Source organism: Lactuca virosa, chromosome 5 (genome assembly GCF_052849685.1).
Source record: "Lactuca virosa cultivar CGN04683 chromosome 5, Lactuca_virosa_CGN04683_v6, whole genome shotgun sequence".
NCBI classification, from domain to species: domain Eukaryota; kingdom Viridiplantae; phylum Streptophyta; class Magnoliopsida; order Asterales; family Asteraceae; genus Lactuca; species Lactuca virosa.
The window spans coordinates 219656399-219728487 of NC_136430.1; positions in this window are offsets into that span (position 1 = coordinate 219656399).

The window sequence follows — 72089 nt, forward strand, 5'->3', positions numbered from 1 at the left end:
CATATACATACAATGTGCGAATTTCGTCCAATATGGAGACTGCATCAATCCAGCCGAATAGTTCGCACGCCAGCTCAAAACCCAAAAACGACATTTTGAGCCCGTAATAAGTCTCGAATGACCGAAATACCATTGTTGGTGATCACGAGGTGATTTATAGTTTTACCTTATACATACAATGTACGAATTTCGTCCAATTCGGAGACTGCATCATTCCACCCGAAAAGTTCGCGCGCTAGCCCAAAACCGAAAAACGACATTTTGAGCCCAAAACAGTCCCGAATGACCGAAATAACATCGTCGGTGATCACGAAGTGACTTATAGTTTTACCACATACATACAAAGCGCGAATTTCGTCCAATTCGGAGACTGCATCATTCCACCCGAAAAGTTCACGCGCTAGCCCCAAACCGAAAAACGACATTTTGAGCCCCAAACAGTCCCGAATGGCCGAAATAACATCGTCGGTGATCACAAAGTGATTTATAGTTTTACCATATACATACAATGCGCGAATTTCGTCCAATTCGGAGACTGCATCATTCCACCCGAAAAGTTCACGCGCTAGCCCAAACCGAAAAACGATATTTTGAGCCCCTAAACAGTCCCGAATGGCCGAAATAATATCGTCGGAGATCACGAAGTGATTAATAGTTTTACAATATACATACAATGCACGAATTTCGCCCAATTCGGGCATTACATCATTCCACCCGAAAAGTTCGCGCGCTAGCCCCAAACCGAAAAACGACACTTTGAGCCCCTAAACAGTCCCGAATGGCCGAAATAAGATCGTGGCTGATCACAAAGTGATTATAGTTATATCATATACATACAATGTGCGAGTTTCGTCCAATTCGGAGACTGCATCATTCCACCCGAAAAGTTCGCGCGCCAGCACAAAACCGAAAAACGACATTTTGAGCCTATAAATAGTCCCGAATGACGGAAATAACAACGTCGGTGATCAAGAAGTGATTTATAGTTTTACCATATATATACAATGTGCGAATTTCGTCCAATTCGGAGACTGCATCATTCCACCCGAAAAGTTCGCGCGACAGCCCAAAACCGAAAAACGACATTTTAAGCCCCTAAATAGTCCCGAATGACGGAAATAACAACGTCGGTGATCACAAAGTGATTTATAGTTTTACCATATACATACAATGACTGAATTGCGTCCAATTCGGAGACTGCATCATTCCACCCGAAAAGTTTGTGCGCCAGTTCAAAACTGAAAAACGACATTTTGAGCCCCTAAATAATCTCGAATGACCGAAATAACATCGTCGGTGATCACGAAGTGATTTATGGTTTTACCATATACATACAATGTGCGAATTTTGTCCAATTCGGAGACTGCATCATTCCACCCGAAAAGTTCGCGCGCCAGCACAAAACCGAAAAACGGCATTTTGAGCCCATACATAGTCCCGAATGACGGAAATAACAACGTCGGTGATCAAGAAGTGATTTATAGTTTTACCATATACATACAATGTGCGAATTTCGTCCAATTCGGAGACTACATCATTCCACCCGAAAAGTTCGCGCGCCAGCCCAAAACCGAAAAACGACATTTTAAGCCCCTAAATACTCCCGAATGACAGAAATAACAACGTCGGTGATCACGAAGTGATTTATAGTTTTACCATATACATACAATGTGCGAATTTCTTCCAATTCGTAGACTGCATCATTCCACCCGAAAAGTTTGCGCGCCAGCCCAAAACCGAAAAATCACATTTTGAGCACCTTATAAATCCCGAATGACCGAAACAACATCGTCGGTGATCACAAAGTGATTTATAGTTTTACCATATACATACAATGTGCGAATTTCGTCCAATTCGGAGACTGCATCATTCCACCCGAAAAGTTTGTGCGCTAGCCCCAAACCGAAAAACGACATTTTGAGCCCCTAAACAGTCCCGAATAGCCGAAATAACATCGTCGGTGATCACAAAGTGATTTATAGTTTTACCTTATACATACAATGTGTGAATTTCTTCCAATTCGGAGACTACATCATTCCATCCAAAAAGTTCGGGTGCCAGCCTAAAACAGAAAAACGACATTTTGAGCCCCTAAACAGTCCCGAATGGCTGAAATAACATCGTCGGTGATCACGAAGTGATTTATAGTTTTACCATATACATACAATGTGGGAATTTCTTGCAATTCGGAGAATGCATCATTCCACCCGAAAAGTTCACGTGCTAGCCCAAAACCGAAAAACGACATTTTGAGCCCCTAAACAGTCCTGAATGGCCGAAATAACATCGTCTGTGATCACGAGGTGATATATAGCTTTACCATATACATAAAAAGCGCGAATTTCGTCCAATTCGGAGACTGCATCAATCCACCAGAAAAGTTCACACGCTAGCCCCAAACCGAAAAATGACATTTTGAGCCCCTAAACAGTCCCGAATGGCCGAAATAATACTGTCGGTGATCACAAAGTGATTTGTAGTTTTACCATATACATACAATGTGCGAATTTCGTCCAATTCGGAGACTGCATCATTCCACCCGAAAAGTTCGCGCGCCAGTTCAAAACCAAAAAACGACATTTTGAGCCCCTATATAGTCTCGAATGACCGAAATAACATCGTCGGTGATCACGAAGTGATTGATGGTTTTACCATATACATACAATGTGTGAATTTCGTCCAATTCGGAGACTACATCATTCCACCCGAAAAGTTCACTCGCCAGCCCAAAACCGAAAAACGACATTTTGAGCCCCTAATAAGTCCCGAATGACCGAAATAACATTGTTGGTGATCACGAGGTGATTTATAGTTTTTTGATATACATACAATGTACGAATTCCGTCCAATTCGGAGACTGCATCATTCCACCTGAAAAGTTCGCGCGCCAGCCTAAATCCGAAAAACGACATTTTGACCCCCTAAACAGTTCCGAATGACCGAAATAACATCGTCGGTGATCACGAAGTGATTTTTAGTTTTACCATGTACATACAATGTGCGAAATTCGTCCAATTCAGAGACTGCCTCATTCCACCCGAAAAGTTCACGCGCTAGCCCAAAACCGAAAAATGATATTTTGAGCGCCTAAATAGTCTCGAATGACCGAAATAACATCTTCAGTGATCACAAAGTGATTTATGATTTTACTGTATACATACAATGTGTGAATTTCGTCCAATTCGGAGACTGCATCAGTCCACCCAAAAAGTTCGCGCGCCAGCCCAAAACCGAAAAACGACATTTTGAGCCCTTAAACAGTCCCGAATGGCCGAAATAACATCGTCGGTGATCACAAAGTGATATATAGTTTTACCTTATACATACAATGTGCGAATTTCGTCCAATTCAGAGACTACATCATTCCACCCAAAAAGTTCGCGCGCCAGCCCAAAACCGAAAAACGACATTTTGAGCCCCTAATAAGTCCCGGATGACCGAAATAACATTGTTGGTGATCACGAGGTGATTTATAGTTTTACCATATACACACAATGTATGAATTTCGTCCAATTCGAAGACTGCATCATTCCACCCGAAAAGTTCGCGCGCTAGCCGAAAACCGAAAAACGACATTTTGAGCCTCTAAACAGTCCCGAATGACCGAAATAACATCGTCGGTAATCATGAAGTAATTTCTAGTTTTACCATATACATACAATGTGCGAATTTCGTCCAATTCGGAGACTGCATCAATCCACCCGAAAAGTTCGCGCGGCAGCCTAAAACCGAAAACGACATTTTGAGCACCTAAACAGTCCCGAATGACCGAAATAACATCGTCGGTGATCACAAAGTGATTTATGGTTTTACCATATACATACAATGTGCGAACTTCTTCCAATTCAGAGTCTGCGTCATTCCACCCGAAAAGTTAGCACGCCAGCCCAAAACCGAAAAACGACATTTTGAGCCCCTAAACAGTTCCGAATAACCGAAATAACATCGTCTGTGATCACTAAGTGATTTATAGTTTACCATAAACATACAATGTGCGAATTTCGTCCAATTCGGAGACTGCATCATTCCACCCGAAAAGTTCGCGTGGTAGCCCAAAATCGAAAAACGACATTTTGAGCCCTAAACAGTCCCGAATGACTGAAATAACATCGTCTGTGATCACAAAGTGATTTATAGTTTTACCAAATATATACAATGTGCGAACTTCGTTCAATTCGGATACTGCATCATTCCACCCGAAAAGTTCGCCTGCTAGCCCAAAACCGAAAAACGAAATTTTGAGCCCCTAAACAGTCTCGAATGACCGAAATAACATCGTCGCTAATCTCAAAGTGATTTGTCGTTTTACCATATACATACAATGTGCGAATTTCGTCCAATTCGGAGACTGCATCATTCCACCCGAAAAGTTGGCGCGCCAGCCCAAAACCGAAAAACGACATTTTGAGCCCCTAATAAGTCCCGAATGACCGAAATAACATCGTCCGTGATCATGAAATGATTTATGGTTTTACCATATACATACAATGTGCAAATTTCGTCCAATTCGGAGACTGCATCATTCCACCCGAAAAGTTCGCGCGCCAGCCCCAAACCGAAAAACGACATTTTGAGCCCCTAAACAGTCCCGAATGACCGAAATAACATCGTCGGTGATCACAAACTGATTTATAGTTTTAGCATATACATACAATGTGCGAAATTTCTTCCAATTCGGAGACTACATCATTCCAACCGAAAAGTTCATGCGCAAGCCCAAAACCGAAAAACGACTTTTGAGCCCCTAAACAGTCCCGAATGGCCGAAATAACATCGTCGGTGATCACGAAGTGATTTATAATTCTACCTAATACATACAATGTGTGAACTTCGTCCAATTCGGAGACTGCATCAATCCACCCGAAAAGTTCGCGCGCTAGCCCAAAACCGAAAAACGAAATTTTGAGCCCCTAAACAGTCCCGAATGACCGAAATAACATCATCGCTGATCACCAAGTGATTTGTAGTTTTACCATATACATACAATGTGCGAATTTCGTCAAATTCGGAGACTGTATCATTCCACCCGAAAAGTTGGCGCGCCAGCCCCAAACCGAAAAACGACATTTTGAGCCCATAATAAGTCCCGAATGACCGAAATAACATCGTCAGTGATCACGAAATCACTTATGGTTTTACCATATACATACAATGTGCGAATTTCGTCCAATTCGGAGACTGCATCATTCCACCCGAAAAGTTCGCGCGGCAGCCCAAAACCGAAAAACGACATTTTGATCCCCTAAACAGTCCCGAATGACCGAAATAACATCGTCGGTGATCACGAAGAGATTTATAGTTTTACCATATATATATACAATGTGCGAACTTCGTCCAATTCGGATACTGCATCATTCCACCCGAAAAGTTCGCCTGCTACCCCAAAACAGAAAAACTAAATTTTGAGCCCCTAAACAGTCCCGAATGACCGAAATAACATTGTCACTGATCACAAAGTGATTTATAGTTTTACCATATACATACAATGTGCGAATTTCGTCCAATTCGGAGACTGCATCATTCCACCCGAAAAGTTGGCGCGCCAGCCCAAAACCGAAAAACGATATTTTGAGCCCCTAATAAGTCCAGAATGACCGAAATAACATTGCCGGTGATAACGGGGTGATTTATAGTTTTACCATATACATACGATGTGCGAATTTTGTCCAATTCGGAGACTGCGTCATTCCACCCGAAAAGTTCGCGCGCCAGCCCAAAACCGAAAAACGAAATTTTGAGCCCCTAAACAGTCCCGAATGACCGAAATAACATCGTTGGTGATCACAAAGTGATTTATTGTTTACCATATACATACAATGTGCGAGTTTCGTCCAATTCGGAGACTGCATCATTACACCCGAAAAGTTCGTGCGCTAGCCCAAAACCGAAAAATGACATTTTGAGCCCCTAAACAGTCCCGAATGGCCGAAATAACATCGTCGGTGATCACGAAGTGATCTATAATTCTACCTAATACAAACAATGTGTGAACTTCGTCCAATTCGGAGACTGCATCAATCCACCCGAAAAGTTCGTGCGCTAGCCCTAAACCGAAAAACGACATTTTGAGCCCCCTAAACAGTCCCGAATGACCGAAATAACATCGTCGGTGATCACGATGTGATTTATAGTTTTACCATATACATACAATGTGCGAATTTCGTCCAATTCGGAGACTGCGTCATTCCAAACGAAAAGTTCGCACACCAGCCCAAAACCGAAAAACGACATTTTGAGCCCCTAAACAGTCCCGAATAACCGAAATAACATCGTCTGTGATCACTAAGTGATTTATAGTTTTACCATAAACATAGAATGTGCGAATTTCGTCCAATTCGGAGACTGCATCATTCCACCCGAAAAGTTCACGTGCTGGTCCAAAAACCGAAAAACGACAATTTGAGCCCCTAAACAGTCCTAAATGGCCGAAATAACATCGTCGATGATCACGAACTAATTCATAGTTTTACCATATACAGAAAAAGCGCGAATTTCGTCCAATTCGGAGACTTCATCATTCCACCCGAAAAGTTCATGCAGTAGCCCCAAACCGAAAAACGACATTTTGAGCCCCAAACAGTCCCGAATGGCCGAAATAACATCGTCGGTGATCACGAAGTGATTTATAGTTTTACCATATATATACAATGCGCGAATTCCGTCCAATTCGGAGACCGCATCATTACACCCGAAAAGTTCACGCGCTAACCCAAACCGAAAAACGACATTTTGAACCCCCTAAACAGTCCCGAATGGCCGAAATAACATCGTCGGAGATCACAAAGTGATTTATACTTTCACAATATACATACAATGCGCGACTTTCGCCCAGTTCGGGCAATGCATCATTCCACCCGAAAAGTTCGTGCGCTAGCCCCAAACCGAAAACGACATTTTGAGCCCCTAAACGGTCCCGAATGGCCGAAATAACATCTTCGGTGAACACAAAGTGATTTATAGTTATATCATATACATACAAAACCGAAAAACGACATTTTGAGCCCCTAAATAGTCCCGAATGACGGAAATAACAACGTCGGTGATCAGGAAGTGATTTATAGTTTTACCATATACATACAATATGCGAATTTCGTCCCATTCGGAGACTGCATTATTCCACCCGAAAAGTTCGCACGCCAGCCCAAAACCGAAAAACGACATTTTGAGCCCCAAAATAGTCCCGAATGACGGAAATAACAACGTCGGTGATCACAAAGTGATTTATAGTTTTACCATATACATACAATGTGCGAATTTCTTCCAGTTTGTAGACTGCATCATTCCACCCGAAAAGTTGGCGCGCCAGCCCAAAACCGAAAAACGACATTCTGAGCACCTAATAAGTCCCGAATGACCGAAACAACATCGTCGGTGATCACAAAGTGATTTACAGTTTTACCATATACATACAATGTGCGAATTTCGTCCAATTCGGAGACTACATCATTCCACCCAAAAAGTTTGCGCGCTAGCCCCAAACCGAAAAACGACCTTTTGAGCCCGTAAACAGTCCCGAATGGCCGAAATAACATCGAAGGTGATCACTAAGTGATTTATAGTTTGACTTTATTATTACAATGTGTGAATTTCGTCCAATTCGTAGACTACATCATTCCACCCGAAAAGTTCACGCGCTAGCCCAAACCGAAAAACGACATTTTGTGCCCCTAAACAGACCCGAATGGCTGAAATAACATCATCGGTGATCACGAAGTGATTTATAGTTTTACCATATACATACAATGTGCGAATTTCGTCCAATTCGGAGACTGCATCATTACACCCGAAAAGTTCGCGCGCCAGTTCAAAACCGAAAAACGACATTTTGAGCCCCTAAATAGTCTCGAATGACCAAAATAACATCGTCGGTGATCACGAAGTGATTTATGGTTTTACCATATACATACAATGTGCGAATTTCGTCCAATTCAGATACTGCATCATTCCACCCGAAAAGTTCGCGCGCCAGCCCAAAACCGAAAAACGACATTTTGAGCCCCCAATAAGTCCCGGATGACCGAAATAACATTGTTGGTGATCACGAGGTGATTTATAGTTTTACCATATACATACAAGGTACGAGTTTCGTCCAATTCGGAGACTGCATCCATCCACCCGAAAAGTTCGTGCGCTAGCCCAAAACCGAAAAACGACATTTTGAGCGTCTAAACAGTCCCGAATGACCGAAATAACATCGTCGGTGATCACAAAGTGATTTATAGTTTTACCATATACAAACAATGTACGAATTTCGTCCAATTCGGAGACTGCATCATTCCACCCGAAGAGTTTGCGCGCTAGCCCAAAACCGAAAAACGACATTTTGAGCCCCTAAACAGTCCCGAATGACCGAAATAACATCGTTGGTGATCACGAAGTGATTTATTGTTTTACCATATACATACAATGTGCGAATATCGTCCAATTCGGAGACTGCATCATTCCACCCAAAAAGTTCGCACGCTACCCCAAAACCGAAAAACGACATTTTGAGCCCCTAAACAGTCCCGAATGGCCGAAATAACATTGTCGGTAATCACTAAGTGATTTATAGTTTTACCATATACATACAATGTGCAAATTTCGTCCAATTCGGAGACAGCATCATTCCACCCTAAAAGTTCGCGTGCCAGTACAAAACCAAAAAACGACATTTTGAGCCCGTAAATAGTCCTGAATGACCGAATAACATCTTCGGTGATCACGAAGTGATTTATGGTTTTACCATATACATACAATGTGTGAATTTCGTCTAATTCGAAGACTGAATCATTCCACCCGAAAAGTTCGCGCTCCAGCCAAAAACCGAAAAACGACATTTTGATCCCCTAAACAGTCCCGAATGACCGAAATAACATCGTCTGTGATCATAAAGTGATTTATAGTTTTACCATATATATACAATGTGCGAACTTCGTCCAATTCGGATACTGCATCATTCCACCCGAAAAGTTCGCCTACTAGCCCAAAACCGAAAAACGAAATTTTGAGCCCCTATACAGTGCTGAATGACTGAAATAACATCGTTGGTGATCACAAAGTGATTTGTAGTTTTACCATATACATACAATGTGCGAATTTCGTCCAATTCGGAGACTGCATCATTCCACCCGAAAAGTTCGCGCGCCAGCCCAAAACCGAAAAACGACATTTTGAGCCCCTAATAAGTCCCGAATGACCGAAATAACATTGTCGGTGATCACGGGATGATTTATAGTTTTACCATGTACATACAATGTGCGAATTTCGTCCAATTCGGAGACTGCATCATTCCACCCGAAAAGTTCGCGCGCCACCCCAAAACCGAAAAACGACATTTTGAGCCCCTAAACAGTCCCGAATGACCGAAATAACATCGTCGGTGATCACGAAGTGATGTATAGTTTTACCATATCCATACAATGTGTGAATTTCGTTCAATTCGGAGATTGCATCGTTCCTACGGAAAAGTTTGCGCGCCAGTCCAAAACCGAAAAACGACATTTTAAGCCCCTAAACAGTCCCGAATGGCCGAAATAACATGGTCGGTGATCACGAAGTTATTCATAGTTTTACCATATACATACAATGTGTGAATTTCGTCCAATTCGGAGACTGCATCATTCCACCCGAAATGTTCACGTGCTAGCCCAAAGCGAAAAACGACATTTTGAGTCCCTAAACAGTCCCGAATGGCCGAAATAACATCGTCGGAGATTACGAAGTGATTTATTGTTTTACCATATACATACAATGTGTGAATTTCGTCCAATGCGGAGACTGCATTATTCCACCCGAAAAGTTCGTGCGCTAGCCCCAAACCGAAAAACGACATTTTGAGCCCCTAAACAGTCCCGAATGGCCGTAATAACATCGTCGGAGATCACAAAGTGATTTATAGTTTTACCAAATACATACAATGCGCGAATTTCGTCCAATTCGGAGACTGCATCATTCCACCCGAAAAGTTCACGCGCTAGCCCAAACCGAAAAACGACATTTTGAGCCCCTAAACAATCCCGAAAGGCCGAAATAACATCTTCGGAAATCACAAAGTGATTTATAGTTTTACCTTATACATACAATGTGTGAATTTCGCCCAATTCGGGCACTGCATCATTCCACCCAAAAAGTTCGTGTGCCAGCCTATAACCGAAAAACGACATTTTGAGCCCTAAACAGTTCCGAATGGCCGAAATAACATGGTCGGTGATCACGAAGTTATTTATAGTTATATCATATACATACAATGTGCGAGTTTCGTCCAATTCGGAGACAGCATCATTCCACTTGAAAAGTTCGCGTGCAAGCCAAAAACCGAAAAACGACATTTTGAGCCCCTAAACAGTCCCGAATGGCCGAAATAACATCGTCGGTGATCACGAAGTGATTTATAGTTTAACCATATACATATAATGTGCGAATTTCGTCCAATTCGGAGACTGCATCATTCCACCCGAAAAGTTCATGTGCTACACCAAAACCGAAAAACGACATTTTGATCCCCTAAACAGTCCCGAATGGCCGTAATAACATCGTCGGAGATCACAAAGTGATTTATAGTTTTACCATATACATACAATGTGTGAATTTCGTCTAATTCGGAGACTGCATCATTACACCCGAAAAGTTCGCGTGCAAGCCAAAAACCGAAAAACGACATTTTGAGCCCCTAAACAGTCCCGAATGACCAAAATAACATCGCCGGTGATCACGAAGTGATTTATGGTTTTACCATATACATACAATGCGCGAATTTCGTCCAATTCGGAGACTGCATCATGCACCCGAAAAGTTCGCACGCCAGCCCAAAACTAAAATTTATATTTTGAGCCCCTAAACAGTCCCGAATGGCCGAAATAACATCGTCGGTGATCACTAAGTGATTTATAGTTTTACCATATACATACAATTTGCGAATTTCATCCAATTCGGAGACTGCATCATTCCACCCTAAAAGTTCGCGCGCCAGTACAAAACCGAAAAACGACATTTTGATCCCCTAAATAGTCCCGAATGACAGAAATAAGATCGTCGGTGATCACAAAGTGATTTATGGTTTTACCGTATACATACAATATTCGAATTTCCTCCAATTCGAAGACTGCATCATTCCATCCAAAAAGTTATCGCGCCAGCCCAAAACCGAAAAACGACATTTTGAGCCCCTAAGCAGTCCCGAATGACCGAAATAACATCGTCGGTGATCACGAAGTGATTTATAGTTTTACCATACACATACAATGTGCAAATTTCGTCCAATTCGGAGACTGCATCATTCCACCCGAAAAGTTTGCACGCCAGCCCAATACCGGATGACCGAAATGACATCGTCGGTGATCACGGATGAGATTTATAGTTTTACCATATACATACAATGTGCGAATTTTGTCCAAATCGGAGACTGCATCATTCCACCCGAAAAGTTCGTGCACTAGCCCAATACCGAAAAACGACATTTTGAGCCCCTAAACAGTCCCGAATGACCAAAATAGCATCGTTGTTGATCACAAAGTGATTTACAGTTTTTATCTTATACATACAATGTGGGAATTTCGTCCAATTCGAAGACTGCATCATTTCCCCCGAAAAGTTCGCGTGCTATCCCAAAATCGAAAAACAATATTTTGAGCCCCTAAACAGTCCCTAATGGCTTAAATAACATCGTCGGTGATCAAAAAGTGATTTATAGTTTTGCCATATACATACAATGCGCGAATTTCGTCCAATTCGGAGACTGCATCATTCCACCCGAAAAGTTCGCGCGCTAGCACCAAACCGAAAAACGACATTTTGAGCCCCTAATCAGTCCCGAATGGCCGAAATAACATCGTCGGCGATCACAAAGTGAGTTTTAGTTTTAACAGATACATACAATGTGCGAATTTCGTCCAATTCGGAGACTGCATATTTCCACCCGAAAAGATTGCGTGCCAGTACAAAACCAAAAAATGACATTTTAAGCCCCTAAATAGTCCTGAATGACCGAAATAACATCGTCGGTGATCACAATGTGATCCAATTCGGAGACTGCATCATCCCACCCGAAAAGTTCACGCGACAGCCCAAAACCGAAAAACGACATTTTGAGCCCCTAATAAGTCCCGAATGACCGAAATAAGATTGCCGGTGATCACGAGGTGCTTTATAGTTTTACCATATACATACAATGTGCGAATTTCGTCAAATTCGGAGCCTGCATCATTCCACCCATAAAGTCCGCGCGCCAGCCCAAAACCAAAAAACGACATTTTGAGCCCCTTAACAGTCCCAAATGACCGAAATAACATCGTCGGTGATCACGAAGTTATTTACAGTTTTAGAATATACATACAATGTGCGAATTTCGTCCAATTCCGAGACTGCATCATTCCACACGAAAAGTTCGTGCGCCAGCCCAAAACCGAAAAACAAATTTTTGATTCCCTAAACAGTCCCAAATGACCGAAATAACATCGTCAGTGATCACGAAGTAATTTATTGTTTTACCATATACATACAATGTGCGAATTTCGTCCAATTCGGAGACTGCATCATTCCACCCGAAAGTTCGCGCGGTAGCCCAAAACTGAAAAACGACATTTTGAGCCCCTAAACAGTCCCGAATGACCGGAATAACATCGTCGGTGATCACGAAGTAATTTATAGTTATTCCATATACATACAATGTGTGAATTTCGTCCAATTCGGAGACTGCATCATTCCATCCGAAAAGTTCGCGCGCCAGCCCAAAACCGAAAAACGACATTTTGAGCCTCTAAACAATCCCGAATGGCCGAAATAACATCGTCCGTGATTACAAAGTGATTTATAGTTTACCACATACAAACAATGTGCGAATTTCGTCCAATTCTGAGACTACATCATTCCACCCGAAAATTTCGCGCGCCAGCCCAAAACCGAAAAATGACATTTTGAGCCCTACACAGTCCCGAATGACCGAAATAACATCGTGTGTGATCACAAAGAGATTTATTGTTTTGCCATATACATACAATGTGCGAATTTTGTCCAATTCGGAGACTGCATCATTCCACATGAAAAGTTCGCGTTCTAGCCCAAAACCGAAAAACGACATTTTGAGCTCCTAAACAGTCCCGAATGACCGAAATAACATCGCCGGTGATCACGAAGTTATTTATAGTTTTACCATATACATACAATGTGCGGATTTCGTCCAATTCGAAGACGGCATCATTCCACCCGAAAAGTTCGCGCGCCAGCCCAAAACCGAAAAACGACATTTTGATCCCCTAAACAGTCTCGAATGGCCGAAATAACATCGTTGATGATTAAAAAGTAATTTATAGTTTTACCATATATATACAATGTGCGAATTTCGTCCAATTCGGAAACTGCATCATTCCACCCGAAAAGTTCGCGCGTCAGCCCAAAACCGAAAAACGACATTTTGATCCCCCAAACAGTCCCGAATGGCCGAAATAACATCGTCGGAGATCACGAAGTGATTTATAGTTTTACCATATACATAAAATGCGCGAATTTCGTCCAATTCGGAGACTGCATCATTCCACCCGAAAAGTTCGCGCGCCAGTACAAAACCGAAAAACGATTTGAGCCCCTAAATAGTCCCGAATGGCCGAAATAACATCGTTTGTGATCACGAAGTGATTTATAGTTCTACCATATATATACAATGTGCGAATTTCGTCCCATTCGGAGACTGCATCATTCCACCCGAAAAAATTGCGCACCAGTACAAAACCGAAAAACCACATTTTGATCCCCTAAATAGTCCCGAATGACAGAAACAAGATCGTCGGTGATCACGAAGTGATTTATGGTTTTAGCATATACATACAATATGCGAATTTCCTCCAATTCGAAGACTACATCATTCCACCCAAAAAGTTCTCGCGCCAGCCCAAAACCGAAAAACGACATTTTGAGCCCTTAAGCAGTCCCGAATGACCGAAATAACATCATCGGTGATCACGAAGTGATTTATAGTTTTACCATACACATACAATGTGCAAATTTCGTCCAATTCGGAGACAATATCATTCCACCCGAAAAGTTCGCACGCCAGCCCAAAACCGAAAAACGACATTTTGAGCCCCTAAACAATCCCGGATAACCGAAATGACATCGTCGGTGATCACGATGTGATTTATAGTTTTACCATATACATACAATGTGCGAATTTCGTCCAATTAGGAAACTGCATCATTCCACCCGAAAAGTTCGCGCACTAGCCCAATACCGAAAAACGACATTTTGAGCCCCTAAACAGTCCCGAACGACTGAAATAACATCATTGTTGATCACGAAGTGATTTATAGTTTTGCATATACATACAATGCACGAATTTCGTCCAATTCAGAGACTGCATCATTCCACCCGAAAAGTTCGCGCGCTAGCACCAAACCGAAAAACGACATTTTGAGCCCCTAATCAGTCCCGAATGGCCGAAATAACATCGTCGGCGATCACAAAGTGTGTTTTAGTTTTACCATATACATACAATGTGCGAATTTCGTCCAATTCGGAGACTGCATATTTCCACCCGAAAAGTTTGCGTGCCTGTACAAAACCGAAAAACGACATTTTAAGCCCCTAAATAGTCCTGAATGACCGAAATAACATCGTCGGTGATCACAATGTGATTTATGGTCTTACCATATACATACAATGTGCGAATTTCGTCCAATTCGGAGACTGCATCATTCCACCCGAAAAATTCGCGTGCCAGCTTAAAACCGAAAAACGACATTTTGATCCCCTAAACAATCCCGAATGGCCGAAATAAAATCGTCGGAGATCACGATGTGATTTATAGTTTTACCATATACATAAAATGCGCGAATTTCGTCCAATTCGGAGACTGCATCATTCCACCGGAAAAGTTCGCGCGCCAGTACAAAACCGAAAAACAATTTGAGCCCCTAAATAGTCCCGAATGGCCGAAATAACATCGTTTGTGATCACGAAGTGATTTATAGTTCTGCCATATATATATACAATGTGCGAATTTCGTCCCATTCGGACAATTGCATCATTCCACATGAAAAAATTGCGCACCAGTACAAAACCGAAAAACGACATTTTGATTCCCTAAATAGTCCCGAATGACAGAAATAAGATCGTCGGTGATCACGAAGTGATTTATGGTTTTAGCATATACATACAATATGCGAATTTCCTCCAATTCGAAGGTTACATCATTCCACCCAAAAAGTTCTCGCGCCAGCCCAAAACCGAAAAAGGACATTTTGAGCCCCTAAGTAGTCCCGAATGACCAAAATAACATCGTCGGTGATCACGAAGTGATTTATACTTTTACCATACACATACAATGTGCAAATTTCGTCAAATTCGGAGACTGCATCATTCCACCCGAAAAGTTCGCACGCCAGCCCAAAACCGAAAAACGACATTTTGAGCCCCTAAACAGTCCCGGATGACCGAAATTACATCGTCGGTGATCACGATGTGATTTATAGTTTTACCATATACATACAATGTGCGAATTTCGTCCAATTCGGAGACTGCATCATTTAACCCCAAAAGTTCGCGCGCCAGCCCAAAACCGAAAAACGATATTTTGAACCCTAAACAGTGCTGAATGACCGAAATAACATCGTCAGTGATCACGAAGTGATTCATAGTTTTACCATATACATACAATGTGTGAATTTCGTCCAATTAGGAGACTGCATCATTCCACCCGAAAAGTTCGCGCACTATCCCAATACCGAAAAACGACATTTTGAGCCACTAAACAGTCCCGAATGACCGAAATAACATCGTTGTTGATCACGAAGTGATTTATAGTTTTATCTTATACATACAATGTGCGAATTTCGTCCAATTCGAAGACTCCATCATTTCCCTCGAAAAGTTCGCGTACTATCCCAAAATCGAAAAACGATATTTTGAGCCCCTAAACAGTCCCTAATGGCCGAAATAACATCGTCGGTGATCACAAAGTGATTTATAGTTTTTCCATATACATACAATGCGCGAATTTTGTCCAATTCGGAGACTGCATCATCCCACCCGAAAAGTTCACGCGCCAGCCCAAAACCGAAAAACGACATTTTGAGCCCCTAATAAGTCCCGAATGACCGAAATAAGATTGTCGGTGATCACGAGGTGGTTTATAGTTTTACCATATACATACAATGTGCGAATTTCGTCAAATTCGGAGCCTGCATCATTCCACCCAAAAAGTCCGCGCGCCAGCCCAAAACCAAAAAACGACATTTTGAGCCCCTTAACAGTCCCAAATGACCGAAATAACATCGTCGGTGATCACGAAGTTATTTTAAAGTTTTACCATATACATACAATGTGCGAATTTCGTCCAATTCGGAGACTACATCATTCCACACGAAAAGTTCGCGCGCCAGCCCAAAACCGAAAAACGACATTTTGATTCCCTAAACAGTCCCAAATGACCGAAATAACATCGTCAGTGATCACGTAGTAATTTATTGTTTTACTATATACATACAATGTGCGAATTTCGTCCAATTCGGAGACTGCATCATTCCACCCGAAAAGTTCGCGCGGTAGCCCAAAACCGAAAAACGACATTTTGAGCTCCTAAATAGTCCCGAATGACCGAAATAACATCGCCGGTGATCACGAAGTTATTTATAGTTTTACCATATACATACAATGTGCGGATTTCGTCCAATTCGAAGACTGCATCATTCCATCCGAAAAGTTCGCGCGCCAGCCCAAAACCGAAAAACAACATTTTGAGCCTCTAAACAGGCCCGAATGGCCGAAATAACATCGTCGGTGATCACAAAGTGATTTATAGTTTTACCATATACAAACAATGTGTGAATTTCGTCCAATTCGGAGAATACATCATTCCACCCGAAAATTTCGCGCGCCAGCCCAAAACCGAAAAACGACATTTTGAGCCCTAAACAGTCCCGAATGACCGAAATAACATCGTCTGTGATCACAAAGAGATTTATTGTTTTGCCATATACATACAATGTGCGAATTTCGTCCAATTCGGAGACTGCATCATTCCACCTGAAAAGTTCACGTTCTCGCCCAAAACCGAAAAACGACATTTTGAGCTCCTAAACAGTCCTGAATGACCGAAATAACATCGCCGGTGATCACGAAGTTATTTATAGTTTTACCATATACATACAATGTGCGGATTTTGTCAAATTCGAAGACTGCATCATTCCACCCAAAAAGTTCATGCGCCAGCCCAAAACCGAAAAACGACATTTTGATTCCCTAAACAGTCTCGAATGGCCGAAATAACATCGTTGGTGATTACGAAGTGATTAATAGTTTTACTATATACATACAATGTGCGAATTTCGTCCAATTCGGAGACTACATCATTCCACCCGAAAAGTTCTCGCGCCAGCCCAAAATTGAGAAACGACATTTTGAGCCCCTAATAAGTCCCGAATGACCGAAATAACATTGCCGGTGATCACGAGTTGATTTATAGTTTTACCATATACATACAATGTGCGAATTTCGTCAAATTCGGAGACTGCATCATTCCACAAAAAAAGTTCGTGCGCCAGCCCAAAACCGAAAATAGACATTTTGAGCCCCTAAACAGTCCCGAATGACCGAAATAACATCGATGGTGATCACGAAGTGATTAATAGTTTTACCATATACATACAATGTGCGAATTTTGTGTAATTCGGAGACGACATCATTCCAACCGAAAAGTTAACGCATCAGCCCAAAACAGAAAAACGACATTTTGACCCCATAAACTGTCCCGAATGACCGAAATAACATCTTTGGTGATCACGAAGTGATTTATAGTTTTATCATATACATACAATGCGCGAATTTCGTCCAATTCTGAGACTGCATCATTCCACCCGAAAAGTTCAAGCGGTAGACTCAAACCGAAAAACGACATTTTGAGCCCCTAATAAGTCCCGAATGACCGAAATACGATTGTCGGTGATCATGAGGTGGTTTATAGTTTTACCATATACATACAATGTGCGAATTTCGTCCAATTCGGAGACTGCATAATTCCACCCGAAAAGTTCGCGCGCCAGTACAAGACCGAAAAACGACATTTTGAGCCCCTAAACAGTTCCGAATGACCGAAATAACATCGTCGGTGATCACGAAGTTATTTATAGTTATATCATATACATACAATGCGCGAATTTCGTCGAATTCGGAGACTGCATCATCCATCCGAAAAGTTCACGCGCCAGCCCAAAACCGAAAAACGACATTTTGAGCCCCTAACAAGTCACGAAGGACCGAAATAAGATTGCCGGTGATCACGAGGTGGTTTATAGTTTTACCATATACATACAATGTGCGAATTTCGTCAAATTCGGAGCCTGCATCATTCCACCCAAAAAGTTCGCGCCAGCCCAAAACCGAAAAACGACATTTTGAGCCCCTAAACAGTCCCGAATGACCAAAATAACATCGTCGGTCATCACAAAGTGATTTATAGTCTTACCATATACATACAATGTGCGAATTTCGTCTAATTCGAAGACTGCATCATTCCAACCGAAAAGTACGCGCGCAAGCCCAAAACCGAATGACCGAAATAACATCGTCGGTGATCTCAGAGTGATTTATAGTTTTACCATATACATACAATGCGCGAATTTCGTGCAATTCGGAGACTGCATCATTCCACCCGAAAAGTTCGCGCGCTAGCCCCAAACCGAAAAACGACATTTTGAGCCCCTAAAGTGTCCCGAATGACCGAAATAACATCGCCGGTGATGACAAAGTTATTTATAGTTTTAACATATACATACAATGTGCGAATTTCGTCCAATTCGGAGACTGCATCATTCCACCCGAAAAGTTCGCGCCCCAGCCCAAAACCGAAAAACGACATTTTGAGCCCTAAACAGTCCCGAATGACCGAAATAACATCGTCTGTGATCACAAAGAGATTTATTGTTTTGCCATATACATACAATGTGCGAATTTCGTCTAATTCGGAGACTACATCATTCCACCTGAAAAGTTCGTGTTCTAGCCCAAAACCGAAAAACGACATTTTGAGCTCCTAAACAGTCATGAATGACCGAAATAACATCGCCGGTGATCACGAAGTTATTTATAGTTTTACCATATACATACAATGTGCGGATTTCGTCCAATTCGAAGACTGCATCATTCCACCCGAAAAGTTCGCGCGCCAGCCCAAAACCGAAAAACGACATTTTGATCCCATAAACAGTCTCGAATGGCCGAAATAACATCGTTGGTGATTACGAACTGATTTATAGTTTACCATATACATACAAAGTGCGAATTTCGTCAAATTCGGAGACTGCTTCATTCCACAAAAAAAGTTCGTGCGCCAGCCCAAAACCGAAAATAGACATTTTGAGCCCTTAAATAGTCCCGAATGACCGAAATAACATCGACGGTGATCACAAAGTGATTAATAGTTTTACCATATACATACAATGTGCGAATTTCGTGTAATTCGCAGATTGCATCATTCCAACAGAAAAGTTAACGCATCAGCCCAAAACCGAAAATGACATTTTGATCCCCTAAACTGTCCCGAATGACCGAAATAACATCGTTGGTGATCACGAAGTGATTTATAGTTTTATCATATACATACAATGCTCGAATTTCGTCCAATTCTGAGACTGCATCATTCCACTCGAAAAGTTCGCACGCTAGCCTCAAACCGAAAAACAACATTTTGAGCCCCTAATAAGTCCCGAATGACCGAAATACGATTGCCGGTGATCATGAGGTGGTTTATAGTTTTACCATATACATACAATGTGCGAATTTCGTCCAATTCGGAAACTGCATCATTCAACCCGAAAAGTTCGCGCGCCAGTACAAGACTGAAAAACGACATTTTGAGCCCCTAAATAGTCCTGAATGACCGAAATAACATCGTCGGTGATCACAATGTGATTTATTGTTTTGCCATATACATACAATGCGCGAATTTCATCCAATTCGGAGACTGCATCATCCCACCCGAAAAGTTCACATGCCAGCCCAAAACCGAAAAACGACATTTTGAGCCCCTAATAAGTCCCGAATGACCGAAATAAGATTGCCGGTGATCATGAGGTGGTTTATAGTTTTACCATATACATACAATGTGCGAATTTCATGAAATTCGGAGCCTGCATCATTCCACCCAAAAAGTCCGCGCGCCAGCCCAAAACCAAAAAACGACCGAAATAACATCGTCGGTGATCACGAAGTTATTTACAGTTTTACCATATACATACAATGTGCGAATTTCGTCCAATTCGAAGACTGCATCATTCCACACGAACAGTTCGCGCGCCAGCCCAAAACCGAAAAACGACATTTTGATCCCCTAAACAGTCCCAAATGACCGAAATAACATGGTCAGTGATCACGAAGTAATTTGTTGTTTTACCATATACATACAATGTGCGAATTTCGTCCAATTCGGAGACTGCATCATTCCACCCGAAAAGTTCGTGCGCTAGCCCAAAACTGAAAAACGACATTTTGAGCCCCGAAACTGTCCCGAATGACCGGAATAACATCGTCGGTGATCTCGCAGTGATTTAAAGTTATACCATATACATACAATGTGTGAATTTCGTCCAATTTGGAGACTGCATCATTCCATCCGAAAAGTTCGCGCGCCAGTCCAAAACCGAAAAACAGACATTTTGAGCTTCTAAACAGTCCCGAATGGCCGAAATAACATCGTCGGTGATCACGACGTGATTTATAGTTTACCATATACAAACAATGTGCGAATTTCGTCCAATTCGGAGACTACATCATTCCACCCGAAAATTTCGCGCGCCAGCCCAAAACCGAAAAACGACATTTTGAGCCCTAAACAGTCCCGAATGACCGAAATAACATCGTCTGTGATCACAAAGAGATTTATTGTTTTGCCATATACATACAATGTGCGAATTTTGTCCAATTCGGAGACTGCATCATTCCACCTGAAAAGTTCGCGTTCTAGCCCAAAACCGAAAAACGACATTTTGAGCTCATAAACAGTCCCGAATGACCGAAATAACATCGCTGGTGATCACGAAGTTATTTATAGTTTTACCATATAGATACAATGTGCAGATTTCGTCCAATTCGAAGACTGCATCATTCCACCCGAAAAGTTTGCGCGCCAGCCCAAAACCGAAAAACGAAATTTTCAACCCCTAAACAGTCCTAAATGACCGAAATAACATCGTCAGTGATCACGAATTAATTTATTGTTTTATCATATACATACAATGTGCGAATTTCGTCCAATTCGGACACTGCATCATTCCACCCGAAAAGTTCGCGCGCTAGCCCAAAACTGAAAAACGACATTTTGAGCCCCTAAACAGTCCCGAATGACCGGAATAACATCGTCGGTGATCACTAAGTGATTTATAGTTATACCATATACATACAATGTGTGAATTTCGTCCAATTCGGAGACTGCATCATTCCATCCGAAAAGTTCGCGCCAGCGCAAAACCGAAAAACAACATTTTGAGCCTCTAAACAGTCCCGAATGGCCGAAATAACATCGTCTGTGATCACAAAGTGATTTATAGTTTTACCATATACAAACAATGTGTGAATTTCGTCCAATTCGGAGACTACATCATTCCACCCGAAAATTTCGCGCGCCAGCCCAAAACCGAAAAACGACATTTTGAGCCCTAAACAGTCCCGAATGACCGAAATAACATTGTCTGTGATCACAAATAGATTTATTGTTTTGCTATATACATACAATGTGCAAATTTCGTCCAATTCGGAGACTGCATCATTCCACCTGAAAAGTTCGCGTACTAGCCCAAAACCGAGAAACGATATTTTGAGCTCCTAAACAGTCCCGAATGACCGAAATAACATCGCCGGTGATCACGAAGTTATTTATAGTTTTACCATATACATACAATGTGCGGATTTCGTCCAATTCGAAGACTGCATCATTCCATCCGAAAAGTTCGCGCGCCAGCCCAAAACCGAAAAACAACATTTTGAGCCTCTAAACAGGCCCGAATGGCCGAAATAACATCGTCGGTGATCACAAAGTGATTTATAGTTTTACCATATACAAACAATGTGTGAATTTCGTCCAATTCGGAGAATACATCATTCCACCCGAAAATTTCGCGCGCCAGCCCAAAACCGAAAAACGACATTTTGAGCCCTAAACAGTCCCGAATGACCGAAATAACATCGTCTGTGATCACAAAGAGATTTATTGTTTTGCCATATACATACAATGTGCGAATTTCGTCCAATTCGGAGACTGCATCATTCCACCTGAAAAGTTCACGTTCTCGCCCAAAACCGAAAAACGACATTTTGAGCTCCTAAACAGTCCTGAATGACCGAAATAACATCGCCGGTGATCACGAAGTTATTTATAGTTTTACCATATACATACAATGTGCGGATTTTGTCAAATTCGAAGACTGCATCATTCCACCCAAAAAGTTCATGCGCCAGCCCAAAACCGAAAAACGACATTTTGATTCCCTAAACAGTCTCGAATGGCCGAAATAACATCGTTGGTGATTACGAAGTGATTAATAGTTTTACTATATACATACAATGTGCGAATTTCGTCCAATTCGGAGACTACATCATTCCACCCGAAAAGTTCTCGCGCCAGCCCAAAATTGAGAAACGACATTTTGAGCCCCTAATAAGTCCCGAATGACCGAAATAACATTGCCGGTGATCACGAGTTGATTTATAGTTTTACCATATACATACAATGTGCGAATTTCGTCAAATTCGGAGACTGCATCATTCCACAAAAAAAGTTCGTGCGCCAGCCCAAAACCGAAAATAGACATTTTGAGCCCCTAAACAGTCCCGAATGACCGAAATAACATCGATGGTGATCACGAAGTGATTAATAGTTTTACCATATACATACAATGTGCGAATTTTGTGTAATTCGGAGACGACATCATTCCAACCGAAAAGTTAACGCATCAGCCCAAAACAGAAAAACGACATTTTGACCCCATAAACTGTCCCGAATGACCGAAATAACATCTTTGGTGATCACGAAGTGATTTATAGTTTTATCATATACATACAATGCGCGAATTTCGTCCAATTCTGAGACTGCATCATTCCACCCGAAAAGTTCAAGCGGTAGACTCAAACCGAAAAACGACATTTTGAGCCCCTAATAAGTCCCGAATGACCGAAATACGATTGTCGGTGATCATGAGGTGGTTTATAGTTTTACCATATACATACAATGTGCGAATTTCGTCCAATTCGGAGACTGCATAATTCCACCCGAAAAGTTCGCGCGCCAGTACAAGACCGAAAAACGACATTTTGAGCCCCTAAACAGTTCCGAATGACCGAAATAACATCGTCGGTGATCACGAAGTTATTTATAGTTATATCATATACATACAATGCGCGAATTTCGTCGAATTCGGAGACTGCATCATCCATCCGAAAAGTTCACGCGCCAGCCCAAAACCGAAAAACGACATTTTGAGCCCCTAACAAGTCACGAAGGACCGAAATAAGATTGCCGGTGATCACGAGGTGGTTTATAGTTTTACCATATACATACAATGTGCGAATTTCGTCAAATTCGGAGCCTGCATCATTCCACCCAAAAAGTTCGCGCCAGCCCAAAACCGAAAAACGACATTTTGAGCCCCTAAACAGTCCCGAATGACCAAAATAACATCGTCGGTCATCACAAAGTGATTTATAGTCTTACCATATACATACAATGTGCGAATTTCGTCTAATTCGAAGACTGCATCATTCCAACCGAAAAGTACGCGCGCAAGCCCAAAACCGAATGACCGAAATAACATCGTCGGTGATCTCAGAGTGATTTATAGTTTTACCATATACATACAATGCGCGAATTTCGTGCAATTCGGAGACTGCATCATTCCACCCGAAAAGTTCGCGCGCTAGCCCCAAACCGAAAAACGACATTTTGAGCCCCTAAAGTGTCCCGAATGACCGAAATAACATCGCCGGTGATGACAAAGTTATTTATAGTTTTAACATATACATACAATGTGCGAATTTCGTCCAATTCGGAGACTGCATCATTCCACCCGAAAAGTTCGCGCCCCAGCCCAAAACCGAAAAACGACATTTTGAGCCCTAAACAGTCCCGAATGACCGAAATAACATCGTCTGTGATCACAAAGAGATTTATTGTTTTGCCATATACATACAATGTGCGAATTTCGTCTAATTCGGAGACTACATCATTCCACCTGAAAAGTTCGTGTTCTAGCCCAAAACCGAAAAACGACATTTTGAGCTCCTAAACAGTCATGAATGACCGAAATAACATCGCCGGTGATCACGAAGTTATTTATAGTTTTACCATATACATACAATGTGCGGATTTCGTCCAATTCGAAGACTGCATCATTCCACCCGAAAAGTTCGCGCGCCAGCCCAAAACCGAAAAACGACATTTTGATCCCATAAACAGTCTCGAATGGCCGAAATAACATCGTTGGTGATTACGAACTGATTTATAGTTTACCATATACATACAAAGTGCGAATTTCGTCAAATTCGGAGACTGCTTCATTCCACAAAAAAAGTTCGTGCGCCAGCCCAAAACCGAAAATAGACATTTTGAGCCCTTAAATAGTCCCGAATGACCGAAATAACATCGACGGTGATCACAAAGTGATTAATAGTTTTACCATATACATACAATGTGCGAATTTCGTGTAATTCGCAGATTGCATCATTCCAACAGAAAAGTTAACGCATCAGCCCAAAACCGAAAATGACATTTTGATCCCCTAAACTGTCCCGAATGACCGAAATAACATCGTTGGTGATCACGAAGTGATTTATAGTTTTATCATATACATACAATGCTCGAATTTCGTCCAATTCTGAGACTGCATCATTCCACTCGAAAAGTTCGCACGCTAGCCTCAAACCGAAAAACAACATTTTGAGCCCCTAATAAGTCCCGAATGACCGAAATACGATTGCCGGTGATCATGAGGTGGTTTATAGTTTTACCATATACATACAATGTGCGAATTTCGTCCAATTCGGAAACTGCATCATTCAACCCGAAAAGTTCGCGCGCCAGTACAAGACTGAAAAACGACATTTTGAGCCCCTAAATAGTCCTGAATGACCGAAATAACATCGTCGGTGATCACAATGTGATTTATTGTTTTGCCATATACATACAATGCGCGAATTTCATCCAATTCGGAGACTGCATCATCCCACCCGAAAAGTTCACATGCCAGCCCAAAACCGAAAAACGACATTTTGAGCCCCTAATAAGTCCCGAATGACCGAAATAAGATTGCCGGTGATCATGAGGTGGTTTATAGTTTTACCATATACATACAATGTGCGAATTTCATGAAATTCGGAGCCTGCATCATTCCACCCAAAAAGTCCGCGCGCCAGCCCAAAACCAAAAAACGACCGAAATAACATCGTCGGTGATCACGAAGTTATTTACAGTTTTACCATATACATACAATGTGCGAATTTCGTCCAATTCGAAGACTGCATCATTCCACACGAACAGTTCGCGCGCCAGCCCAAAACCGAAAAACGACATTTTGATCCCCTAAACAGTCCCAAATGACCGAAATAACATGGTCAGTGATCACGAAGTAATTTGTTGTTTTACCATATACATACAATGTGCGAATTTCGTCCAATTCGGAGACTGCATCATTCCACCCGAAAAGTTCGTGCGCTAGCCCAAAACTGAAAAACGACATTTTGAGCCCCGAAACTGTCCCGAATGACCGGAATAACATCGTCGGTGATCTCGCAGTGATTTAAAGTTATACCATATACATACAATGTGTGAATTTCGTCCAATTTGGAGACTGCATCATTCCATCCGAAAAGTTCGCGCGCCAGTCCAAAACCGAAAAACAGACATTTTGAGCTTCTAAACAGTCCCGAATGGCCGAAATAACATCGTCGGTGATCACGACGTGATTTATAGTTTACCATATACAAACAATGTGCGAATTTCGTCCAATTCGGAGACTACATCATTCCACCCGAAAATTTCGCGCGCCAGCCCAAAACCGAAAAACGACATTTTGAGCCCTAAACAGTCCCGAATGACCGAAATAACATCGTCTGTGATCACAAAGAGATTTATTGTTTTGCCATATACATACAATGTGCGAATTTTGTCCAATTCGGAGACTGCATCATTCCACCTGAAAAGTTCGCGTTCTAGCCCAAAACCGAAAAACGACATTTTGAGCTCATAAACAGTCCCGAATGACCGAAATAACATCGCTGGTGATCACGAAGTTATTTATAGTTTTACCATATAGATACAATGTGCAGATTTCGTCCAATTCGAAGACTGCATCATTCCACCCGTAAAGTTTGCGCGCCAGCCCAAAACCGAAAAACGAAATTTTCAACCCCTAAACAGTCCTAAATGACCGAAATAACATCGTCAGTGATCACGAATTAATTTATTGTTTTATCATATACATACAATGTGCGAATTTCGTCCAATTCGGACACTGCATCATTCCACCCGAAAAGTTCGCGCGCTAGCCCAAAACTGAAAAACGACATTTTGAGCCCCTAAACAGTCCCGAATGACCGGAATAACATCGTCGGTGATCACTAAGTGATTTATAGTTATACCATATACATACAATGTGTGAATTTCGTCCAATTCGGAGACTGCATCATTCCATCCGAAAAGTTCGCGCCAGCGCAAAACCGAAAAACAACATTTTGAGCCTCTAAACAGTCCCGAATGGCCGAAATAACATCGTCTGTGATCACAAAGTGATTTATAGTTTTACCATATACAAACAATGTGTGAATTTCGTCCAATTCGGAGACTACATCATTCCACCCGAAAATTTCGCGCGCCAGCCCAAAACCGAAAAACGACATTTTGAGCCCTAAACAGTCCCGAATGACCGAAATAACATTGTCTGTGATCACAAATAGATTTATTGTTTTGCTATATACATACAATGTGCAAATTTCGTCCAATTCGGAGACTGCATCATTCCACCTGAAAAGTTCGCGTACTAGCCCAAAACCGAGAAACGATATTTTGAGCTCCTAAACAGTCCCGAATGACCGAAATAACATCGCCGGTGATCACGAAGTTATTTATAGTTTTACCATATACATACAATGTGCGGATTTCGTCCAATTCGAAGACTGCATTATTCCACCCGAAAAGTTCGCGCGCCAGCCTAAAACCAAAAAACGACATTTTGATCCCCTAAACAGTCTCGAATGGCCGAAATAACATCGTTGGTGATTACGAAGTAATTTATAGTTTTACCATATACATACAATGTGCGAATTTCGTCCAATTCGGAGACTGCATCATTCCACCCGAAAAGTTCGCGTTCTAGCCCAAAACCGAAAAACGAAATTTTGAGCTTCTAAACAGTCCCGAATTACCGAAATAACATCGCCGGTGATCACGAAGTTATTTATAGTTTTACCATATACATACAATGTGCGGATTTCGTCCAATTCGAAGACTGCATCATCTTCGTGATCGGAAACCGGAATAACATCATCTTCAGAAAAGATATCATCTTCAGAGGTCACGCGGTCTGATGATACATGAGACTCAGAAGCCTCACGTGAGTCGGCAAACAGGCCAAACTTCACTAAGGGAAATTTTCCTTGAAACATAATTTTTCCCTTTCGGTTTTGCTTCATTAAACCGACGGTGTTTGGCCCAAGAGACTTCATGTCGAGGATTTCTCCAGCTTTAGCCATTTCAGGAAATTGTTCATTAATGAACACTTGAATGAACCTAGGGTACAACAAGAACTTGTCCCTAGTTTTTCCTTGGATGTTTGCAATCAGTTCTTCGAGAATAAACCTTGAGAAGTTGAAAATTCAGTCCCGCAGCTAGAGAGATGATGGCACCAGTATTTCTCATAGAAATTTCATCTGCACCAGACTTTCTTCCGGAAATGCAACTCACGAAGACATGGACTAAGAATCTCCAGAACGGTGGCAGCAACTTCTTCATGATCGGAGGGAAAACACCTTCATATCCCATTTTGAGAAGAAATTCTTCAACTTGAGTGATCTCGATATCAGAAGGGAAGGTTGATTGATCGTCAATTTTGAGAGTATCCCTGATGAACTGTTCAGTGATGATGATTTTGCAATTTTTGACTGTAGCTTCAACAGAAACGAATCCGTCACTTCTTTTCTTCACATTTGCTGATCTCCAGAATTCCTTGATCAAACCTTGATAGATATCTGGATTAACGATCAAAGCAGTAGACAGACAACACTCTCGCAGTCCATGCATCATTGACTTGAATTCTCCGTGAGCAGCCGAAGGATCATCCAAGAGGATAGCCAGGTTGTGACTGTCAGCAAACTTGAGCTCTGCCATTTCAATCTGCACTAAAACAAGCCAAATAAGAAAACAATATATTTAAACATTTAAAATTGATGTTTTACTCATGTTTGCTGTTCAAATTGGCTTTTAAGTGAAACACACGAAGAAAAATCAATTTTATTGACCAAAAGGGGGTTCACGGCCGTAAATAGCCTGGCCGTAAACGCTGACATATGATTTTTCTTCGATTAAGCCCTTAAAGCCCGTCGATTTGATGCGAAAAGAGCATATCCTTGATCGGAATCAGTATACCTTTGAAGTTAACGGATCAATTTCACAAAATTTCACGAATTTTTTTTAGAGAGAGAGAGAATCTGGAGAGTTTGCGGCCGAAAATGAGAAAATGAGGAAGAGAATAGTTTGCGGTTGATGTTCTTCCTTATATACTTGGTCCAAAAGACAATGGGCCGCAATCCACAAGAATGAAGTCCAATACCCGAAAACTTTATAAAAATAAAGCATTTTAAGGACAAAAATAGAATAAAAATAAATAAAAATAAAAAATAAAAATAAAAATAAAAGTAAAATTAAATTTTAAATGAAATTAAAATTTAACGTAAATTTAAAACTAATTTCACCTCTTTCTAACACTAAAAATAATTTTTGTGATATTGGGATCAAAGTTGTTAGACAACCATAATCCACTTATCGATACTTCTGTCTTCATGTCCACGTCTGGTCGATCGCCGATATTGTGGTCCACTTAAACACGAAAGATTTTGATAAATTTTTTGTACATACTATAAGTGACAAGTCATTAGATCTTATAAACTTAGATAATATTCCTAAAAGACCATTCAGGTGACGACGACCAAAAGTATTGTTGTCCACCTAAATTGAGCAGTGAGATCTACAGACAACCTATAAAATATTCAATTTTAATTGTATTAGAATGTGTTTCCCATTTCCTGATATACCCCAGTAATCAAGTTCTTCCAGAATACTCCTTACATCAGATGAGCAGACAATTATTAAGGAAGAAGTTAGATTTAGAATGCATATGTTGTACACTCAGGTCGGATCTCTTCCAATCACGCAGAGAGTGAAACATATGACTAACTAGAGTTTAGAGGGATTTGAGAAGTAGAAGGTTGCATATACTGTGTACCAGGTCGGATTGTTAATCACGCAAAGGAGACAGTATATGACTAACAGGTAGGAAGAATAGCATAGAAGAAGATGCAGAGAGACAGAGTTGCATATGTTGCATTCCAGGTCAGATCTCTTCCAATCAGTAGAGGAAGCAACATATAACTAACAGATAGAAAGAAAGAAAATAATTTCCTACAGACCTAACTTATCAGAATTCCCCAGTTGCCCCGTCAATACCGGAATTAAGGATAAAATCTGCACATCGAGGAAAAGTTAATCCACAGTTCTAAATACAGATCATTTAGTGTATCCGCAGATTCCCATATATATCTCTCTGCTCAACCTACCCAAGCGTCGTATTGTCAGGCTAAATGGAACTATCTAGGTCAAGATTCATCAGGTCTCTAAATTCTTTAAGTTCATCTGATCCTAGTCAAGTCCATTTTAAAAACTTTCGTGCCTACCGGCGCATCAAACACAGAGCTTAGACAATTCGACTTTGGTACCTTACACAGATTCAGATTGTCTGTTATCACATGATTATATCACTTCCCAGCACGTCACCTACAAACAGAAACTATCAGCAACATATTTTTGATTTTCTGATTTTCTAATGTTTTTTGAATTTTTGATTTTCTGAAAAAAATAAAACAGAAATAACACTATTTTTGGATTATTAATTTTCTAATTTTTGTTTGGTTTTTGTTTATTTCTCCCCCTAAATTTGTGCATGGGTGAGAATGAAATTAAAATGCGCAAATTTAAACTAACCTAAAACAAAAATTAGTCCTCAAAACGTAGCATTTTCAAAAAGCTCACAAGCACATCGAATCGAGCTTTGTTGAACGGCTTTGTAAACAGATCCGATACATTATTAGCAGTAGGAACCTGTTCCAGCCGAATGAGCGAACGCTCATAACAATCTCTGATGAAATGAATTTTGATGTCAATGTGCTTGGTTTTCGAATGTTGGACTGGATTTTTAGCAATCTGAATTGCAGCCTCATTATCACAGAATATAGGGGTATCTAAGTAATTCAAACCGTAATCCAACAGCTGATGTTGGATCCATATAACTTGAGAGCAACAAGCAGAGGCAGCAACATATTCCGCTCCTACTGTTGAGGTTGAGACGGTGTGCTGTTTCTTGCACTGCCAAGACACTAGCCGATCACCAAGGAATTGACACCCTCCGGACGTAGATTTCCTGTCAAGCTCACAGCCTCCATAATTACTGTCAGCAAATGCATATAAATCAAATTCAGAATTTTTCGGATACCAAAGACCCAATTTTGGGCTGCCTTTGATGTACCGAAAGATTCTTTTGACAGCAATAAGATGTGAAAGTTTAGGATTAGCCTGATAACGTGCGCATTGACAAACTGCAAATATGATGTCTGGACGGCTTGCAGTTAAATACATCAACAAACTGATCATTGATCTGTAGTGAGTTTGATCTACGGATTCGCCATCAGTATCTGGAGTCAGCAGGGGTCTCTCGGCTATTGGCGTCAAGGCAGGTTTTGCGTCTTGAAACCCGAACTTCTCAAGTATATCCTCCACATACTTTGCTTGATGGAGCAGGATTCCGGTTGATCTTTGTTAGACCTGAAGCCCCAAAAACATGGTCATTTCGCCTAACGAGCTCATCTCGAACCTCTTTTTCATCACTCCTTCGAACTCTTTGCAAAGTTGCGGACTTGTAGACCCGAAGATAATGTCGTCAACATAGATTTGGACTAGAATCTGATCATTAACCACATGCTTGATGAATAAAGTTTGATCGATAGTGCCGCGAGAATATCCATGTTCGAGCAAGTGCTTTGTGAGGGTTGCATACCACGCCCGAGGAGCTTGATGTAACCCATACAACGCCTTGTCTAACTTGTAGACATGATTGGGAAACTTCGAGTTAACAAACCCAGGGGGTTGATCAACATAGATTTCTTCCTTCACATTTCCATACAAGAAGGCTGTCTTGACATCCATATGATAAACAGTGAAGTTCATGTAGGAAGCATATGCAAGGAAGATACGGATAGCCTCCAAGCGAGCCACTGGAGCATAAACCTCAGTGTAGTCAAGACCCTCGATCTGTCTAAACCCACGAACCACCAATCTCGCCTTATTGCGCACTATGAGTCCGGAATCATCTTGCTTATTGCGGTATACCCAGCGAGTGTCAAGAGACTTCTTGCCCTTAGGAAGTTCAACCAGCGTCCAAACCCCGAGCTTTTCAAATTGATTTAACTCTTCGTGCATAGCATATACCCAGCTGGGCTCATTCAAAGCCATTTCAACGTTCTTTGGCTCTATTTGAGAGATAAAGCAAGAATAGAGACATGTATTAACATCTCCACTCTGGCTTCTTGTTCGAACACCATCACCCAACTAGCCAATGACATTATCGATCAGATGATCGCGTTGAATGTGTGAAGGTATCTCTTGGCTGATGTCATTGAGTGAAACAGGAAGATTGTGAATATTGATAACTCCATCATTTTTCGAATGATCCACTTCAGGCGAACCTGTCCCATTAGTAGGATCTGCCACAAACTCATTTGCAATTTGCTCAGAAACAGAAATTCCATAAAATTTTGAGTAACAGCGGAAGCATCTCTGGTCATGAACTCTCTTTCATCAAGAATAAGAGGAGTTGCATCAGTATCTAGAGCGTGTTGATGACTTGGAGATTCTGGACAAGGATTTGGAACAGATGAATCCACCGTAGGAATTGCAGAAGACACTATCAGCGGTCTGTAAACAACTTCTTCATCTTCATCTTCAGGTACAGTCTTCGAACCAGAAGTAGAACCAGATAAACTATCTGAGCACATATTGAACGATTTGAACAAAGATGTGTAATCAAATAGCCAATCAGGACCCACTCTAGCATCTGTTTCATTCTCCTCCAGCCAGCGCACATCGAAGGATTCTACAATTTGCTTTGTTCTTTTGTTGTAGACCCTGTACACAGTGCGAGCAACATACCCCACAAAATAGCAGTCATCAGCTTTGGCATTAAACTTCGAGTTGGACTCCAGGTGAAGAAGGGTATAAGGGCAGCCAAATATGCGGAAATGGCTGACAGATGGCTTGTGACCGTATAGAATTTCGTACGGAGTCTTCATCTGGGCTTTGTTGATCAAAACACGATTATGAACATAGCAAGCAGTGTTGATCGCCTCAGCCCAAAAGAAAACTGGTAACTTTGAGTCACACAACATTGTCCTTGCAGCGTCTTGCAGCGACCGATTCCTCCGTTCAGCAACACCGTTTTGCTGAGGCATGCAAACTGAACTATATTGACGCACAATTTCCTTTTCTGCGCAAAAGTGATCAAGAACCGCATTCTTGAATTCCGTTCCATTATCAGTACGAAGCGCCTTCACCCGGTTATTGGTTTGGTTCTCAATCATTACAATGAACTTCTTGATCAGATCAGATACCCCAGCTTTGTTGGATAAAAAGAAAACCCACGTGAAACGCGAGAAGTCATCGATCGTAACTAGACAGTATGAATTCCTGTTGATACTTAGGACATTGACCGGACCAAATAAGTCCATGTGCAATAATTGGAGCACCTGACTGATTGAATTAACCTGTTTAGGCAGGTGTGGTTTTCTATGATGCTTTCCTTGGGCACATGACACACACTTTTCAAATGTTATGAAGTCTCTGACAGGCAGACCACGCACCATTTCATTTTTAGCAAGGCGATTCAGATTCTTAGCATTCGCATGACCAAGTCGTCGGTGCCACAACATAGCATTTTGTTCTGAGACTTTTGAAAAAAGGCAGGTGACTTGCTCAGGAATGTTGCTATTCATGTTGATGATGTAAGCATTTCCATCCCGCTTTGATTTAACAATAATCAACTCATCTGGGATGACAATGCCTGGCTTTAAGATCAGACACTCTTTATCAGTAGAATGCGTTGAATAACCCTTGTCACAAATTTGAGAGACGCTCAACAAGCTGTGCTTTATCTCGGGAGCATAGTTGACGTTCTCGAAACTCAGCACTCCATTTGTCACAGTTCCTCTCTGAGTGATTTTTCCGCCTTCTCCACCCGCAAAGGAAACAAATCCCCCATTAAAGGTTTGAATGTTGTTCAGTTGGGAGATGTCTCCTGTCATATGCCGGGAGCAGTCGTTGTCGACATACAAGGGTCTGACGACATTCCTCCACAACTGTCCCTGCAAAATGAGCGGGATCATTTAGATTTGGGGACCCACGTAATTTCTTTCCTAGGTGGACCCTATACAATCACAGATTTATTCTTTGAACTTTTAGATTTTGAGTCATCGTGTAAAACATTTTCAGAGGATGATGATGATTGGTTGGAAGATAATTTGGGCACCCACTGCTGTGTAGGTTTCTTAAAACTCATAAGTGATTTTGAAGCATTTTTCCTTATAGTTTGCTTTGAGCATTCGTATTTTCTACCAGAAGTGGTTGAAGATCCAGATTCACTCTTTGACGAAACCGACCTTGGCTTAGCCGTGCTCGATTTTGGCAAATTGTTTGTGACTTTGTTATTGAAAACCTGTTTGTTCTTTTGAAAAACTGCCCTTTTATTGTTTTGATTAGCCTTCCAATCATCATCTCGAGGACGAGATCTTAAGAACTTTCTAGTTAAAGACCTTCCTCGAGACTCGTTCTCTCCTCTTTGAGACAAAAAATGCACAAATGCCCTATTAGGACAATTCCTAGCGATGTGACCGGCAGTACCACAGTTAAAACAAATTTGCTTATTGTTATTGTAACTGGTACTGCATTTGTCTGATTTACTTTCTTTACTAACACTCTTACTTTTTCCACAAGAACATGTGCAAGAATCAGATTGTGTGATAGATGAGGGTGAATCCGGTTGTGTGATTGGTGAAGTGGATGTGCTTGAAACAGAAACATCAAATTCAGGAACATCAGGATTATGAAACAAATCATCAAAAATGTCAAAAAAATTTAAATCAACATGATCCGATGCATAAGTATCACAAGATGTATCATTGATTTTAACATTAGAAACAAAAGAGTCATTGTTTGAAACAGAAACAACAAAATCAGAAACTTTTTTATTTTCAGAAACACATCCATCAACTTCTTGCTTTGATTGACTTAAGGATTGATCTGCATTGGAAGTAGAAACATTAGTATTTTCAACATTAATAATACCTCCTGACACAAATCCATATTTAAGAAATGGTTCTCTGTCAATCTCTTCTTTAGACAATGGCTTAAACTGATAATTATGATTATAAGGAGGAGGCACATTATCATACCCTAAACCCTTTGATTGATTCTCTTTGAATTTCAAATTAGTTTCTATCATGGATGCAATTACTTCACTTGCACATCAAATTTTCTAAAAGTAAAATCTGCATTTTCAAATTTGTTTTTCAATGTGTCAAGCTCAGCGGTTACCTCAGCAAGTTGTTCAGTCACATATCTATAACTCACACTTTTATTGCTATATTCTTCCTGAAAAGTCTTTGGTTTTTGCTTCTAATTCAGACTTCAGGGGTTTCTGTCCTTTCCTAAGTTGATATCCTTCATATCTCAAGTCCTCGTTCTCTCTACGTAATAATTCTATATGCTCAAGAAGATTTTTAACATTATCAATGCATGTTTGAGAACAAGAAGACTGACTTACCTATTTCTTTTCAGGTTCTGAAGTAGAAGATACCATAAAGGCAAACTGCAACTCCATCATCTCTTCTTCAGGATCAACTTCAGCTTCTTCCACAGGAGTATCATTGATTTGAGCCAAGTGAGCATTTTCAGGTCCTGAAATATTCAGTGCCTGAATCTGGTCCTCCCAGTCAAAAGACTGAGCAACCACTGCCAGATTAGCAGTCTCACTGTTGACAGCAGCATTTCCATGACCATTTCCCGCTGGAACCAATGTTCGATCACTACTTACTCTTCTGTCTGGTTTAGGACACTCACGAGCAAAATGACCCGGATCGTGACAGTTGTAGCAACGCAACTTTCCCTTGTTAAACCCTACTTTCTTATCTGCATTCATTCCCCAATTATTCTTTCCTGTCTTCTTAGCAAATTGCTTTGCCCTGAACACTGCCATAGCTATCTGCCAAGTAATATCCATTTCTTCCACATCCTCTGGATGAATTTGATCCAGGTCAGCAAATGAGAGTTGAGGTGGAAGCTCTCCAGCTATAAAAGCATTATAGCAATTGACCAGTCCAGTGGCAAGAGCTAAGTTTTCATCGTTTTCTTTGGAATGGGGAGCTGGAACCATAACTGGTACATTTGAGGAGGAAACAGCTTGAGGAACAACGAAAGACTGACTCTGTGGATGAGACATAGATGATGAAGCAACAAATGGTGCAGCAGATGGAGCAACAACGGTTTGATTCTGAGGTTTCTGAATGGCAAAAGCTTGACTTGGAGGGGAGGTAAAGGATGAAAAAGCGTTATTTGAAGAAATCCCAAGATTTGCAGTCGAGTAGGAATTCACATGATTAATCTCTCGTTGTTTATCATCAAGATCACAGGCTTTGATAATTGCCATTGTTTCAGCAAGACTAAGACGATTGAGATCTTTTGTCTTCTTGATCACAGCCACATTCATATCCACGACTTCGGAAGTGAATTCAGCAACTTTTTGTTTATCTCAGACCTAGTCAAGTAAATCCCAGCTGTACTCATTTCAGTAGTGAGTGCAGTAATTCGCTGCAACTGAGCTTCCAGGGTTTCTCCAACGATATAATTGAACATGTTGAATTTTTGTCTTAACATATCCTGACGGCTCTCTTTCATATCCTCACTTCCTTCGTAGACCTCAATTAAAGCTTCCCACAGTGCTTTGGCTGAAGTGTATTCTCTGAAGCCTTGAGCAATATCGGGAGATAAAGCCATAGTCAAAGTAGCCAGTGCCCTTTCCTGCTCTTCAACCATTTCAAAATCTTCATCAGTGTAATCAGTGTACAATTTGTCAATTATTTGTCCATTCGGAAGATTAGTAGTGATTCTGACCGGTCCTTTGAGAATGCTTCGCCAAACCTTAAAATCTTTCATTTTGATGTATTTCTCGATCCTGTATTTCCATTCCGGGAACCCTTCTGCAGATAACAATCGTCGAATGCGAGTGGTTGTTCCCATGATGGAATCAAATTCATGATGATGTGATTGGCCTTGAGAATCCATTTTTTAAATTTTTTTAATTGAAAATGACTTGATTTGAAAAATAAAATGCCAAAAAGGTAGTTTGCGGTCACACGTTTACGGTCAAATTCACGGTTGAGTTCTCGGTTGATTTTACAGTTGAATTGAGTTTACGGTTAAAGAGAGTTTACGGTTGAGGAGAGTTTACGGTTGAATTGAGTTTACGGTTAAGGAGAGTTTACGGTTAATGGGAGTTTACGGTTGAGGGAAGTTTACGGTTTATGGAGATTGTCTTTTTACGGTTAATTGAGTAGAAGAAGAATGAATCAAAGCTTGCACACGTTTCTATCAGAAAACGTCAGGTATAACTCTGACAATGACCGTAAACTCTATGGATCATCAACAACAACTAACAGACACAGACTGAACCTATATATAGGGGAATAGACATGACCGCAAACTAGTCTTGGCCGTAAACGGGTTTACGGCTGTAAACTTATTTACATACGTAAACACACTCTTAGCCGTAAACACACCAAAACACTTCTATTACAAGACTCAAACTACAAATGACCTATACATCCAAAAGCCTAGCCCAAACCACAACTTGGACCCTTCAGCATCATTCCACCCGAAAATTTTGTGCGCCAGTACAAAACCGAAAAACGACATTTTGAGCCCCTAAATAGTCCCGAATGACCGAAATAACATCGTCGGTGATCACGAAGTGATTTATGGTTTTAGCATATACATACAATGTGCGAATTTCGTCCAATTCGGAGACAGCATCATTCCACCCGAAAAGTTTGCGTGCCAGCCCAAAATTGAAAAACGATATTTTGAGCCCCTAATAAGTCCCGAATGACCGAAATAACATTGCCGGTGATCACAAGTTGATTTATAGTTTTACCATACACATACAATGTGCGAATTTCGTCAAATTCGGAGACTGCATCATTCCACACAAAAAGTTCGCACGCAAGCCCAAAACCAAAAATAGACATTTTGGGCCCCTAAATAGTCCCGAATGAACGAAATAACATCGTCGGTGATCACAAAGTGATTAATAGTTTTACCATATACATACAATGTGCGAATTTCGTCTAATTCGGAGACTGCCTCATTCCAACCGAAAAGTTCGTGCGCTAGCCCAAAACCGAAAAACGACATTTTGATCCCCTAAACTATCCCGAATGACCGAAATAACATCGTCGGTGATGACGAAGTTATTTAGAATTTTACCATATACATACAATGCGCGAATTTCGTCCAATTCTGAGACTGCATCATTCCACCCGAAAAGTTCGAGCTAGCGCCAAACCGAAAAACGACATTTTGAGCCCCTAAACAGTCCCGAATGGCAGAAATAACATCGTCGGTGATCACGAAGTGATTTATAGTTTTACCATATACATACAATGAGCAAATTTCGTCCAATTGGGAGACTGAATCATTCCACCCGAAAATTCGCGCGCCAGCCCAAAACCGAAAAACGACATTTTGAGCCCCTAAACAGTCCCGAATGACCGAAATAATATTGTCGGTCATCACAAAGTGATTTATAGTTTTACCATATACATACAATGTGTGAATTTCGTCTAATTCAGAGACTACATCATTCCACACGAAAAGTTCGCGCGCCACCCAAAACCGAAAAACGACATTTTGATCCCCTAAACAGTCCCGAATGACCGAAATAACATCGTCGGTGATCATGAAGTTATTTATAGTTTTACCATATACATACAATGTGCGAATTTTGTCCAATTCGGAGAATGCATCATTCCACCCGAAAAGTTCGCGCTCCAGCCCAAAACCGAAAAACGACATTTTGAGCCCCTAAACAGTCCCGAATGACCGAAATGACATCGTCGGTGATGACGATGTGATTTATAGTTTTACCATTTACATTCAATGTGCGAATTTCGACCAATTGAGAGACTGCACCATTCCACCCGAAAATTTCGCGTGCCAGCCAAAAACCGAAAAACGACATTTTGAACCCCTAAACAGTACCAAATGACTGAAATAACATCGTCAGTGATCACGAAGTAATGTATTGTTTTACAATACACAAACAATGTGTGAATTTCGTCCAATTCGGAGACTACATCATTCCACCCGAAAATTTCGCGCGCCAGCCCAAAACCGAAAAACGACATTTTGAGCCCTAAACAGTCCCGATTGACTGAAATAACATCGCCTGTGATCACAAAGTGATTTATTGTTTTACCATTAACATACAATATGCGAATTCCGTCCAATTCGGAGACTGCATCATTCCACCCAAAAAGTTCGCGCGCAAGCCCAAAACCGAAAATAGACATTTTGAGCCCCTAAACAGTCCCGAATGGCCGAAATAACATCGTCGGTGATCACGAAATGATTTATAGTTTAACAATATACATATAATGTGCGAATTTCGTCCAATTCGGAGACTGCATCATTCCACTCGAAAAGTTCGCGCGTCATCCCAAAATTGAAAAACGACATTTTGAGCCCCTAATAAGTCCCGAATAACCGAAATAACATTGTCGGTGAACAAGAGTTGATTTATAGTTTTACCAGATACATACAATGTGCGAATTTTGTCAAATTCGGAGACTGCATCATTCCACCCAAAAAGTTCGCGCGCCAGCCCAAAACCGAAAATAGACATTTTGAGCCCCTAAACAGCCCCGAATGACCGAAATAACATCGTCGGTGATCACGAAGTGACTAATAGTTTTACCATATACATACAATGTGCGAATTTCGTCTAATTCGAAGACTGCATCACTCTAACCGAAAAGTTAGCGAGCCAGCCCAAAACCGAAAAACGACATTTTGATCCCCTAAACTATCCCGAATGACCGAAATAACATCGTCGGTGATGACGAAGTTATTTATAATTTTACCATATACATACAATGCGCGAATTTCGTCCAATTCTGAGACTGCATCATTCCACCCGAAAAGTTCGAGCTAGCGCCAAACCGAAAAACGACATTTTGAGCCCCTAAACAGTCCCGAATGGCCGAAATAACATCGTCGGTGATCACAAAGTGATTTATAGGTTTACCATATAAATACAATGTGCGAATTTCGTCCAATTCGGAGACTGCATCATTCCACCCGAAAAGTTCGCGCGCCAGTACAAAACCGAAAAACGATATTTTGAGCCCCTAAATAGTCCCGAATGACCGAAATAACATCGTCGGTGATCACAAAGTGCTTTATGGTTTTACCATATACATACAATGTGCGAATTTCGTCCAATTCGGAGACTGCATCATTCCACCCGAAAAGTTTGCGCGCTAGCGCAAAATTGAAAAACAACATTTTGAGCCGCTAATAAGTCCCGAATGACCGAAATAACATTGCCGGTGATCATGAGTTGATTTATAGTTTTACCATATGCATACAATGTGCGAATTTCGTCAAATTCGGAGACTGCATCATTCCACCCAAAAAGTTCACGCGCCCTCCCAAAACCGAAAAACGACATTTTGAGCCCCTAAACAGAACCGAATGACCGAAATAACATCGTTGGTGATCACAAAGTGATTTACAGTTTTACCATATACATACAATGTGCGAATTTTGTCTAATTCGGACACTGCATCATTCCAACCAAAAAGTTCGCGCGCCAGCCCAAAACCGAAAAACGACATTTTGATCCCTAAACAGTCACGAATGATCGAAATAACATTGTCGGTGATCACAAAGTGATTAATAGTTTTACCATATACATACAATGCGCGGATTTCGTCCAATTCGGAGACTGCATCATTCCACCCGAAAAGTTCGCGAGCTAGTCCAAAACCGAAAAACGACATTTTGAGCCCTAAACAGTCCCGAATGGCCGAAATAACATCGTCCGTGATCACGAAGTGATTTATAGTTTTCCATAAACATATAATGTGTGAATTTCCTCCAATTCGGAGACTGCATCATTTCACCCGAAAAGTTCGCGCGTCAGTACAAAACCGAAAAACGACAATTTGAGCCCCTAAGTAGTTCCGAATGACCGAAACAACATCGTCGGTGATCACGAAGTCATTTATGGTTTTTGGCATATACATACAATGTGCGAATTTCGTCCAATTCGGAGACTGCATCATCCACCCGAAAAGTTCGCGCGCCAGCCGAAAATTGAAAAATGACATTTTCAGCCCCTAATAAGTCCCGAATGACCGAAATAACATTGTCGGTGATCACGAGTTGATTTATAGTTTTACCATATACATACAATGTGCGAATTTCGTCAAATTCGGAGACTGCATCATTCCTCCCAAAAAGTTCGCGCGCCAGCCCAAAACCGAAAATAGACATTTTGAGCCCCTAAACAGTCCCGAATGACTGAAATAACATTGTCGGTGATCATGAAGTGATTAATAGGTTTACCATATAGATACAATGTGCGAATTTCGTCTAATTCGGAGACTGCATCATTACAACCGCAAAGTTAGCGCGCCAGCCCAAAACCGAAAAACGACATTTTGATCCTCTAAACTGTCCCGAATGACCGAAATAACATCGTCGGTGATCACGAAGTGATTTATAGTTTACTATATACATACAATGCGCGAATTTCGTCTAATTCGGAGACTACATCATTCCACCCGAAAAGTTCGCGCGCTATCCCCAAACCGAAAAACGACATTTTGAGCCCTTAAACAGTCCCGAATGGCCGAAATAACATCATCGGTGATCACGAAGTGATTTATAGTTTTACCATATACATACAATGTGCGAATTTCGTCCAATTCGGAGACTGCATCATTCCACCCGAAAAGTTCGCGCGCCAGTACAAAACCGAAAAACGACATTTTGAGCCCTTAATAGTCCCGAATGACCGAAATAACATCGTCGGTGATCACAGAGTGATTTATGGTTTTACCATATACATACAATGTGCGAATTTCGTCCAATTCGGAGACTACGTCATTCCACCCGAAAAGTTCGCGCGCCAGCCTAAAATTGAAAAACGACATTTTGACCCCCTAATAAGTCCTGAATAACCGAAATAACATAGCCGGTGATCACGAGTTGATTTATAGTTTTACCATATACATACAATGTGCGAATTTCGTCAAATTCGGAGACTGCATCATTCCACCCAAAAAGTTCACGCGCTAGCCCAAAACCAAAAAACGACATTTTGAGCCCCTAAACAGTCCCGAATGACCGAAATAACATCGTCGGTGATCACAAAGTGATTTATAGTTTTAGCATATACATACAATGTGCGAATTTCGTCTAATTCAGAGACTGCATCATTCCAACCGAAAAGTTCGCGCGCCAGCCCAAAACCGAAAAACGACATTTTGATCCCCCTAAACAGTCCCGAATGACCGAAATAACATCGTCGGTGATCACAAAGTGATTTATAGTTTTACCATATACATACAATGCGCGAATTTCGTCCAATTCGAAGACTGCATCATTCCACCCGAAAAGTTCGCGCGCAAGCCCCAAACATATAAACGACATTTTGAGCCCCTAAACAGTCCCGAATGGCCGAAATAACATCGTCGGTGATCACGAAGAGATTCTTAGTTTTACCATATACATATAATGTGCGAATTACGTCCAATTCGGAGACTGCATCATTCCACCCGAAAAGTTCGTGCGCCAGTACAAAACCGAAAAACGACATTTTGAGCCCATAAATAGACCCGAATGACCAAAATAACATCGTCGGTGATCACGAAGTGATTTATGGTTTTAACATATGAATAAAATGTGCGAATTTCGTCCAATTCGGAGACTGCATCATTCCACCTGAAAAGTTCGCGCGACAGCTCAAAATTGAAAAACGACATTTTGAGCCCGTAATAAGTCCCGAATGACCGAAATAACATTGCCGGTGATCACGAGTTGATTTATAGTTTTACCATATACATACAATGTGCGGATTTCGTCAAATTCGGAGACTGCATCATTCTACCTAAAAAGTTCACGCGCAGCCCAAAACCGAAAAACGACATTTTGAGCCCCTAAACAGTGCTGAATAACCGAAATAACATCGTCGGTGATCACAAAGTGATTTATAGTTTTACCATATAAATACAATGTGCGAATTTCGTCTAATTCGGAAACTGCATCATTCCAACCGAAAAGTTCGCGCGCCAGCCCAAAACCGAAAAACAAGATTTTGATCCCCTAAACAGCCCCGAATGACCGAAATAACATCGTCGGTGATCACAAAGTGATTTATAGTTTTACCATATACATACAATGCGCGAATTTCGTCCAATTCGAAGACTGCATCATTCCACCCGAAAAGTTCGCGCGCCAGTACAAAACCGAAAAACGACATTTTGAGCCCTTAATAGTCCCGAATGACCGAAATAACATCGTCGGTGATCACAGAGTGATTTATGGTTTTACCATATACATACAATGTGCGAATTTCGTCCAATTCGGAGACTGCATCATTCCAGCCGAAAAGTTCGCGCGCCAGTACAAAACCGAAAAACGACATTTTGAGCCCCTAAATAGTCCCGAATGACCGACATAACATCGTCGGTGATCACGAAGTGATTTATGGTTTTAGCATATACATACAATGTGCTAATTTCGTCCAATTCGTAGACTGCATCATTCCACCCGAAAAGTTCACGCGCCAGCCCAAAATTGAAAAACGACATTTTGAGCCCCTAATAAGTCCCGAATGACCGAAATTACATTGCCGGTGATCACGAGTTGATTTATAGTTTTACCATATACATACAATATGCGAATTTCTTCAAATTCGGAGACTGCATCATTCCATCTAAAAATTTGCGCGCCAGCCCAAAACCGAAAAACGACATTTTGATCCCCTAACCAGTCCCGAATTGCCGAAATAACATCGTCGGTGATCACGAAGTGATTAATAGTTTTACCATATACATACAATGTGCGAATTTCGTCAAATTCGGAGACTGCATCATTCTACCCGAAAAGTTCGTGCGCCAGTACAAAACCGAAAAACGACATTTTGAGCCCCTAAATAGTTCCGAATGACCGAAATAACATCGTCAGTGATCACGAAGTGATTTATGGTTTTAGCATATACATACATTGTGTTAATTTCGTCCAATTCGAAGACTGCATCATTCCACCCGAAAAGTTCGCGCGCCAGCCCAAAATTGAAAAACGACATTTTGAGCCCCTAATAAGTCCCGAATGACTGAAATTACATTGCCGGTGATCACGAGTTGATTTATAGTTTTACCATATACATACAATATGCGAATTTCTTCAAATTCGGAGACTGCATCATTCCATCCAAAAAGTTTGCGCGCCAGCGCAAAACCGAAAAACGACATTTTGATCCCCTAAACAGTCCTGAATGACCGAAATAACATCGTTGGTGATCAGAAAGTGATTTATAGTTTTACCATATACATACAATGTGCGAATTTCGTCTAATTCGGAGACTGCATCATTCCAACCGAAAAGTTCACCCGCCAGCCAAAAACCGAAAAACGACATTTTGATCCCCTAAACAGTCCCGAATGACCGAAATAACATTGTCGCTGATCACAAAGTGATTTATAGTTTTACCATATACATACAATGCGCGAATTTCGTCCAATTCGGAGACTGCATCATTCCACCCGAAAAGTTCGCGCGCTAGCCCCTAACCGAAAAACGACATTTTGAGCCCCTAAACAGTCCCGAATGGCCGAAATAACATCGTCGGTGATCACGAAGTGATTTATAGTTTTACCATATACATATAATGTGTGAATTTCGTCCAATTCGAAGACTGCATCATTCCACCCAAAAAGTTCGCGCGCCAGTACAAAACCGAAAAACGACATTTTGAGCCCCTAAATAGTCCCGAGTGACCGAAATAACATCGTCGGTGATCACAATGTGATTTATGGTTTTACAATATATATAAAATGTGCGAATTTCGTCCAATTCGGAGACTGCATCATTCAACCCGAAAAGTTCGCGCGCCAGCACAAAATTGAAAGACGACATTTTGAACCCCTAATAAGTCCCGAATGACCGAAATAACATTGCCGGTGATCACGAGTTGATTTACAGTTTTACCATATACATACAATGTGCGAATTTCGTCAAATTCGGAGACTGCATCATTCCACCCAAAAAGTTCACGCGCCAGCCCAAAACCTAAAAATGACATTTTGAGCCCCTAAACAGTCCCGAATGACCGAAATAACAACGTCGGTGATCACGAAGTGATTTATGGTTTTACCATATACATACAATGTGCGAATTTCGTCTAATTCGGAGACTGCATCATTCCAACCGAAAAGTTCGTGCGCTAGCCTATAACCGAAAAACAACATTTTGATCCCCTAAACAGTCTCGAATGACCGAAATAACATCGTCGGTGATCACAAAGTGATTTATAGTTTTACCATATACATACAATGTGCGAATTCTGTCCAATTCGGAGACTGCATCATTCCACCCGAAAAGTTCGCGCCCTACCACCAAACCGAAAAACGACATTTTGAGCCCCTAACCAGTCCCGAATGGCCGAAATAACATCGTCGGTGAACTCGAAGTGATTTATAGTTTTACCATATACATACAATGTGCGAATTTCGTCCAATTCAGAGACTCCATCATTCCAACCGAAAAAATTAGCGCGCTAGTACAAAACTGAAAAACGACATTTTGAGCCCCTAAATAGTCATGAATGACCGAAATAACATCGTCGGTGATCACGAAGTGAGTTATGGTTTTAGCATATACATACAATGTGCTAGTTTCGTCAAATTCGGAGACTGCATCATTCCACCCGAAAAGTTCGCGCGCTAGCCCAAAATTGAAAAACGACATTTTGAGCCCCTAATAAGTCCCGAATGACCGAAATAACATTGTCGGTGATCACGAGTTGATTAAAAGTTTTACCATATACATACAATGTGCGAATTTCGTCAAATTCGGAGACCGCATCATTCCACCCAAAAAGTTCGCGCGCCAGCCCATAACCGAAAAACGACATTTTGATCCCCTAACTAGTCCCGAATGACCGAAATAACATCGTCGGTGATCAGAAAGTGATTTATAATTTTACCATATACATACAATGTGCGAATTTCGTCTAATTTGGAAACTGCATCATTCCAACCGAAAAGTTCGCGCGCCAGCCCAAAACCGAAAAACGACATTTTGATCCCCTAAACAGTCCCGAATGACCGAAATAACATCATCGGTGATCACAAAGTAATTTATAGTTTTACCATATACATACAATGTGCGAATTTCGTCAAATTCGGAGACTGCATCATTCCACCCAAAAAGTTCACGTGCCAGCCCAAAACCAAAAAACGACATTTTGATCCCTTAAGCAGTCCCGAATGGCCGAAATAACATCGTCGGTGATCACGAAGTGATTTATAGTTTTACCATATACATACAACGCACGAAATTCGTCCAATTCGGAGACTGTATCATTCCACCCGAAAAGTTCGCGCGCCAATACAAAACGGAAAAACGACATTTTGAGCCCCTAAATAGTCCCGAATGGTCGAAATAACATTGTCGGTGATCACAAAGTGATTTATAGTTCTACATATACATACAATATGCGAATTTCGTCCAATTCGGAGACTGCATCAATCCACCCGAAAAGTCGCGCCAGTACAAAACCGAAAAACGACATTTTGAACCCTAAACAGTCCCGAATGGCCGAAATAACATCGTCAGTGATCACGAAGTGATTTATGGTTTTACCATATACATACAATGTGCGAATTTCGTCCAATTAGCAGACTGCATCATTCTACCCGAAAAGTTCGTGTGCTAGCCCAAAACCGAAAAACGACATTTTGAGCCCCTAAACAGTCCCGAATGACCGAAATAACATCGTGGGTGATTATGAAGTTATTTATAGTTTTACCATATTCATACAATGTGCGAATTTCGTCTAATTTGGAGACTGCATCATTCCAACCGAAAAGTTCGTGCGTCAGCCCAAAACCGAAAACCGACATTTTGATCCCCTAAGCAGTCCAGAATGGCCGAAATAACATCGTCGGTGATCAAGAAGTGCTTTATAGTTTTACCATATACATACAATGCACGAATTTCGTCCAATTCGGAGACTGCATCATTCTACCCGAAAAGTTCGCACGCCAGTACAAAACCGAAAAATGACATTTTGAGCCCCTAAATAGTCCCGAATGGCCGAAATAACATCGTCGGTGATCACAAAGTGATTTATACTTCTACCATATACATACAATGTGCGAATTTCGTCAAATTCGGAGACTGCATCGTTCCACCCAAAAAGTTCGCGCGCCAGTCTAAAACCGAAAAACGACATTTTGAGCCCCTAAATAGTCCCGAATGACCGAAATAACATCGTCGGTGATCACGAAGTGATTTATGGTTTTAGCATATACATACAATGTGCGAATTTCGTCCAAATAGGAGATATCATCATTCCACCCGAAAAGTTCGCGCGCCAGCTTAAAACTGAAAAACGACATTTTGAGCCCCTAATAAGTCCCGAATGACCGAAATAACATTGCCGGCGATCACGAGTTGATTTATAGTTTTCCCATATACATACAATGTGCGAATATCATCAAATTTGGAGAGTACATCATTCCACCCAAAAAGTTCGCGTGCCAGTACAATACCGAAAAACGACATTTTGAGCCCCTAAACAGTCCCGAATGACCGAAATAATAACGTCGGTGATCACAAAGTGATTTATAGTTTTACCATATACATACAGTGTGCGAATTACATCTAATTCGGAGACTGCCTCATTCCAACCGAAAAGTTCGTGCGCCAGCCCAAAACCGAAATACGACATTTTGATCCCTTAAACAGTCCCGAATGACCGAAATAACATCGTTGGTGATCATGAAGTGATTTAAAGTTTTACCATATACATACAATGCGCGAATTTCGTCCAATTCGGAGACTGCATTATTCCACCCGAAAAGTTTGTGCGCCAGCCCAAAATTGAAAAACAACATTTTGAGCCCCTAATAAGTCCCGAATGACCGAAATAACATTGCCGGTGATCACTAGTTGATTTATAGTTTTACCATATACATACAATGTGCGAATTTCGTCAAATTCGGAGACTGCATCATTCCACCCAAAAAGTTCACGCGCCAGCCAAAACCAAAAAACGACATTTTGATCCCCTAAACAGTCCCGAATGGCCGAAATAACATTGTCGGTGATCACGAAGTGATTTATAGGTCTACATATACATACAATGTGCGAATTTCGTCCAATTCGGAGACTGCATCAATCCACCCGAAAAGTCGCGCCAGTACAAAACCGAAAAACGACATTTTGAACCCTAAACAGTCCCGAATGGCCGAAATAACATCGTCAATGATCACGAAGTGATTTATGGTTTTACCATATACATACAATGTGCGAATTTCGTCCAATTAGGAGAATGCATCATTCTACCCGAAAAGTTCGCGTGCTAGCCCAAAACCGAAAAACGACATTTTGAGCCCCTAAACAGTCCCGAATCACTGAAATAACATCGCCGGCTATTATGAAGTTATTTATAGTTTTACCATATTCATACAATGTGCGAATTTCGTCTAATTTGGAGACTGCATCATTCCAACCGAAAAGTTCGCGCGTCTGCCCAAAACCGAAAACCGACATTTTGATCCCCTAAACAGTCCAGAATGGCCGAAATAACATCGTCGATGATTAAGAAGTGCTTTATAGTTTTACCATATACATACAATGCACAAATTTCGTCCAATTCGGAGACTGCATCATTCTACCCGTAAAGTTCGCACGCCAGTACAAAACCGAAAAATGACATTTTGAGCCCCTAAATAGTACCGAATGGCCGAAATAACATCGTCGGTGATCACAAAGTGATTTATAGTTCTACCATATACATACAATGTGCGAATTTCGTCAAATTCGGAGACTGCATCGTTCCACCCAAAAAGTTCGCGCGCCAGTATAAAACCAAAAAACGACATTTTGAGCCCCTAAATAGTCCCGAATGACCGAAATAACATCGTCGGTGATCACGAAGTGATTTATGGTTTTAGCATATACATACAATGTGCGAATTTCGTCCAATTAGGAGACATCATCATTCCACCCGAAAAGTTCGCGCGCCAGCTTAAAACTGAAAAACGACATTTTGAGCCCCTAATAAGTCCCGAATGACCGAAATAAAATTGCCGGTGATCACGAGTTGATTTATAGTTTTACCATATACATCCAATGTGCGAATATCGTCAAATTTGGAGACTGCATCATTCCACCCAAAAAGTTCGCGTGCCAGCACAATACCGAAAAACGACATTTTGAGCCCTAAACAGTCCCGAATGACCGAAATAACAACGTCGGTGATCACAAAGTGATTTATAGTTTTACCATAAACATACAGCGTGCGAATTTCATCTAATTCGGAGACTGCCTCATTCCAACCGAAAAGTTCGCGCGCCAGCCCAAAACCGAAATACGACATTTTGATCCCTTAAACAGTCCCGAATGACCGAAATAACATCGTTGGTGATCACGGAGTGATTTATAGTTTTACCATATACATACAATGCGCGAATTTCGTCCAATTCGGAGACTGCATTATTCCACCCGAAAAGTTTGCGCGCCAGCCCAAAATTGAAAAACGACATTTTGAGCCCCTAATAAGTCCCGAATGACTTAAATAACATTGCCGGTGATCATTAGTTGATTTATAGTTTTACCATATACATACAATGTGCGAATTTCGTCAAATTCGGAGACTGCATCATTCCACCCAAAAAGTTCACGCGCCAGCCCAAAACCAAAAAACGACATTTTGATCCCCTAAGCAGTCCCGAATGGCCGAAATAACATTGTCGGTGATCACGAAGTGATTTATAGTTTTACCATATACATACAACGTACGAAATTCGTCCAATTCGCAGACTGTATCATTCCACCCGAAAAGTTCGCGCGCCAGTACATAACGGAAAAACGACATTTTGAGCCCCTAAATAGTCCCGAATGGCCGAAATAACATTGTCGGTGATCACAAAGTGATTTATAGTTCTACATATACATACACTATGTGAATTTCGTCCAATTCGGAGACTGCATCAATCCACCCGAAAAGTCGCGCCAGTACAAAACCGAAAAACGACATTTTGAACCCTAAACAGTCCCGAATGGCCGAAATAACATCGTCAGTGATCACAAAGTGATTTATGGATTTACCATATACATACAATGTGCGAATTTCGTCCAATTAGCAGACTGCATCATTCTACCCGAAAAGTTCGCGTGCTAGCCCAAAACCGAAAAACGACATTTTGAGCCCCTAAACAGTCCCGAATGACCGAAATAACATCGTCGGTGATTATGAAGTTATTTATAGTTTGACCATATTCATACAATGTGCGAATTTCGTCTAATTTGGAGACTGCATCATTCCAACCGAAAAGTTCGCGCGTCAGCCCAAAACCGAAAACCGACATTTTAATCCCCTAAACAGTCCAGAATGGCCGAAATAACATCGTCGGTGATCAAGAAGTGCTTTGTATTTTTACCATATACATACAATGCACGAATTTCGTCCAATTCGGAGACTGCATCATTCTACCCGAAAAGTTCGCACGCTAGTACAGAACCGAAAAATGACATTTTGTGCCCCTAAATAGTCCCGAATGGCCGAAATAACATCGTCGGTGATCACAAAGTGATTTATAGTTCTACCATATACATACAATGTGCGAATTTCGCCAAATTTGGAGACTGCATCGTTCGACCCGAAAAGTTTGCGCGCCAGTATAAAACCGAAAAACGACATTTTAAGCCCCTAAATAGTCCCGAATGACCGAAATAACATCGTCGGTGATCACGAAGTGATTTATGGTTTTAGCATATACATACAATGTGCGAATTTCGTCCAATTAGGAGACATCATCATTCCACCCGAAAAGTTCGCGCGCCAGCTTAAAACTGAAAAACGACATTTTGAGCCCCTAATAAGTCCCGAATGACCGAAATAACATTGCCGGTGATCACTAGTTGATTTATAGTTTTACCATATACATACAATGTGCGAATTTCGTCAAATTCGGAGACTGCATCATTCCACCCAAAAAGTTCACGCGCCAGCCAAAACCAAAAAACGACATTTTGATCCCCTAAACAGTCCCGAATGGCCGAAATAACATTGTCGGTGATCACAAAGTGATTTATAGGTCTACATATACATACAATGTGCGAATTTCGTCCAATTCGGAGACTGCATCAATCCACCCGAAAAGTCGCGCCAGTACAAAACCGAAAAACGACATTTTGAACCCTAAACAGTCCCGAATGGCCGAAATAACATCGTCAATGATCACGAAGTGATTTATGGTTTTACCATATACATACAATGTGCGAATTTCGTCCAATTAGGAGAATGCATCATTCTACCCGAAAAGTTCGCGTGCTAGCCCAAAACCGAAAAACGACATTTTGAGCCCCTAAACAGTCCCGAATCACTGAAATAACATCGCCGGCTATTATGAAGTTATTTATAGTTTTACCATATTCATACAATGTGCGAATTTCGTCTAATTTGGAGACTGCATCATTCCAACCGAAAAGTTCGCGCGTCTGCCCAAAACCGAAAACCGACATTTTGATCCCCTAAACAGTCCAGAATGGCCGAAATAACATCGTCGATGATTAAGAAGTGCTTTATAGTTTTACCATATACATACAATGCACAAATTTCGTCCAATTCGGAGACTGCATCATTCTACCCGTAAAGTTCGCACGCCAGTACAAAACCGAAAAATGACATTTTGAGCCCCTAAATAGTACCGAATGGCCGAAATAACATCGTCGGTGATCACAAAGTGATTTATAGTTCTACCATATACATACAATGTGCGAATTTCGTCAAATTCGGAGACTGCATCGTTCCACCCAAAAAGTTCGCGCGCCAGTATAAAACCAAAAAACGACATTTTGAGCCCCTAAATAGTCCCGAATGACCGAAATAACATCGTCGGTGATCACGAAGTGATTTATGGTTTTAGCATATACATACAATGTGCGAATTTCGTCCAATTAGGAGACATCATCATTCCACCCGAAAAGTTCGCGCGCCAGCTTAAAACTGAAAAACGACATTTTGAGCCCCTAATAAGTCCCGAATGACCGAAATAAAATTGCCGGTGATCACGAGTTGATTTATAGTTTTACCATATACATCCAATGTGCGAATATCGTCAAATTTGGAGACTGCATCATTCCACCCAAAAAGTTCGCGTGCCAGCACAATACCGAAAAACGACATTTTGAGCCCTAAACAGTCCCGAATGACCGAAATAACAACGTCGGTGATCACAAAGTGATTTATAGTTTTACCATAAACATACAGCGTGCGAATTTCATCTAATTCGGAGACTGCCTCATTCCAACCGAAAAGTTCGCGCGCCAGCCCAAAACCGAAATACGACATTTTGATCCCTTAAACAGTCCCGAATGACCGAAATAACATCGTTGGTGATCACGGAGTGATTTATAGTTTTACCATATACATACAATGCGCGAATTTCGTCCAATTCGGAGACTGCATTATTCCACCCGAAAAGTTTGCGCGCCAGCCCAAAATTGAAAAACGACATTTTGAGCCCCTAATAAGTCCCGAATGACTTAAATAACATTGCCGGTGATCATTAGTTGATTTATAGTTTTACCATATACATACAATGTGCGAATTTCGTCAAATTCGGAGACTGCATCATTCCACCCAAAAAGTTCACGCGCCAGCCCAAAACCAAAAAACGACATTTTGATCCCCTAAGCAGTCCCGAATGGCCGAAATAACATTGTCGGTGATCACGAAGTGATTTATAGTTTTACCATATACATACAACGTACGAAATTCGTCCAATTCGCAGACTGTATCATTCCACCCGAAAAGTTCGCGCGCCAGTACATAACGGAAAAACGACATTTTGAGCCCCTAAATAGTCCCGAATGGCCGAAATAACATTGTCGGTGATCACAAAGTGATTTATAGTTCTACATATACATACACTATGTGAATTTCGTCCAATTCGGAGACTGCATCAATCCACCCGAAAAGTCGCGCCAGTACAAAACCGAAAAACGACATTTTGAACCCTAAACAGTCCCGAATGGCCGAAATAACATCGTCAGTGATCACGAAGTGATTTATGGATTTACCATATACATACAATGTGCGAATTTCGTCCAATTAGCAGACTGCATCATTCTACCCGAAAAGTTCGCGTGCTAGCCCAAAACCGAAAAACGACATTTTGAGCCCCTAAACAGTCCCGAATGACCGAAATAACATCGTCGGTGATTATGAAGTTATTTATAGTTTGACCATATTCATACAATGTGCGAATTTCGTCTAATTTGGAGACTGCATCATTCCAACCGAAAAGTTCGCGCGTCAGCCCAAAACCGAAAACCGACATTTTAATCCCCTAAACAGTCCAGAATGGCCGAAATAACATCGTCGGTGATCAAGAAGTGCTTTGTATTTTTACCATATACATACAATGCACGAATTTCGTCCAATTCGGAGACTGCATCATTCTACCCGAAAAGTTCGCACGCTAGTACAGAACCGAAAAATGACATTTTGTGCCCCTAAATAGTCCCGAATGGCCGAAATAACATCGTCGGTGATCACAAAGTGATTTATAGTTCTACCATATACATACAATGTGCGAATTTCGCCAAATTTGGAGACTGCATCGTTCGACCCGAAAAGTTTGCGCGCCAGTATAAAACCGAAAAACGACATTTTAAGCCCCTAAATAGTCCCGAATGACCGAAATAACATCGTCGGTGATCACGAAGTGATTTATGGTTTTAGCATATACATACAATGTGCGAATTTCGTCCAATTAGGAGACATCATCATTCCACCCGAAAAGTTCGCGCGCCAGCTTAAAACTGAAAAACGACATTTTGAGCCCGTAATAAGTCCCGAATGACCGAAATAACATTGCCGGTGATCACGAGTTGATTTATAGTTTTACCATATACATACAATGTGTGAATATCGTCAAATTTGGAGACTGCATCATTCCACCCAAAAAGTTCGCGTGCCAGCATAATACTGAAAAACAACATTTTGAGCCCCTAAACAGTCCCGAATGACCGAAATAACAACGTCGGTGATCACAAAGTGATTTATAGTTTTACCATATACATACAGTGTGCGAATTTCGTCTAATTGGGAGACTGCCTCATTCCAACCGAAAAGTTCGCGCGCCAGCCCAAAACCGAAATACGACATTTTGATCCCTTAAACAGTCCCGAATGACCGAAATAACATCGTTGGTGATCACGAAGTGATTTATAGTTTTACCATATACATACAATGCACGAATTTCGTCCAATTCGGAGACTGCATCATTCCACCCGAAATGTTCGCGTGTTAACCCCAAATCCGAAAAACGACATTTTTTAGCCCCTAAAAAGTCCTGAATGGCCGAAATAACATCGTCGGTGATCACAAAGTGATTTATAGTTTTACCATATACATACAATGTGCAAATTTCGTCCAATTCGAAGACTGCATCATTCCACCCGAAAAGTTCGCACGCCAGTACAAAACCGAAAAACGACATTTTGAGCCACTAAATGGGTCCTTGAGTGTTAGCTTTCTTTGGACTTGTTGGAGTTGGGACAGTCTTTTCTTGTTTTGCATCAACCTCTTTGGGTTTTGCTTTATTTTTAGAGACTTTGTTTTTGGATTTCTTAGAGGTCTTCTTTTGAGGTTTGGTCTGTGGGAAAGATGGTGGGTTGGTGAAATGAGTAGGAATTCCTAGAGAAACAAATCCATAGTTCACATGCATTCCAAATTGATTAAACATGGGTAACTGGGTATTTCCCCCAAAAAAATTGGTCATTGGAAACCTAGAGTTTCCCCCAAACATGTGGTTCCCTCCCATGGATGGATTAAAACCACAATATGGACCAAGAATAGAATTCATAGGGTAATTACTATTCTGATACATGAATGGGTTAGTTGGAACAGGTCTTGGTCTCATCATTTCAGACAAATCTAGAAGATTGTTAGGTCTGAAACTATTCTGATAGTTGATTCTAGTTTTGTTTGGAAATCAAGAATTTTGAGAAACCATGATTTGAAGGAGAGGTTCTTTGGGCCTTTGGAGTTTTGGGAGGACTGGTGTGTCTGGTCTTCCCTTGTCCTGGCTTGGTCTTTGTTACTTTGTTCTTCTTTCTTTCCTTCTCTTCATTTGTAGTCTTAACCACTTTGGGTTTTGAAGAATGGACTATAGTTGGACCTTTGTTTTTAAACACATTAAATTTCTCTCTTTCAATATCTTTAGAGACTTTAGTTGGCTTTGCAATTGCCTCTTGTTGTTTGGGACTGGGTTAAGTGATTTTTATTTGAACGAAAGGTCTCTTGAGTAGTTCAACAACAGTTTTCTCATCACTCATAGTCTTCAAGGTTTCATTCTTGCAGACTTGAATTGGAGATTTCCCAGTCTGTTGTTTCTTAGAGTAATTATGTCCTAAGTCCTTTGTTCCAGAGACTGAGGCATTGAGAGATGGAAAGGTTTCTTGACTGACGAATCCAATAGGTTCAGTCTTGGAATATCCTACCGGCTCATATGATTTGGGCTATTTACCATTAGATTTTGAGCCAGAGATATTTGATTTTTCAGAGTGGCGTCTTCTGGATTGAAACTTTCCATTGTGGGACATTCAAAAGAATATTCAACTTGAGAGTTAGACTTAGTGTTCAAGTCTGGAAATTCATGGGGTGATGTGACTTCCAATGGGATACTTGAGATTGAGGTGGTAATTACATCATTGTCTCTAGTGAAGAGACTTGGATCACACGACAAAAAATCTGGTTGAGTATTGGGACTCATGATTTGTTTGTTCATTTCATCATAACCAAGACCATATTTGATCCATGATGGTTTTGGTCTAGAGAGAATGACATGTGAGTTTTCTTCAAAAAAAGGTTTTGGATGCCTTATAACTATTGATTTTTGTGTTGAGTTGGGTGTACATCTCACGATTGTCTTTTCTAATGATATCATGTTGATTCAATACAATTTCATATTGTTCAACTGACGTAAGATGTGCCTCAGTTTTGATTTCAAGGTCGTTTTCTAACTTAGCCATTTTACATTTCAATTCCTCAAATCTGAACTGAGTGGCGTTCAGTTTGTCTTTGTAGTAACTGACATGATATTCAACATTGGTGACATATTATTTGATTACTTCAGAAATATGGGCAATGTCATCAAGAATAGGAGTGACGGAAACGTCTGCGGGTGGATGACTTCATGTTAAGTATCATAACACATGCATCATAGTAATCAAAGTACAACAACCATTGCATTAATAATGTATAAGTTTTACATAAGTGTTCAAGTCATTTCATATATGACATCAAATGTTATACATAGCAAAACATAGAAGACATGACTCTATACTGCTCCGTCTTCTCAAAAATCCTGGGAATATACCTTTCTACTGGTTCCCTGAGAATACAAGTATTTTGAAAAGAGAGTATCAACATTTAAGTTGGTGAGTTCATAAGTATTTATGTTTAGAAGCTTGTTGTTTGTTTCTTGAAATAGTAATCATGTTTATTGTACCAGAAAATCCAATATTTTCTAATATAACTGAAAAGTAGTTTTAATACCATAAAATCATTCTGTGTAATTTTAGGTGTACTATAAAATAGTGTAACATAGTTTTAGTTCACATTAAAACAATAAAAAGGATGTTTTCTGTATTCTTATATTTTCCTTTGTTTTAAACTAGTATGCTGTATTTGTACTCATTGAAAACCCTGTAATTGTGAGTGTGTCTGGCTCCACCAGTTGTAATTGTAAGTTGTAATGTAATACTGCAATTCGTATTATTGTAAAACCAGTAGGTTGTATTTGTACTCCTTTGTATAATTATTCATACACTAATCGTATTGTACATATCTTTTTGTGTGTTATTATAACCATACTAAGACTAGTATGCCTGATACAATGCTTTACGGACGTTAGAACTGTAACGACATTTGTCACTCATAGGCATACCAGCCTAACTGTAGCGAACAGTCTGAGTGCGGGATTGTCAATCCCGTATAGATCTATACACATTTGTCTCGCTCTCTTTTGGGAGATTCTGGTTATAATTATCAGGTCTTTAATAGTATTGCTTAAATAGTTAAGCGAGTGAACCTTGTCTCAAAAAACCATATTGACGATTACGAGTATAATAATGATGAATAGTCATTCTGAAATAATGAACTGATAGTACTTTCCTTTTAAATGTAAAGTGAATTGTACTTGTGTGCTTAGTTTGGTATTGTATTTATGTCTTAGCGAAATAGTATAATCTTGTATATTTGACTCGTAAAATAGTGTGAATGTATCATAAATTATACGTATTATAATTTATATGTATGTTCTGTTTGAAATGAGTTTTCCATGAATGTACCCCTATGCTCGACAAGATACAAAGGGTAATGAATCTGTTTGAAGTAACTTATATATATATATATATATATATATATATATATATATATATATATATATATATATATATATATATATATATATATAATTAAAACTGAAACGACATTCGGACAAATAACTCTACCCTCAGCCCACATCCAAACAAGGAAAGGAAATAAAGCGAATTATTAGTCCTAAGCCCTTTAAACCTTATATATATATATATATATATATATATATATATATATATATATATATATAAGTTAAAAAGAGTTTATAAAATATTTAAAGGAGTTTAACGATATTTAAAAGAGTTTCAGTAAGTTAAAGTCGTTTTAGAAACATTTAGAAATCATTTATTTGTAAACACAATATTCTTGTGTTAGTCTTGTATCCCCCCCCCCTCCCTAAAACAGTGAAAAACAGTAAAAATGCAGGGGTATGAACTCACTTTTTGTGAGTTTCCGGTTGAAGTTACGGTGTAGTAGAGGTAAATCCACAAGTTAGAACTCGTGATAAAAACCGAATCAATAATCCTTAGAATAGTGTGTGGGTTTTTTTGGTGTTCTTGGTGAAAACTAGTGATATTTGGGTGTTTTCGGTTGGAAATCAAGAGAGTGGATGATGATTTTCGAAAGATGTGATGAATATTTGAAGAAATCAGTATGAACTTATGAAGATTCAAGTGATCTTCGCAAGATACTTGAGAGAAAAGAGTGTTTTCGGTTGAAGTTCTTGAGAGAAAAGGTGATGATTTCGGCTGAAATGTGAGAGAATGAGGTGTGGTTTCAAGCAACATATATATATATATATATATATATATATATATATATATATATATATATATAGGTTTTCGACGAGAACACACCGAGGAAAGGAGGTTCTCGGTTGGGAACCCTACCCGAGAAGCCTCGTTTGCGGTCTGAAGGGATAAGGTTGCGAGGTTTTCGGTCCAAAGAGGAAACCCTTCGGGGTAGTTTTATGCTGTCTCGCACGTTTGCGGTCCGAGGGTTCTCGATCGTAAACGGTTTGCTGCCCTCCAGTTTGCGGTCCGAAGAAAGAAGAGGGTTGCGAGCCTTCTCGGTTCATGGTATTTCACTCCAAATTTTTGTAACACTTTTACTAAAGGGTTTATGCACACTAATATTATTAATTTAACTTAATTAAATTAACAAAACAATAACTTTGAATTTTAGTTTGCATGATTGACCTTTTTCAAGATGGAAAATAACGTTTTGTTACATTATCCCCCCGTTAAAGGGAATTTCGTCCCGAAATTTAAGACTATAGAGATACATTAAGACTAGGGAAAGAGATGCGGGTATTTTTGTTTCATTTGATTATCCCGCTCCCAAGTGAATTTAGGTCCCCACTTTGCATTTCAGCGAACCTTCACTATCGGGATATGACTTTGTTTAGTTCTCTTTACTTCCCTGTCTAGGATTTCTACTGGTTCTTCCACGAAGTTGAGGCTCTAAATTATCTCGATTTCATCGAGTGGGATAACAAGAGTCTCGTCAGATATGTACTTCTTTAGGTTAGACACGTGGAAGGTAGGGTGTATGTTACTGAGTTCTTGAGGTAGTTTGAGTTTGTAAGCTACTGGATCGATTCTAGCAAGAATTTCAAACGGTCCGATGTACCTTGGATTTAGTTTTCCACGCTTTTCGAAGCATATCATGCCCTTCCAGGGTGAGACCTTCAACATGACACGGTCACCAACCTGGAATTCCAAGGGTTTTCTCCTCTTGTCTGCGTAGCTTTTCTGTCCGTCTTTGGAAGCTTTAAGTCGTTCTCGGATTTGTACTATCTTTTCAGTAGTTTATCGAATGATTTCCGAACTAGTGAGAGTGTTGTCAAGAATTTGACCTCTAGCCATTTGCGTTTCACCCACTTCAGCCCAGCACAGAGGTGATCTGCACTTGCGACCATAGAGGGCTTCGAAAGGAGCAACCCTAATGCTAGTATGGTAACTGTTATTGTACGAGAACTCGACTTGTGGTAAATGAGTATCCCATGCTTTACCAAAGTCGATCACACATGCTCTCAACATGTCTTCTAACGTTTGAATCGTTCTCTCACTCTTTTCGTCGGTTTGAGGATGGTAGGTTGTACTCATGTCCAACCTAGTTCCCAGAGATTTCTGTAGTGACTGCCAGAATCGTGAGGTGAATCTACTATCTCGGTCAGAGATAATAGATATTGGTACACCGTGCAGTCTAACTATCTCTCTGATGTATGTTCTAGTTAACTTCTCCATCTTGTATGTTTCATTTATTGGTAGGAAGTGCGCGGATTTGGTTAATCTGTCGACGATTACCCAAATGGTATCATGTCCACCCGTTGTCTTGGGTAAGTTAGTTATGAAATCCATTGTAATCTGTTCCCACTTCCATTCGGGGATTTCTGGTTGCTGCAGTAGACCCGAAGGCTTTTGATATTCTACCTTGACTTTGGCACAAGTGAGACACTTGTTCACATAGGTAGCAATCTCCGCTTTCATGTTAGCCCACCAATAAAGTTTCTTAAGGTCCAAATACATCTTGTCTGAACCCGGGTGAACGGAGTATCGTGTCTTGTGTGCTTCATTCATGACAACGTCTCTGTAACCACCGAACTTTGGTGTCCAGATCCGGTTCATGAGATATCGGGCTCCATCACCTTTGATTTCTAAGTTCTTGTCCATTCCTCTTAAAGTCTCACCTGCCACATTCTCGGGTTTCAAGGCCTCAAGTTGAGCCTCTTTGATCTGTGTGGATAGGTGTAAATGGATAGTCATGGTCAACGACTTTACTTGATGTCCCGAGTATTCTTTTCTGCTAAGGGCATCAACTACTACATTGGATTTACCGGGATGATAACGAATTTCACATTCGTAATCGTTTAGTAGCTCCACCCAACATCGTTTTCTCATGTTCAGTTCTTTCTGGTCGAAGATATGCTGAAGACTTTTATGGTTCGTGAATATTGTGCATTTCGTGCCATACAAGTAATGTCTCCAGATCTTCAGAGCAAATATCACTGCTCCCAGTTCAAGGTCGTGAGTTGTATAGTTGACCTCATGTGTCTTAAGTTGTCTCGAGGCATAAGATATGACCTTTCCTCGTTGCATAAGAACACAACCTAGCCCTTGATTAGACGCATCGCAGTATACTACGAAGTCTTCTGTCCCTTCTGGTAGAGACAAAATAGGTGCACTGCACAGGGCTCACTTTAGCATTTGGAACGCTGTTTCTTGTTTCTCTCCCCAGCTAAAAGTTACACCCTTTTGTGTCACGGTGGTAAGTGGCTTAGCAACTCGGGAGAAATTCTGAATGAATCTGCGATAGTAGCCAGCAAGGCCTAAGAATTGGCGGATTTCTGTAGGTGTTTTGGATGCTGACCAGTTCTTGATTGCATTTATTTTGGATGGGTCCACGTGTATTCCCTCTTCACTGACCACGTGACCTAGGAAATCTACTTTCCTAATCCAAAATTCGCACTTTGAGAAATTCGCATATTGCTTCTCTACTATCAATGTTTGCAAGACTTGTCGGAGATGTTGGCTATGCTCCTCCTCAATTTGTGAGTAGATAAGGATATCATCTATGAAGACTATTACGAACTTGTCCAAGTATGGACGACATACCCTGTTCATCAAGTCCATGAACATTGCAGGCACATTTGTTAATTGGAAAGGCATTACTACAAACTCGTAGTGACCATAACAAGTTCGGAAGGCTATTTTGGGAACATCTTCCTCTAAAACTCGTAACTGATGATACCCAGATCTTAAGTCAATCTTTGAAAAGTAGCTTGCTCCTTGAAGTTGGTCGAACAAGTTGTCTATCCACGGTAGAGGGTATCGGTTCTCAATGGTTAGTTTGTTTAGCTCGCGATAGTCTATGCACATACGGAAAGATCCATCCTTCTTCTTCACGAACAAGACCGGTGCTCCCCAGGGCGAGAAGCTTGGTCTAATGAATCCTTTGCTAAGAAGTTCATTCAGCTAGATGGATAGTTCTTGCATTTCTGCCGGTGCAAGACGATAAGGTGATTTGGCTACGGGGGTAGCTCCAGGGATTAAGTCGATTCTGAATTTGACTTGTCTTTTCAGGTGGGACTCCTGGAAGATCATCGAGGAAAATGTCGGGGAAATTACAGACTTCGGGAATGCTCTCGAAGTCCTTCACTTATTGTTTCTTGTCTACCACGTGAGCTAGAAAAGCACAGTACTCCTTGCGAAGATACTTTTGCGCCTTGATACATGAAATGATTTGTAGGTTCGCACCGGATTTGTCGTCGTAAATGATAAGGGTTTCGTTAGTTGGCAGGTTAAGGCGAATGGCTTTCTCGTAACATAAGATGTCGGCACGATTAGGACTAATCCATGCCAATGATAACGTCGAAACTTTTTATGGATACCGACTTCAGGTCGATTGGGAAGGAAAAGTTATTTATAGTAAGGGTACATCCTATGTATATATTTTTAGTGCTCTCGGTTTTCCCGTTGGCCATTTCTACAGTGAAGGTATCTTTTAGTGGTTGGGAATTTTGTTTTAGTAAGTGTTCGAATTTATGACTCACGAAGCTTTTCTCAGCACCACTATCAAATAGAATGCATGCATATGAATTGTTGAGAAAAAACGTACCCGTGACCACAGTAGGGTCTGCAACAGCTTCCTCATGACCAATAGCCAGTATTCTTCCCAAACCACCGTCATTCCTCGCCTTTGGACAGTCCCTTTTGAAGTGTCCAGTTTCACCGCACTCATAATATGGCCGACTTACCCCAACGCCAGGAACTTGAGTGATTGATTGTGCAGGTGACCTACAGAAACGGGCAGTGTGCCCCTTTCTGTTGCAGTTCTTACAGTGCATCGCCCAGCAATTTCCTGTGTGATGGAAATTACACTTGTTGCACTTCGGTAAATTTACAGCATACTGCTTTACTGGGGTAGGGGTAACAGGAATAGCAGTAGGAACAGTAGCAGCATGAACTGCCACCATCCGTTGCTTCTTGGAGGGCTCTTGGGAAGATTGACCCTTCCTTTTGTTCTAGGACTTTTTCTTGTTGTTGTTGTTGTTGTTTTTGTTTGTTTTGGGTTGTTCTGGAACGGTAGTCATGAAGCTTTGACGCACTTCATGATCTACTAGTGACTGTGCCAGTTGTTTGGCACTATCGAATGTAACAGGTTTTGAGGCTAACACACTCCCTTGAATCTGAGGTGATAGTCCCCAGATATACCTTTTGATTTTCTTTCTCTCCAGGGCGACCATTCCAGGACATAGGATCGCTAGATCACTGAATCTATTGGTTTATGTTGCTATGTCTGTACCTATCATGGTAAGTCCCCAAAGCTCTTGTTCGAGCTTTTGTACTTCACACCTCGGGTACATCGATTTCAGATTTTCCCAGGTCATTGAATTAGCCACTATAAGTGTTACTGACTTTACATGGCCATTCCACCATGTGAGAGCTCGGTTAGAAAAGGTGCAGGCAACAATTTTTACTTTGCTCCCTTCAGGGCACGAGCAGATCTCAAAGACTGCTTCAGTTTTCTCTATCCATTGAGTTAGAAGCATAACTCCCCCAATCCCATTAAAGGTTCTAGGTTTGCCATTTTTGAAGTCCTTATAAGAACAGTCGCGTGGGTGTCCATGACTTTCACCATGATTGGAGGGATGAGCACCACTCCCAGATCCACTGGCACCGGTTGTATTTATGTGTGACATGGCGGCTGCCACAACTGCTGACCACTGCCTGAAACATAGCAGCGTTAAACTGTGGAGGTGGCGGCGGAGGTGGAGGTGGTGTCGAAGCTACATTGACATTGATATTCCTTGGGTTTCTTCTTGGAGGCATCTTTTGCTTTAAGATTTAAAAGACAGAAAGGTACTAAGACATCAATAGTGATTATAAATCAGATGTCTTTAAACTAGTTATACTAGTTCAACATGTATACGATAGGAGGTTATAATAGAAGCCTACCACAAGGAATAACTTGTAAAGTGATAATGTGAATTGATAGTGATTTTTCAAAGGAAATAAGATGCATGTCAATTTCATTGGTATATTAGATACATAGAGTTCGGAAAATTTGACCTTGAAGTAGGTCTACAATATACCAACATAACGGAAAACTTGACAACATATTGACCTATCGAAAAAATGAAATTTCGAGGTCATACTATGAACATGAAAACATCACTAGTGTATATATGTAGACTTAATCTATATCCAAAAGAGTTAGTAGAGTATGCTCTACTCGTGAGGAGTGTTGTATGGTTTCCTACTAGTTTTCGCCCTGGATTTAGCCAACTTGCGTTCTGTTCCAAACATGCGCCTTTCCAATGATACTTGGTGTTCCCGAAGTTCTCTGACTTCAGCTTGGGTTGTAGCCAGTTCCCTTTGCAGGGCCTCGGTTTGATTTCTGGTTAACTCTTGGTCTTCGCTCAAGTGGCGGAGGCGAACTGTGTTGACTACTGAGGTAGCACCGTGTAGTGACATAAGAACATGGTTTGGCATGCGGAATTAAAGTTTGCACAATGAACATGGTGATTTGGGTGTTCAAGAGATGTATTGAATATGTATGGTGTTACAAAAAGGGACATAGATCTACATCTAAATAAATAACACACACTTACACACTCACTTTTTACATCTCTCAAGCACACCTCTACAAGTGGTATGAACCCACTATTTATAGAGGTGTTTACATGTCTCTCTCTCTCACTCTCACTAACACATGGGTCTAAAGGCTAATGCACCACATGCAAGTGGGTCTACAAGAGTCAAACCATTACAAAGTCATACATGAAGAACTTTGCACCCCAACATTCTCCCCCTCAGAGTTAGGAATGGATGACCCACTTCAAATCTTCCAAAATCGAGCAACTACGCGACCCGAGCCTCAAGCGTGACACATGTCGAAACGAACTTCAATCTTCAATTCTTCCATGATTCTTCAATTTGGGCTCTAGGATGTGAAACCATACAAACCGAGCAGCAACGAATGATTAACTCCAAATAATCACCCAAAGGTTGCGCATAAAAACACATCCCAAAAATCTTCAATAAAACCAAACCCATTTCGAATACATCATTTCCGAACTTCCAATTGCATCATTCCGTAAGCTTCAAAACTTCAAGATCACTTCGGTCTTCAAATCCGCGTAATATGAAAAATTCAAGTTCGAATTTCCATATAAATTTCTCCCCCTTTTTATAATCGAAATTTGATTTTAAAACCTTCAAGGAAAGAGAATGTGCTCTATTCGGAATTTTTCGTGTCAAAACTCCCCCTTAACATGTGGCATAAACTTTGTGCTTCAATCCGGAAAATTCAAAAAATATTGAATTTTTAGCTTCGTTCACGGATCGCCTTTGACAAAATTTCTCAAAAATGGGTAGAAATTGTCAATTTCAAAATTCTGTAGTGACCCGGTGCGCCCAAAACAGCCAAAAATGCAAAACTCTCCCCCTTTTTCAAAGCTGGGTAGAAAGCGTCAATTTGCACAAACTGCAGGGGCCTGAAATGCATTTTCTTCAATTTTCAGCAAAAACAGTCCTTTTTCGAATTTGGGTATGAACCGCCAAACATTCGAAGCCTCAGGGACTATTTTCGAAAATTCTGCCATTTGTGTTCCAAACATACGAAGACTAGTCCCAAAGATACGAAGCTCCAAAAATTTTCGAATTTGGGTGAAAAGTGTCAAACATACGAAACTTCATTTAATTTTCAAAGTGCCAAATATTCGAAGGTTCAGGGGCTGTTTTTGAAACTTTTGTTTTTTCAATTCATACGAAGCTTTTTGGTCATTCATACGAAACTTTGAAACTTTGCATATTCGTGCAAAAGTCTAGGGACCATTTTCAAAAATTCGCCTTCTTTTTCAATTCGTACGAATCCAACCTTTATCATTCATACGAAATTCCAAACACCCCTTCGTATAAATCAACACAATTTTATCCTTCATATAATTCCCAAACAAACACCCCCTTCGAATCTAAATCATCTTCCCAGTCTTCAAAAGCATTTAACCAAACTCTTCGTATGAATTAATAACCCAGTCTTCGTATGAATTAATAACCATCAACACTTGACTCCAATCCAAACCTTCACACGAAGCATAGTCCCGTTTTTAACCCTTCGTTCCTTACAGTTCTTCTCCAATTCATCAATCAAATAACCAAGGCTTCATTCCTTTCAGTTCTTCGTTCCTCACAGTTAGTCATCGACATCAATGACTCCAAATCAACAGATCTTCTCTTTCACTAACACGGACCAACTATTGATCCTTCGAACATCACTCAACAAACCTTCCCAAAACAAATACACATCCAGTATGCCGACTTCGCCTTTCATTCATCAAATTCATCAAAACCTAGTTTGATACCCAAAGGAAACTAAAAAACGTTCAACAAAATCATCCTTCAGTGAACCATCTTCGTCGATTTTAACTATTCATCACAGACACCAATTTCTCAACTGTCAATTCTCTTTCAGATCAATCGGTTCCTGTTTGAGCCCAAACAATTGAAATATAATCATTTTGACTTTTGATTTCGAACTCAACTGTGTCACAGATCGAAATCCAAATACGATCTCATGTGCAAAACGAATCAACAAGTATCGATTCCAAAGATGTTTTCCAAAATCGAAATCAATTTGAAAACTTAATTGTTTCGATCAATATCAGACACAATTTAAAGAATCGGAAAAAGAAACTGAGTTCGATTTCAAGCACTGAACTCAAGCATTTGTCAAAAATTGAAATCGTCTAAAAGAACTGTGAATCAAATACAACTCCAAGAATCAATTTCAAAGATCGAAATTGATTACAAAACCATTTGTTCATTCGATTTCAGACACAAATAATAGTCGATTTTGACTTTTTAGATTGACTGTTCTTCATGGAATTCCAAGCATTCTCCGATTGTTCTTCAAGATTATCCAGAAAGATTAATCTCGATATAGAGATGAAATGAATTTGCGGTTTAGAAATTCCGACTTAAGAACAAATCTATCAAGAATAATAATGTATCACGAAGAACGATCAGTAAATCAATTTGGATATAGATCTAAATTTGGGCTCCAATGGTATGGGTTATTAAACAGTATCATGATCACGAATTGGATTGGGCTTTCAATCAAATAATATGAACAGTAAACAACTCGAAACACTTGGATTTGAATGAATTAAATGAATTAAAACTTTTGATTGGGCTTGATCTTAAAAAAATATTTGTTGAATCACCAATGGGGTAAAAACGGATTAGATTCAACGAAACAAATCGATCCGAATTCAAAAACGTAACGCACGAATTCAATGAGATTAAGAGATATCATAGAGAGAGACTCACCAAAATTGCTTCAAATTGTGACAAAAGTTGCCAAACCGAGAATCGTTCTTCAAAAAATCACCTTGATCTTGAAGACCCGCTCTGATACCAATTGTAGTGACATAAGAACATGGTTTGGCATGCAGAATTAAAGTTTGCACAATGAACATGGTGATTTGGGTGTTCAAGAGATGTATTGAATATGTATGGTGTTACAAAAAGGGACATAGATCTACATCTAAATAAATAACACACACTTACACACTCACTTTTTACATCTCTCAAGCACACCTCTACAAGTGGTATGAACCCACTATTTATAGAGGTGTTTACATGTCTCTCTCTCACTCTCACTAACACATGGGTCTAAAGGCTAATCCACCACATGCAAGTGGGTCTACAAGAGTCAAACCATTACAAAGTCATACATGAAGAACTTTGCACCCCAACACACCGACCTCCACAACTCGATGGATGGCTGCTCTTGCTTGCTCGTCGTTACGAGCAACTCGACGTACTATCACAGGGAGGGCTCTGTCTGTTGAGCCTCCCTCATCAAGGTTGTAGAAGCTTCGGTCTCCACTATAAGAACGGTCCTGACCCTACTCATGACTCCACCTATCTAAGTTCACTGCCCACTGAGGCGTCGGACCTTGGAAGTCCTGACGGGGATTAGGGTTTTGGGCAATTCGAGGTGGATTATAGACTTCTGGTTCTGAGTCAGTGCCTTCTTGAATGTCCTCTTCATTTTCCTCCTCGAAGTCTTCTTCTATTGGAACCACAGGGTCATCCTCTGGTTCATCTTCAATCCAACCACCGTTTCCTAGATTGGGAACGTACGGGTCTCCCGGTAGATGAAATCCAGCCATGTTATCTATGCGAGAATAAGGTGTAAGAGACATCTAATAGACTTATTAAGGCTAGCAACAATTTCAAGTTTCCATATAAGAAACTTATAGTTAACAGTTAATGTATTATGTATGGTATGACCCATACTGGGTTCCCCTATAACTACATAGTGTATACTAATTATATATAACTCAGGTCGAATAGACCTTCGAATAAATGATCCTACTCTATATCCACATCCAAACAAGGAAAAAGAAGTAAAGCTAAACCACAAATTCTAAGTCTATAAAACCTTAATTATATATAACCATAATGTATGCACTTGGTACTTATAGATCTACCAGCAAGGGTCATTTGATTTCACATAGTTGGTTCTTAGTATTATAGTGCCTAAAATACTCCTATAGCATTTTAAATTTTATATTATGTTCTAGAGTTCTTCTGTATATGTAGAGTTGGTAAGTTTTAGACTTGTCGCAACACTACCATCACTCCCAAACACATGTTGGTCGTATCTCAAATAAATATAGTTGATAAGGCTATATTTATCCCATATATGATTACATAACTGTCCAGGTTTAACTACAGTGTCTAACATCCAAATACTTTTATGTTGTTACTTACTGTGATGTTGTTCTTGTATGTATGAGTGTTAGTATACTTCTTATAAAATACTTATATTTTAAAAGTATACTTGTAGTCAGAAGTCTTTAGCCCCAATGTATTTATAGTTGTATGTCTTTTATGAATTGATATACTGAGTTCACTATAAACAATGCTCTGATACCAATATGTCACACCCCCAAACCGGAGCGGCGGAAACGTCCGGGGGTGGATGACTTCATGTTAAGTATCACAACACATGCATCATAGTAATCAAAGTACAACAAACGTTGCATTAATAATGTATAAGTTTTACATAAGTGTTCAAGTCATTTCATATATGACATCAAAAGTTATATATAGCAAAAGATAGAAGACATGACTCTATACTGCTCCGTCTTCTCAAAAATCCTGGGAATGTACCTGTCTACTGGTTCCCTGAGAATACAAGTATTTTGAAAAGAGAGTATCAACATTTAAGTTGGTGAGTTCATAAGTATTTATGTTTAGAAGCTTATTGTTTGTTTCTTGAAATAGTAATCATGTTTATTGTACCAGAAAATCCAATATTTTCTAATATAACTGAAAAGTAGTTTTAATACCATAAAATCGTTCTGTGTAATTGTTGTTGTACTATAAAATAGTGTAACATAATTTTAGTTCATATTAAAACTATAAAAAGGATGTTTTCTGTATTGTTATATTTTCCTTTGTTTTAAACTAGTATGCTGTATTTGTACTCATTGAAAACCCTGTAATTGTGAGTGTGCCTGGCTACTCCAGCTGTAATTGTAAGTTGTAATGTAATACTGCAATTCGTATTATTGTAAAACCAGTAGGTTGTATTTGTACTCCTTTGTTTAATTATTCATACACTAATCGTATTGTACATATCTTTTTGTGAGTTATTATAACAATACTAAGACTAGTAAGCCTGATACAACGCTTTATGGGCGTTAGAACTGTAACGACATTTGTCACTCACGAACATACCAGCCTAACTGTAGCGAACAGTCTGAGTGCGGGATTGTCAATCCCGTATAGATCTATACACATTTGTCTCGCTCTCTTTCAGGAGATTCTGGTTATAATTACCAGGTCTTTAATAGTATTGCTTAAATAGTTAAGCGAGTGAACTTTCTCTCACAAAAACCATATTGACGATTACGAGTATAATAATGATGAATAGTCATTCTGAAATAATGAAATGATAGTACTTTCCTTTTTAAATGTAAAGCGAATTGTACTTGTGTGCTTAGTTTGGTATTGTATTTATGTCTTAGCGAAATAGTATAATCTTCTATACTTGACTAGTAAAATAGTGTGAATGTATCATAAATTATACCTATTATAATTTATATGTACGTTCTGTTTGAAATGAGTTTTTCATGAATGTACCCCTCTGCTCGGCAAGATACAAAGGGTAATGAATCTGTTTGAAGTAACTTTTATATTCATATATATATATATATATATATATATATATATATATATATATATATATATATATATATAACATATATAATTAAAATTGAAAGGACATTAGGCCAAACAATGAAAAGGAAATAAAGTGAATTAGTAGTCCTAAGCCCTTTAAACCTTATTTATATAAATATATATGTATAAATATGATTTTGGTAAAATATAAGTTAAAAAGAGTTTATAAAAATTTTAAAGGAGTTTAACGATATTTAAAAGAGTTTTAGTAAGTTAAAGTCGTTTTAGAAACATTTAGAAATCATTTATTTGTAAACACAATATTCGTGTGCTAGTCTTCCCCCCTAAAACAGTGAAAAATAGTAAAAACGCAGGGGTATGAACTCACCTTTTGAGAGTTTCCGGTTGAAGATACGGTGTGGTAGAGCTAAATCCACAAGTTAGAACACGTGATAAAAACCGAATCAATAATCCTTAGAATAGTGTGTGGGTGTTCTTCGTGAAAACTAGTGATATTTGGGTGTTTTCGGTTGGGAATCAAGAGAGTGGGTGATGATTTTCAAAAGATGTGATGAATACTTGAAGAAATCGGTATGAACGTATGAAGATTCACGTGATCTTCGCAAAATACTTGAGAGAAAAGAGTGTTTTCGGTTGAAGTTCTTGAGAGAAAAGGTGATGATTTCGGCTGAAATGTGAGAGAATGAGGTGTGTTTTCGGGCAACATATATATATATATATATATATATATATATATATATATATATATATATATATATATATATATATATATATATATATATATATATATTTTATGGGTTTTCGGCCGAGAACACAAATCGAGGAAAGGAGGTTCTCGGTTGGGAACTCTACCCGAGAAGCCTCGTTTGCGGTCTGAAGGGATAAGGTTGTGAGGTTTTCGGTCCAAAGAGGAAACCCTCCGAGGTAGTTTTCTGCTGTCTCATACGTTTGCGGTCCTAGGGTTCTCGACCGTAAACGGTTTGCAGCCCTCCGGTTTGCGGTCCTAAGAAAGAAGAGGGTTTCGAGCCTTCTCGGTTTAAGGTATTTCACTTCAAATTTTTGTTACACTTTTACCAAAGGGTATATGCACACTAATATTATTAATTTAACTTAATTAAATTAACAAAACAATAACTTTGACTTTTATTTGGCATGATTGGCCTTTTTCAAGACATAAAATAACGGGTTGTCACAGTGTACCTTCTCAACAACTTGTTGATGAAGAGGAGAAGGCTCTTTGTCATCATCAGCCATGAAGTAGAAGTAGTTCTTGTAAGCTTCTGTTTCTTTTGCTTGATCCACTTCGTCATTTGTTTCCCAGATTTTCACATTTGGAGTCTCCATGGCCATGAAAGATTTGTCTTTTGACTGCTTCTTGATCCGGTCTGCCTTTTGAAGGTAGTATACTTCATCCTTGACCTTCTTGGTCTTCATTTTGCAATCCTTGGCAAAATGATTTTCACCTTGACAGTTGTGGAACCTGATTAATTCATTATCATTATAGGACTTTGACTTGTTATCTTGAACCCTTGTGTTCGTCCTCTAAGAGTTGTAACTTTCAGAATTTGAATTCTGAGAGTTGAAGCTTTGTTGATTGTTGTTTCCTCCTTGGAAGTTTCCTGATTTCTAATGATAGTGTTGAGGTTGCTGATAACTTTGTACTCTGAAGTTCCCAGTTGGCTTGTTCACAAACTTCTTGAAGTTTGGATTGAACTTGGTTAGGAGTGCCAAGCATTCTTCATACTCCTTTTCCTCATTGATTTGAGAAGATTCCCTTATGGTCCCAATGAAATCTTGATGATTTGCCATGTACCCATTTTCTATTTGAATAGGTTGTTGAGTTGGCATGTAAGGCTTATGATTGTACTATTAAGCCATACTCGAACTTTGATAAGGATACGCTCCATTTCCTTGCTTGGCAAATGATCAACAAATTGGTTTGGGATTGTATTATGATGTGAAATAGTGTTTTGAGAATGATTTGCCATAGGTGTTGAATTACCCAAGGCAAGTCCTTGATTATCAAAGGGAATTACTTGAGCTAGCTTGTTGACTTTTGGCTCATGTTGTTGCAGTTCAGCATACAAATCAAACAAATACATGGTGTCTAAATTGCCTGTAGTTTGCAGTATGATCATGTGCACTGTATCCCATTTAGGATATAGATTGTTCATGTATTTTAGACTAAAATCCTCTTGTGATCTTTAACCTTTGAGTTTGTTCACCCTGTTGACAACAATGTTGTACCTGGAATATGCATCAAAGAGAGTTTCATGAGGTAACATTTTGAAGTTGTCCATATCTATCAATGCGGCTTTCTTCTTGTTTGTAAGAATCTTATCCGTTCCCTCAAATTGTTTCTTGAGTGCATTCCAGAAATTGAAGGGTGAACTCTTTTCTTCATCAAGAAGTTGCTCGTAGATGTCATGAGGAATTCTAGATAAGAGCTCTTGCATTGCCTTAGCCTCAAACTTCTTGATTTTCCTCTCATAAAGTTGAGCAGCAGTAGAAACAGATCCATAAATAACTTTGGAGGTTTCAGGAGAGACATCGGATTCAGGAACTCTGATATCCTTCATAAATTTTGTAGTATATTTCCCAGTGGAAATGAAGGTCCAGATGTCAGAGTCATGACCTTCCAGGTAGTACTTGATGCGATCTACCCATGAATAGTACTCACTTGGTACAAGGATAGGTGCACGATTTCTTGCTCCAAGACTGTTTGCAACTGAAACTGAATAGAGAACATTTTGGTTTTTATTCACACTTGCCATTAAATACAAGTGATACTAGTTTGAAAATTGAAAAAAAAAATTGTGAAAATTTTTCTAAGTCTTAAAGTCGATCACACGAG